General features: G+C 40.2%; 1 long non-coding RNA gene across 1 annotated transcript; it reads left to right on the top strand.

Annotated features, from left to right (window-relative positions):
- Positions 1 to 38,915: 38,915 nt before the first annotated feature.
- On the top strand, positions 38,916 to 49,512 carry LOC142046654 (uncharacterized). The gene is made up of 2 exons (XR_012655661.1): positions 38,916 to 39,147; positions 49,469 to 49,512. It is a non-coding gene; the product is annotated as an uncharacterized LOC142046654 (long non-coding RNA).
- The last annotated feature ends 22,577 nt before the right edge of the window (positions 49,513 to 72,089 follow it).

Raw genomic sequence — 72,089 nt, 5'->3', positions numbered from 1 at the left:
CAGAGTGTGCAATAGTGATGTGAGGATAAAATCATTAATGTATGTGAATGCAGAGATACTAAGGTGAAGGGAACCATAGAAATAGAAATAAGGTACCTTACAATTTGAGCATTCCAGTGTGGAATTTTAACATGCTGTTTGATGTCTTGAGCAAATAGTTATGACCAAACCATTTATAGATTGATATTTGCATCTTCTCTATGAAGCAGGCTCATAGATCATTTTATAGTGTATCTGAAGTCACAAAAATGTGTGACTGCAGGTCATATCTGCTTGCTTTTCTTACCAAAGAAAAGTTATCACTTCTGTTTGCACTGCAGAGCCAAGGGTCTGAGTGAGCTGGACTCAATCCAGGCTCAGACAACATCAATAATCAACAGTTCAAGTTTCATTTGCAAAATCTTTATTGGGGGTGTGTGTAAGAGGCAGAAAGAAAAAAAGCCAGCTGAATTTTCAAGTCCCTGGATGAGCTACAAAGACTGAATGTTGAGGGGGAAAGGTGATCTTTTATCTTATAAGCGGAGTATATTTGGTTCTGGGTCCTATTGCTGCTCCCATTGGAATCAATGACAAAACTTGCTTTCACTTTCATAGCAGAAATATCAGGCCCATGCAAATCAGACAGAGAAAATAAAATATGGAACTATGCAATGGCATTTACAGGTTTTTTTGTTTGGTTTTTTTGTGGTCAAAAGCCAGGAATAGTAATATTCAGTTCTTAAAGTGGTCCAAGCTGGAAATGTATCCATAAATGGAGATTCCTAATTTCAAAACAAATTTCAGAGTGCAACAATAAGAGCAAAGTTCCTATCTTGCCTATGAAACTCCCTTGTTGAAAAAGAAAATGCAGAAAGGAAACTGATTTAGACCTTGTCTGACTATGCCCTCCTAATATTTGCCAAATTTGCAGTATAGGGAAGCTTCCAGGCATTATATGCACCTTACAGTGGTCATTCATCAGAACAACCAAGTCAGTGTTGTGTCAATGAAATGCACTTTAAAAAGAGCTAAAAAATCATAATTACCTTTAATTCTCCTAACCTTCAAAGCTGCTGGTTTCTTCAGTAACCATCCAAGTCTTTATTTTGGACTCTTTTACCAACCTTAATATCATGACCCACAGGTCTGAAACTTGGGTCTGCAGCATTTATAGGAGCAGCCCCACTCCAACCCTCTATCTGACAGCTTATTGGCCAACACTTGCTCACCTGAAACCCATGAAGCCCAGCCCCAGTTCGAGGCTCCATCCCTGCAGTCCTATTGGCAGGGTACCAGAGCAGCTGACTGACCATACTTAAGCCAGCAGCAGGAACAGTAAGTTGTCTGAACAACTGGACTCTACCCCTTTCTAGACAGTATTCCTTGTGCTGCCTGCTCCTGTGTCTCCTGGCATCTGATTTGTGGTTCTGATCTCCTTACTCTGTCCCTGTGGTATCCTGGCCCGGCTTGACTTGTGACCTCCTGATATCCTGACCCAACTGACTCCTGTCTTGTGACTGGGTTCTAGCTTTGACTACTAGGTGTGGCTGCCCATGACCTGAACATGACACTCAGCTTCAGGCATAGCTTTATATCAGACATTTTCTCTCTTCTGAAACTCTTTAACTGAATTTCTCTTACAGAACAAAACTTGATAATTAGTGGATCAGACTGTTCTTCCTAAAAATACATGAATTCCCTTCAGTCTATTCAGTTTGGTGGACCTACAGACCATTTTCCGTTCTTCATAAACAGAATTCTTAGTATTCTCCCTCACAAACATATTCACACAGAGACCAATGTGCTTCCATTCTATTGTTCTTCTTTTTTCATTGGCTCTCTGTACTCCAGCAAAGTTGGGTAGTCTTTCTCAGAGAAAGAAGCAAGTACCCTTTAATAATAAGGCATGCTGGGAATCTTCTCTGTGTTGTAAAGGCCATCTCTTGTGGACGCCTGCTCTTCTATAGGCTGTGGCAGAGGGATGGATTTTAGGAAATGACTGTCAGGGTAGGTTATTAGACTATGCTTTTGATCTTGGTTTTGTGTTTTAGTTTTATTTCCATTTTTTTTATTATTATTAATACTTGCAAATTGTTTTTAAATTGCACAGCATGGTACTGTGTTTTTCAGGTTGGAGATCGAGGGATATATGTCATACTTCCTCTTAGAAACAGTCAAAAAATGTTTTCTGTTGATTAATGAACTAGTGGCACAATCTAGTGGCCATGTGTTATCTAACTTCCTGGATCACAATCAGTCCTTACTTAGTGGTGCAATTGGTGCAACATATGGCTCCATGAAATTTATAAAAGGTATCAAACTAAAATACTTTTCCTCATGAAACACGTACAAGAGATTAAGTGACTCTAAAATATTCACACCTTGAGTATGTTTTCCTTACATATTGCACTATATGAAAAGCTCTTTTTGAGATTTTCTATATATTGTCTCTCTCCCTAGTATTCATTTTGTTTTCTCCTTGTTTGGTATTCTGAGCAATGGAAAATATTGGTTTTGTTTACTTACTGTTGGTGCTGATCACAATGGCAAATTTGTTTTGCATGAATTTAATATGCATGAAGAAAACTAGATGTTCTGCCATTTCCTCTTGCATTAACTGATTTGATATCTGCCTGTTTTTTTTAACAAAACCTGAATTTATTTTTAGTTAGAAAATTATCGTGTAGAGTAGCCAATCAGTAATTCTATGTTTGAATAATAGATACTAATATAGAAACTCAGATCACTTTCTCGATTTTCTCCTATTTTGCCAACACAAGCTTGTTCACTAGAATATCTCTCTCAACTGGAAAATGTTTCCTGATATTCAGTAAAACTATTTAAAAAAATCTGTTTTTTCCTACTCACACTCCCACAGCTGTTAGAGGTGCAATGGGAGAACAAGTTTTTGGTATGAAAAGTGAGAGCATAATGAAATAATACCTTGTGCCCTAAAGAAGTTGTGTTTTAATCACTGCTAAGTTGTTCCATTTTTATACTGAAGAACTTCATTAAGCTCAGATGAGTTACCCTGGCATAAAACTAGCATGAGACAGAACTGAATCAGGGCCTTTGAATTAAATGATGAGCAGGTTTGACCCTGCTTCCAAGGAACATAGGCACAAGAAGGTGCTTGTAGAACAGATACTTATACAGGGACTTCAGTTTCTTGAGTGGAATCTTCCGATGATAATATTGATCAAAAATGTTTGGAACATGGGATGACACTCCTTTGTTTGATGTATACATCAAACTAATAGGGTAAAATTAGAAATGGGTGCCACCTGAGAATTTCAGGTCTATATGGGAATGACCTCAACCTTCAGATCCAGGATTTTGGTTTCAGTCTGTCTCTTTCAAAGAAAAATGATATTGAATATCAATTTGGAGACTCAGAAGTTCAAGCATAGAAAGACACCTTGCTTGCAGCAAGAAGTAAACATTTAGTAGGTGAATGAGAAAAATGCACATAGTGATTTGACATTGGTAGTAGTGGATCTCTGGAATAAAACATTTTTTCCCTCTGAAGAGAGAAGGATTTTTCTGCTGCCATTTTGGCACTGGTTGTAGGAGGGAAGAAAATGTCACAGCTGTAGGTGCTGGCAGAATTTCCTCTGAACCCAGTTATTCTTTTTTGTTGTGTTGCTTCTGCTCCTGCTGTAATTGCATTTGCATCGCATCAGTGCCATTACTACTGCTTATTTCTGTATCTTCAGCAAGTCACCTCAATTCTATTTCCTTCGGTTAACCCAACTCTAAAAGAGGTATACTACCACCTCAACAGTGCATGATGGGGCTTAATTAAGACATAGAAATTAGTGAAATAAAGCTTATTGATACTGACAGATACTGTTCTCAGCTAGATGACATGTCAGGTACTGAAGTGAAAACACACTTGATCTTAGTCAAAATTAATGTTGGAATGGACTTTTAGATCCTCCAATGAAAAGTCTTATAGGAGTGTAAAATAAGTGCATTGTACAGAGAGTGTGGCAATATGTCGCTGCTTTTCTGTTCTGTTTCTTTGTCTTGTAAGTAAATTCTCGCAGTAAATGTTTTCATCTTTCCTGTTTTTCTCTCCTTGTTTTATTTCCCCAGCCTCTGTCACCATTATCACCATTACAGTAGTATTTACACTCTCAAACATGTCCTGATTTAGATGTTCTGAATCTTCTCACATTCATCTACCATATTAGGGTCATCAATTTGATTGTGCAAATTGTTCCTAAGGCACTGGGCTACCGACTGAGTGAGACTGACTCTATAATCGAACGGTTAAGGCATTCATCCAGGATTTGGGAGACCCTAGTTCAAGTGTGTGTTCCAATAACTACAAATTATTTATACAAAGTTTCATTGGGGAAGATTGAAACAGCCTTACCCTAGAATACCCCATGTGGTTAGGGTATTCTGCTGAGAGGTTGAAGAATTGAGTTCAAATCCAGAAGAGAAGAAACTTGACTCCAGGTCTCCCAGAAGCTGGGTGACTGCTCTAACAGGAGGGTAAAAGTTATAAGAGGGGCACTACCTCTTCCTCAGGGTTCGTTTTTTTCGTTTGGTTGGTTTTTTTGGTGGGCCCAGTCTTTCAGGCAACTTCTGAGAACACCTTCCCGACTGGTCCCAGACAGCAAGATAGGTAGTGTGAGGATGTTTGACGATCCTGGTGGAGCTTAGGCCAGAAAGAGTTATTGCACATGAGGCCTTAGCTAGTTGCATGCATACTCAGTGGTTAGGTTTAGGGAACTTAATTGATGTAAACATAGGTGCCTAAGGAACTTAGGCATGGTCAGGTTTGGGTGGCAGCTGAGCAGGGGTTTTGAGGACCTAAATTTTGGACTTACATGTCCAAATCCTTTTGTGGATCTATCCCTATGAAGTGTTGCCACTTTGAACTCCTGGTAGATAGCACACAGGTCACTTGCTGGAGGATTCTCTGCAACTTGAGGTCTTCAAACCACAATTTGAGGACTTCAATAACTCAGACATGGGTTAGGGGTTTGTTACAGGCGTGGGTGGGTGAGATTCTGTGGCCTGCATTGTGCAGGAGGTCAGACTAGATGATCATAATGGTCCCTCTGACCTTAAAGTCTATGAGTGCCTGCATCACCAAGCTGGGGAGTGACTATAGCCACAAAGCAAGTTGGATGGGTGTCAGGAAACTTGAATAAAAGCAGTATGCAGCTGCAGCCACCAACAGCATGAGGGCGGCCTCCTGAATTCCTTCCTGTGAAAAATCAGTACTATGATGTTTTGCAATGGCTTGTGTCCAGTAATGACAACTTGACTGTGATTTAACTATGCATGTTATTTAGAAAATGAAATTAATAAAATAACTTTGGGTATGGAAGAAAAAAATGCCACTTACCGCTATCATGATCTGTAAACTCCACTGCAACTATCTTCATAAAAGCTCTTTATTTACTTCTAAAATATAAATGAGTCCTAATTAGACTTTTTTTAATTAGAAAGTTTCTGAATATGTTTGTAACACTGAAGCTTAGGATTCTCCTGGTTTGAGCATTCACACGTTTTGATGTGGTTTTCATAATAACTGTAAAACAAGTACACTCAATTAAATTATCCAGGGAAGAAGGAAATAAAGACTTTTTTTAGCAGGAGGCATGCAATGTGTCATTACAGAGGTGGTGATGTATCTTTAAAACATCCCCACTTCCTTAAAAAACTAAATGAAATGCCTCCTTGAAGTCACTCCACAATCAGAGGGAATGCAGAGAATACATTAGCCAGAGTGTCTCCATGACAGCGCCTGTATTTAAAATGGATGGACAGCTTCCGAATACCCATTGTTTGCTGTGGCCACAGATAGGATTCGGCTAATGAAACAGCTAATTAGATTTTTGTAATCCTGTCCTCATTGTGTTTGAGAGATGACATTTTGCCTGAATTTCTCCTGTGGTTCCCTTCACTCTAGGAGGGAATATTTTCCACTGGCCAGTTTGGCTCTTGTCACTTTGCTGGAATAGCACTTCCCTCTGTTGGTGAAATGAAATCACTGCCTTGCTCAAATGCAGCTATGTCACTCAACATTCAAATAGAAAAGAATAGAAAAATGATGATCCGATTAGTCAAACAGGCCCATGTTCAAAACCCATTTCTGAAATCAAATAATTGAATTGGATTGAGTTCATAATGGAATAATTATTTAAATATTATAACATACTATATTACATATTCATTGACTTGCTGAATGTGGATGGATTTGCAAGCGTCACCCAACCCCCCTTTTTCCATGTACATGAAGTGTAGGACGCAGTTCAAAGGGAAACTCAATAAAGGAGAGATTAGAGCAAGTGCAGGTGAGGGTGAGTGTTACATTTGCAGAGCGAAATTCTTTAACACATAAGCAGGAGCAACTCCCTCTGATGTCTCACTGACTTCTGAAGCCATTGGGAGGAGAGATGTCTTAGATTAGGGCTGGATTTTGTCCATGAGCCTTGTGAAAGGCATGTTTTTTGAAAACCTCCTTGCTAAATATTATTGGCTGTGATTGACAACCAATGGGAGGTGGGCACCTAACCCCCTTAGGCCACTTTGCAAATCTAATCAATTAGACATAAGATAGGATTGATCAGTAATGTGCTAATTGTGAATGTTACATATTTTGGCCCATCTTCTATAAGCACTATGCATGGGTGAATCCTCTCTGACTTCAGTGAGGTTCTGTGTGACTGTAGGATATCAGTGCTGAATCAGGACTTTACTGTGGAAATTGCCCATTCTTTTTTATAACAAGTATTACGTTACAATAATAAAGGTCAGAAAATCAGGGCTCTGACTGCCAAGATATAGTGTGTGTATGGACTTTTATCAAAGTCTCATGAATTAAGACAGTTACATATCCTGGAAGAACACCCTTTGCCCCAAACAATTGACATACTGTGTGCAGTTCTGGTCTCCCATGTTTAAGAAGGATGAATTCAAACTGGAACAAGTTCAGAGACGGGCTACTAGGATGATCCGAGGAATGGAAACTGTCTTATGAAGGAAACTAAGAGCTTGGCTTGTTAGCCTAACCAAAAGAAGGTTGAGGGGGATATGCTTGCTCTTATAAATATATCAGAGGGATTAATATTAGGGAGGGAGAGGAATTATTTAAGTTTAGTACCACTGTAGACAACAAGAACAAATGGGTATAAACTGGACACTAGGAAGTTTAGACTTGAAATTAGACGAAGGTTCTAACCATTAGAGGAGTGAAGTTCTGGAACAGCCTCCAAGAGGAGTAGTGGGGGCAAAAAGACATATCTGGCTTTAAGACTAAGCTTGATAAGTTTATGGAAGGGATGGTATGAATAGGAAAGCTTAATTTTGGCAAATTGATCTTTGATTATCAGAAGGTAAATTGCCCAGTGGTCTGTGATGGGATGTTAGATGGGATGGGATCTGAGTTACTGCAGAGAGTTCTTTCCTGAGTGCTGGCTGGTGAGTTGCTCACATGCTCAGGGTTCGAGCTGATCGCCATATTGGGGTCAGGAAGGAATTTTCCTCCGGGGCAGATTGGCAGAGGCCCTGGAGGTTTTTCGCCTTCCTCTGCAGCATGGGGCATGGGTCACTTTCTGGTGGATTCTCCACAGCTTGAGGTCTTCAAACCACAATTTGAAGACTTCAATAACTCAGACATAGGTTAGGAGTTTGTTATAGAAGTGGATGGGTAGGATTCTGAGGCCTGCTTTGTGCAGGAGGTCAGACTAGATGATTATATTGATCCCTTCTGACCTTAAAGTCTATGAGTCTATGTAAAAACTGGAACACAAAATATTTATATGGAGTCATTTACATGGCTCAGAGGTTAAATATACATTTCTCTAGTGGCCCACAGGACTGACCAGGAGTATACAATTATTCACTAGAGGATTTTTTATGCTGGAATATTGTTAACAGAATGATCCTCTTGAGTTTAGCTACATAAATGATAAGCTATTCTGTACCAGGCTAGTACTTTTAATCAAAGGGTCCCAAAAGTCTTTATGAACACTGATCAATTAAGCATTGCAACATATATCTGACATAGGAACTAGCATCCCCATTGTAAAGATTAATAAACTACACCTGAGGAAATTACTAAATTAAAATTATTTGTTCAAGGTAACGCAGCAAATCAGTAGCAGAAATAGAACTAGAACCCAGGTCTCCTAACTTCTAGTCCTGTCTTTTATCTATTACAGATTTTTTTTTTCCCTGTATCTTTTAGTGGACTAGGTCTCTCGAGTTAAAACTGTGTTAAAACGTAGGTTGTCACTTCACATTTCAGGCTTTTATTTCTTCTTGTAAGCTAGGGGGCTCTGTAGAGTAGCCTGCAAGTTAGGCCTAGCTGCAGTCAGTTTGCATGGCACCAGTGTGGGTAAGGTAGGTGAGTTGTGCCTCCCTCTCTTTTAGGGACCAGCTTGCTTTGTCTCTCTCTGTTTTTGGATTCTTACATGTTATCATTCAGAATTCTAAGTAATAAACTAGTATGCAATCTTCCAGCAAAAGTATTTTATGTTTTTGTTTAACTTGTCTGTATGCATATCTTGAAATATAATGACCAGAGTTATCATTCTGACTTTCTGATTCTTTCCATGGTCTCAAGAAGTGGGGTTGTTACCGTATGTATCTTTGCCTCTGTAGCTTGGGGGCTATAGAACATGCTCCCTTGTGATCTAAGGCTAACCACAGAATGAGTCTCATTTTAAAAGATGTTATTTCTTTCCTATTACAGAGGAAGCTTGGGAACTGCATCTGTAAGAGTTTAATGATGATTCTAATTGTTATAAATGAAATTTTGCAGTTGGCAGAAAAATGGGAACAGATCCGTGTAAATCTGCATGAAACTTCATTTCTGCTTCTCATTGAAATTTCATTTTCATCATTTTTTTTCTGACCAGCACAACTTATTTTAATCACTTAAAACAACCTGAACCATCCATTTTGATCTCTCAGTTATTAGCATCTACAGTTTTGATCACTTAAACATTTAATTTCCTGAATGCATCTGCAAGTCAGTGACTGATATGGGATTTAAAGCACAGGTGCATATAATAGTTGCTAAAACCCTGTGCTCACTCTCTTTCACTTACAATTTGTGATTGCAAAATGAAGACTAGTGTCTGAAAGTTAGCCCCTAATCCATGTGTTTTCTTTTTAATTTTGTAAATTACCTATGCTATTTTTGAACAAAGGTTTTTATCTATATATTACCTATCATTATTGTTAATTATAGTGCAGTTTAAAGACCCAGTTACAATTAGTGGTAGCTGTTTTGGAAAGCATTTGGAGACAGTTCTGTTTGTATAATTTGAGACAATTCTCTTTTCTTCTGTTCTTGTCTGAATTCTGATGTTGTGAAAGGTATTAGATTGACACTAAAGTTGTTTCTAAGAAGAAGAACAGCAGAAGCAGTGCAAACTTCCACATAATACTTTGCTGATGTGCATCAGTTCCGATTTGAAGAAACCATTTTGAGTGGTTTATGGTTCCAGCTAGGCTACTAATAAGGATGCCAGTTAGTGCCAATTATATGATGTTTTTTTTAATGTGAATGTATTTCCAGTAGGAAATGGAATGAGAACCACCTACTAATTTCACGTGAATCCTTTGAAGAGCTTTCATATAATAATGACTTTTGGTCACTATTGACAAAAATGGGCTTGTACTAGTAACCTAAAGATAAAAATCTGTGTAATGTAACAATCTGTCATCCAGTTCCTCTATTTATTCATTATTATGGATAATTGCATGAAAACAGGAACTTTTGTTCATCTGTTCCTGCTGCTCATTCTCCACCAGAAATCATAATCCTCTATTTGTGGACAGCAGAATTAGCTGCTTTAGAAATAATAATTACTTGAGACGGGGATTAGCATAAACAGCAAAAACAGATAAATTCCTAAAGCCATGCAGGTTCTGTTTATGTGAAAATATAGGATTTATTGGTACAATTGTTTTTAAACAAAGTTTTACAAAGTTCTAATTTTCTGTAAATCATAATTGGGTTTGTGAAGGATATCAGGGGTGCTCTGTCCTACTGTATGTGATATGGTTATTGGGATATTCACTGTGTGATTATTGGTTTAGTTTAGTAGTAAACTGCTGGGGGAAAAAAACAAGCAGGAGACAAGACAATGACATCCCTCCAAACAAACACTTGTTGGAATGGTACAAGACAATGGGAGGGCAAATGGCTGGAGGAGATTGGCTCGACCCTCTCCCTGCAGAGCTCACCAAACTGGTTTTGGATTAGCATGATCAATAAGCCCAGGAAGAGAGAACAAAGTCTCTCTAGGAGGGACTGGGTCATTGAGGAACTATTTGGGGGCAGCAGCCTGACACCCACCAGAGTGTCTGAAGAAGCTAAGCTTTCTTAAATTCTCCTCACAGGGTGGAAGGGCTTAGTAGAGAGACATGCATGTAGACCTTTTGTTGATTTTAAAATCCTTGTTTTCTTATGTTTATACTTTGTTCCTACCGTTAAGATTACAATACTTTTGTTTGAGAAGGCTGTTCAGTCACTTTATCTACTGCTTGTCAGGAGCTCCAGAAGTCCTGAACCCAGTCAGATCTGCTAATAGACAGAGTAATGTAGCCTGGGACCTGGGCTAAGAATGGGAGAATCACAGGATTCTAGCTCCCCAAGACAGGTAAAGAATAGTGTCTGAGATCTGAGGTGATGCACACAGATGAGAGAAGTGGTCAGAGTTGTTGTGACGGGATCCCTGGGGTGCAGCCTGGGACTGTGGAACAGTTGTGCCCCCTTAACTGTCTCTGGCCTGGGCTGTCTCTCACAATGCCTTGCTAGTGACCAGCAGCAAGCCCCTCCAGGCACTGTGATCACTCAGCATAACCACATGTGGAGCCCCCGCACCCAGCTGGATTGCATGAATGCTCCCAGAGCCACTCATGAATCACACAGAGAGAGGCACCAAAGCCAAATCCCCCTCAGCTCCCAGCACAGTTCCCCCAGGGATATATCATCTTGTACTGCTCAAGATGGCAGTGCAAATTTATTAATTGGCTAACCACTTCAACAATGGAAAGTGGACATACACCAGCTTTTGAAAACCTGAGCAGATCTGCCCCACATATCATACAAACTCACTGGCAAAGATAAACAAACATTTTTGACTATAAAAGGTAGATTTTAAGTGATATTAAGTGATAGGCAAAAAGTCAGAGTTAGTTACCCAAATAAAATAAAATATAAGCACACAGTCTAAACTCTCAACCCTATTAGACTGGGCAACATCTAGATTAAGCAGTTTTTCTCTCCCCACTGGATATTGCAGTCCTTAATGTATAGGTTTGTTCCTTAAACCCGGGCCAATTTCTTCTGTTGAAGTCTTGTCTTCGCCTCAGTGTCTAAGTTGCTTGCAGTGAAAGTGGGGGCAGGAGAACGGCCCAATATATGTCCACTCTGTCTGTTTTATATCCTCAGTCCATGTGCTTGGGGAGCACAAGTCCAGGCATGTCTGGGGGCATTGCTGAGTCTCTCCAAGCAAGGTTGAGCAATTCCCTTGTTGTTGCCTCATGCAAGTAAGTCATTGCATTGTAGTTCCCTTGCTGGACAATGGCTGTTGATGAGTTGTTTGACACCCCCGTCCCCGCCCGTGTGTTGGTTACTTTCTTTGCTGTTGCATCTAGGGAGCTAAAATCTGGCTGATTTCCCCAACGTACAGCATGTTTTAATAACCACTATATAACACAATTATCATAACTTCATATGCATTAATGATACACATACACCTCTACCGCAAAATAATGCGACCCGATATAACACGGGTTCGCATACAACATGGTAAAGCTCTGACATGCTGCTCTGAGCAGCATGTTAAGGGTACCAGGCTGGGCCGGGGCTGAGGGGTTGGATAAGGGGCAGAGGGTCTCAGAGATGGTCAGGGGCTCACCCCCCACCCAGATCTAGGAGGCAGGAGCTGGGGGGGGCAAATTTGGGGCTCAGCTGTCCCAGAGTGGCCCAGGAGATTAGCGGGGGGCCAGGAGCAGCCAGCCATGTTGCTCAGGACGGGGGGTGGGGGAAAGGATCCCCACCCCCACACTCACTGGCAGCAGCAGAAATGGAGCAGCCCCATCCCACCCCACTCCACTCCACTCCGCCAGTCCCCAGCCGTGGTGCTCTGCTTCCCGCTGCAGGTGAGTGCAGGTGAGTGCGGGACCTTTCCCCAACCCCCCAGCGACACGGCTGTGACTGGGGCTGGGCTGGGGCAAGGAAAGCGGAGGGGGCTGGGGCCACATTGCTCTGCTTCCCACCGCAGTTGAGTATGGGGGGGGCATCCTTTCCCCAACCTCCCAGCTCTCACCAGTGGCAGGAAGCAGAGCAGCTCAGCCTCAGCCCTCTCTACTCTGCCAGCTCCCAGCTGTGGCGCTCCATTTCCTGCCGCTGGTGAGTGCGGGAGGCGTCCTTTCCCCAACCCCCCTGCACTCACCTGCAGCGGCATGAAGCGGAGCAGCCCAGCCCCAGCTCACTCCACTTTGCCAGTTCCCAGCTGCGGCACTCCGCTTCCCATGTGGTGAGTGTCAGATCTTTCCCCAACCCCCCCATACCCTCCTAGTGACACAGCTGGGGCTGGGGCAAGGAAAGCAGATTGGGCTGGGGCTCCGCTTCACGCCGCAGGTGAGTATGGGAGGCGTTCTTTCCCCGCACTCATCACCGCTGCCAGTGAGTGCCTGTCAGGGAGCGAGGGATGTGGATAAGGGTCAGAGCATTCAGGGGACAGGGAGCAAGGGGGTTGTGTACGGGGTGAGGTCCTGGGGGTGGTTAGGGACAGGGGTCTCTGGAGGGTGCAGTCAGGGAACAAGGGGGCCAAAGCAAGTTCAATATAATGCAGTCTCACCTATAACACGGTGAGATTTTTTGTCTCCCAAGGAACGCATTATATCGAGGTAGAGCTGCATATGGATAGAGAAATGACTTTCAGCAGATCATAACCTTTCCTCTGATACCTTGCAAGGTGTGCTTTCAGGGCCGGCACTTCCATTGAGGCTAGCTAGGCAATCGCCTAGGATGCCTGGATTTTTGGGGGGCGGCATTTTGCAGGAGGGGGGCGGCAGGCGGCTCCGGTGGACCTGCCGCAGTCGTGCCTGCAGAGGGTCCATTGGTCCGCGGCTCTAGTGGACCTCCCGCAGGCACGGCTGCGGCAGCTCCACGGGAGCGGTGCGCGGGGCGGTGAAATGGCCGTGCGCCTAGGGCACGAAAAACTCTAGCGTCAGTCCTGCGTGCTTGATATGTAAGATCACAATTATATGGAAATGAGGAATATGGGGGTTATAGTATGCTTCCCCAAGGTATAGAATGTCACAAGTGTATCTATCCTGGTAACCATGACAGGATCTTTAAGATTCATTGCGTTTGTTTCCTTTGTGAAATTTAGAACCTTAATATTGAGTACAGATTGATACTGGCTTGATAAGCCACAAATTGTCTAAGAGCATTATTAATGCTAACATTAACCCTTTATTTTACTGATTAGCACTATGAATATGAAAATTCTTATGTGGTTTTGTTGATTTGTGCCTCCAGTGCATGCCATTTTTATTCCACTATCTATCATGAACTCAAAAACTACTTAAATACTCAAAGGACAGGTATTCTAATATTCACATTTAATCAGTGCTAAAATAACTCTCAACAGGTGGAGATATTGGGCCAGATCCTCAGCTAATTTAAACTGATATAGCTCCATTACAGTCAATGTAGCTATGTCAATTCACCGCAGCTAAAGATCTGGCTTCTTGCATGCTAGTGAACAGCAGCTACTGTTAGTTTTAGTTCTCTAATATTTAAGAAATCATCCATTTCCCTTTTCAAGACTAGTAATGGGCTGCAGTCTTGTAATTTACAATTCATAACCGTTGATGTCAGTGGGACTCATCACTGGTCCAGTCTGCTTCTGCATTTTAAATTGCAGGATTGGAACCATGATCAGAAAAGTTTTGATTAGAAAATAGAACTTTCATAATCAATGTATTTGTTGCCCTGCACATCTTTTGAATCATATCCAATCACTTTGCTGCCATGAAGAATGTTTTATTCCCCACACATTGGAGGAGTGAGCTGGATTCTAGTTTGACTCCTGCATATCAGAAAAGTAGTCAGCTATATTACAAGATTCCTTATCAATGGTAGTCATTTAAGGTGCAGGAAAAACAGAGATTGTTTCGAGTCTCAAATTGAATTTGCATGGTAACATGAAAAAAAGAAGGGACTTAACCTGAAAGCTGAGCAGATTTGATCTGGAGTCGTTACAAAATAATTAACATTGAGCCTCATAGTGTCCTTTGTACAGTCTTCTTCAAAGACCATAAAGGTGAAAACAGTAACAAAACACTTCAATTTAAGGATATCATTCAAATTAATTTAATCTATACTCTATTTAATCTGAATATATATATATATATATATATATATATATATATATATATCCAGGAGGAAAAATAGGGAGAACAGAAAAGGGAGTAGACTGAGGAAAATAAAATATTATTATTATTTATTAGCTATTTGTGTTTCAATAGCCTCAGTCAGAATCTGTGTCCATTGTGCTGGTCTCTGTACGATATACAAAAGGTGACATGGTGCCTGCCCTGAGTGGTTTAGAATCACATTAAAGACAAGATACAAGCGAATGTAACCATAAGTAGGAATAGGGGAGTGATGATGAGGGGTAACGGTGATAAGATCACATAGTTACAGACTTTCATTACGTACTATTGATGATTCTGAATCATTTATATTTTATTTGTATTAAATATTCCCTCTCAACCAACAATGCCTGTGCTCTCTGAACATTTGCTTTCACACCACCTCTAGCACCAGCATCAAAATGTATCTGGGCTTGCAGCCTGTCATGTTTATATTTATATTTAAAACAGAAAACTGGTCTTAACATTAACTAAAATGGAGCTCCCACTCCACTATAATTGTTTCATATTTATATGGTTTCATGCATTTGGTTATCGGTTTGCTTTTCCCCCTTTTTACATGGACATTCCTTAACTATTCCTCCACTGATCAGCACTGGATCAGAGAGTGCACTCTGAGTCATGACACTACTGCCCAAGACTGTGAACTTGTTTCGAGGGTATGGCTATACCTAAGCTCCTACTCGGTTACTAGTCTTTCCCAACCCTCCCCCGTCTGTCAGTCTCACAAAGCAAACAATGCAGGACCTCAGTCATTTTAGGTTCACCTGAGATTAAAAAGGCACTACCAGGTTGCTGCTGGGAAGAGCACAGCTAGAGTGGCCACATGGTTCTGAAAACCCAGAGATAGAGGGCAGTTTGGACTTAGCCTAGTGCTGCTGCTACTGCTACTTCTGTGTGCCTTTTCCCCTGAAGATTCTAGAACCTTCTTAAAGAGAAATTCTGTGGAAGTTTCCACCCCACACTGTTCTCCTGGGAAGAGTCAGGTCATGCTGGAGCATGGGCCCCCAATGCTCTCATTTTACAGAAAGGTAGGGGTAGTAAATCTCAGCTAAGCCCCTCCACTGTCAGTTAAATTTAAGGGTATTTCAATGAATATTAAAATGCTTTCATTGTCTGAAAAGTTAGTGAAAAATTAATCTACATACAGAATACCTGAAACGTTGTTTGAAATATTCTATTTTTGCTTTTGTCACTAACAACAAAAACAGCACCCCAAGTCTGGCGCCCCACAAGCCCGGCACCCTAGGCAGTCACCTGGATCACCTGTCCCTAAATCCAACCCTGACCAAAACCATCAGAAACCCAACCATCCAGAGTTCCTCAAAATGGTTCGTCTGAGTTCAAAGGGTTTGGAGGAGGATGCCTTGCCTCAGTCACCATTCTCATTGATAGACTGTGATTCAACAGAGTAGGTTTAATACTGTTCTTTTCATATCCTCTGCTGGAAATATTGCAGGCGATGAAATGGCCCTATGTTTCTCTGTACTGAATTCTGACCAAAATGGAAACCTACTATCTATAAATAAATAGCATGCCCTTTAAACCTCCTATTACTGATGCAATTTAGGGTGAGGAAAGAAAAACCTTTATCTTGTGAAATATTAGCGGAGTTCTGCCAGATCTTATTTCAGATAAATCCTGGTTAGTTCTTGCAAGGTGCCTTCCGTTATTAAGATACTTTTCTGGAAACATTGTCTTTTATCCCATTGACGAATTCATCTGTCAGAACAGCTCTGATGACAGGATATGTACTAAGCGTCTTCAAAGACTGACGGACAGTTGAGTCATTGAGTCTCTCTCTCTCTCGTAATCCACTTTTTGCTACTTCTGGCATGGTTGTTTTCCTTAAATTGTCTATTTTGCTTTGCATCCAAGCAGAGGAAGTTGTAGTTAAGTATGATGCTTGACAAGACAAGCCCTTTGTAAAATGTCTTGTGAAACATTGCTTTGCTAATATTTCAACTGAGCAAAGTAACTTGCTTGAAAATGATCATTTACTGATGCTATGAAATTGGACAGTACACACACAAGCTTGATTTAGGCTTGGGGCTGCTGGTGAATAGCAGATGTGGCTGCTTGTACGGAAACTAAGAGCCCCAGTTCAATTCAAATGAAGCAGAGGTCAATGGGAGAGCCCATGGAAACAACTATGTTTTACTACACAGCAGACAGAACATTTTGTTGCTTCATCTACAATGAAAATGAAGATTGTAAGTGACAGGTGGAAAACAGTTTTCAGAATAACATATTTGGAGTTGGGGGAAAAAGCTTTGCTTCTTCAAAAATGCTGTGAAAGGAAACCTCACAGGTTCCCATTAATTTATGTTCATAGAATCTTCCTCACAAATGGAAGTGCTTTGAAAATCTCTTATGTCCTCTTAAAGATGTCATAAGAGTCTATAAAGAAAGGGAGGTAGTCAAAGGTCTGCAGTAAGATTCTGACAGGACTATGCCACTGCCTTTCCGAAGAATCTTGGACAAATCACAAAATCTTTCTGTCTCTTATCTGCAAAATAGGTATGAAAATACTGACCTATATTCCAGGGATATTGTAAAGAGTTCTATTGTTTCTAAAGAGCTGGGACAAAAATTGCTATATAAGTGTAATTAGTAATAATTTAATAAAAATAGTTAAGGGGCTCAGACATATGGACAACACTATATGATGCACAAGTATGAAAATACCAATTACTTACACATAGTCATTGAGGGAACAGTGCCCTCTGCTGACTCAGAATAGAAATATTACTGAAAATCTGGATTTACTAGATACAGAGACAGATTCTCAGCTTCTGCAAACTGGCATATTTTTACAGACATTTATTTGCATGATCTGAATATCTAGCCCTGTCACATTCATAACTACGGGCATGTCTACACTTACCGGGGATTGAAGCTGCGGTGATCGATGCACCAAGGGCCGATTTAGCAGGTCCACTGAAGACCCACTAAATCGACTGTAGCTCACTCTCCCATCAACTCTGGCACTCCACCAGAACAAGAAGCATAAGGTAAGTTGATGGAAGCATTTCTCCTGCGTGGTCTACCCTACGTGTTTAAACCGAATTTAGCAGCGTTAAATCGGTTTAATGCTGCACCCGTCCATATAACAAGGCCCTTTATGTCAATATAAAAGGCTCTTTAACTCAGTTTCTGTACTCCTCCCCAATGAGAGGAGTAGCGCTGAAATCAGTATTGCCATGTCGGATTAGGGTTAGTGTGGCCGCAAATTGACGGTATTGGCCTCCGGGCGGTATCCCACAGTGCACCATTGTGACCGCTCTGGAACGAGGGTGCACCAGGGTCCCTGAATGGCAATGCAGTTTATCAGTTCTGTGGGATCTCGGGGCTCTGACCCAGAGCGGCTCCTGCTCTTTGGCTTTCTAGTAGACTTGCCCCAGTATCTAGGCAGAGGACTGACTCTATTTTGAGACAAACCATAAAAGCAATGGCTGGGAGTCATCTTCTATTGTGTCATCACTGCGCCCTACGGCCGTCTCAGCGAGGCAGCCAGGAGCAGCAGACGCAGCAGCACGGTAAAAATGATTGAAACCATCATCTCATCGCCAATTTACAAGGGCAGACGGTGCAACAGGGATGGTTAACCATCTCTGCTACCTATGCAAAGGCAAATTAATGCTGCTGTGTAGCATGCAGTACTGCCTCTGTCAGCAGCATCCTGTACATGTACGTACATGCAAAAGGCAAAACAGGCATCCATGGTTGTCATGTATGATCTGCCAGCACGGGAATCGCGATTGCTCTGCTCTTGCTTTCTAGTAGACTTGGCCAGTATTCTCAGGCAGGGACGGACTCTATTTTTAGAGACAAACATCATAAAGAAGCATAGGACTCGGGAGTCACTTCTATTTGTGTCATCGCCCCCCTCGGCCGATCTCAGCGAGGCCAGCCAGGAGGCAGCATGACGCAGCAACGGTACAAAATGATTGATAACCATCATCTCATCGCCATTTACAATGGCAGACGGTGCATACAGGGATGGTATACCATCTCTGCTACCTTGCAAAGAGCAATAAGCTGCTGTGTAGCACTGCAGTACTGCCTCTGTCAGCAGCATCCTGTAACGATGTACGGCTACAGTGAACAAAAGGCAAAACAGGCCCATGGTTGTCATGCTATAAACGTTTGCAGGGCAATCGGCCCCCTGGGTACACAAAATAAAGGGACAATTGATCTTCCCTGTTATTATTCATTACTGGCACGATTTATTGTGAGTACAATAAAATTCACTGGTTAACCGACCCTGCATCTAGAGTGAGAACTTGGAGCTGTCGAGCTCACCATGCCCTCATACGCCATACCTTTTTCGTGAGCTAAAAGAAAAGAATCATCTTGACATCACCACGTAAGACTTTCATATCTACAGAGAAGTGATCTCTAGCGAATATCCTCCTTCTCCGTCTTCTACCTCTTTAATATGTTCTTGAGAGGCCCAAGGACTATTTAACTGAGGGCAGTTGGAGGCTGCTCCCCCCTCATTTATCTTTGCTAAAAAGTCAAGTGTTTCTTATTCCTACATTCTTTATTAACTCATCAAACAATTGGGGAACAACTGCACCGGTAGCCCCAGAGGATTGGAGGAGAGGAAGCAAACGGTGGTTTGTTTGCATGGCACCCCCATCTAAAATGGCATGCAGTTCATCTTACCTCTTCTGGTTGAATCTCCTTCGGGCTCTGACCCAGAGCAGTTGGGGGCTCTTTGGCGGGGGGACATTCTAAACTGAGAGGGTTATCAAGTCCTCCTTTCTCGCAGGTGGCATAGTATAGATAGAGGAACCGAAATTTCTCTCTTATTATAACAATCACCAAAATTCTTACGAGGGCAGATATAGATGGCAACTCTATCTGTGAGTTTTTTGCCTTTCTGCTTGTTCGTTAGATTACTCATCCTATGGTTAACCTTCAGATGAAGGGCAAAGGAATTACTAGCAGGCTAGATGGCACTAAAGGACCTCGGTGGAATTCATTTCCTTAATTTTGTTGTTCGTCAGGTCTCAATTAGAATCGACACCCTGAGCCGTTCTCTGAACGTAGCCAGGCTCAGGTGGTAGCTAAGCCGAGAGAAAGCAACAGACGGTAAAAATTGAGATAGAACGAGGTAGAAAGGAGCTCGATACGTTCAATATATTTATATATATTGAGTGGTAAACGTGGGCAAAATCATGGGGGATCTAACATAACTCATTACGGCTTCAAAAGGGACAAAAGATGAGAGAAAACACTGGAGGCACAGATACACAGCCCCTCACATGAGCAGTCGTATACCCACGGTAATCTGATGTACGGTTTGACGAGGGAAAAAAGTCGAAAAACAGCTTCCGTGTGTTGTTCATTTGCTATGACGCCATTGCCAAGGCCCATAATCAGGTAAAAAGAAAGTGCAAATTGATTTATTAAACCGTCCGGCCATTGCCTTTTTCACAAGAGGAAGGATTGGAGATTGAGCTTAGACAATTCAGGGGAAAAGAGTGCAAAATGATTGTCTGCCGTTGCTTTCACAGAGGAAGGATTGAGTGACGACATTTACCCAGAATCACCCGTGACACTGTTTTTGCACCCTCATACATTGGGATCTCAACCCAGAATTCCAATGGGCGGGGGAGACTGCGGGAACTATAGGATAGCTATGGGATAGCTACCCACAGTGCTACGCTCCAGAAATCGACGCTGGCCTCGGTACATGAACGCACACCACCAAATTAATATGCTTAGTGTGGCCATGTGCACTCGACTTTATACAATCTGTTTTACAAAACCAGTTTATGTAAAATCGGAATAATCCCATAGTGTAGACATACCCTCCCATCAACCCAGTGCTGTGTAGATACCACAGTAAGTTGACCTAAGCTAATTTGACTCCAGCTACATTATTCACGTACCTGGAGTTGCATAACTTAGGCCGACTTACCCCCATAATGTAGACTAGTCCTATGTTAAGGAATGGTGGGGTCAGAATAGGAAAGTGAAGCTTTCCAAAGACTCCAGGATAAGCAAGTGGATGGAGTGAGACAGAGGAGTTAGGTTAGCCTTGAATTTCACCAAAAGGAAACAATATAAATGTATCTTAGGAAGACCAAAGGAAGTCAACAGGAGATGCATACACATCTGTTTCGTCCTAAAAATTGAGTGGAGACACAGTGATGATTCAGGGTTGAGTAGAAGCATTACTAAAAACCTGGATATGAAACGTACAAAAACAGAACCTCAGCTGGTGTCAAATGGAGAATTTCCACTGGCGTGTATTTATGCCAATCAAGGATATTTACCCTGGTAGACCTGTGGCATGACAACTCTCACAGGATCTAGTGGCCTCTGATTTCAATGTCCCTTTTTAGTCTGGCTACTGCACAGAAATGTTTTGATGGTGCTGGTTAATGATCTCCTCCTGACAGTGGATGAAAATCGGGTAACCATGATGATATTACTAGCTCAGTCAGTGGTCTTAAATAACTTTATCTCAGTGTCAACCATAGCAGGGGTGTATGGGGCTGTCCTGGGGTGGTTCTCATCTTACTTTTCTGAGGTGTCTCAGAGGGTGATATTGGGCAATTGCCCCTCTTCCCTGACAGTGACGTCCTGTGGGATTTCACAGGTTACATCTTGCCATCTCTCTTGTATATGCGGCCATTGGGAGGGCTAGTGTGGAGGGATGTGTTGCATTGTCTATAGCTTACTTCATAGCTCCATTACCTCTGCCCTTGCTGGAGCTGTCCATTACATTATTCAGTGCCTGTGAGAGTTAAGACTCATACTAGCTGGATAAGACTGAAGTGATATATGCTAGTTGGGGGAAGCAATCAGAAGAAATGACAAAGGCTATTCTTCTTCGTTGTTGTTGTTGTTTGTTGTTGATTGGGATTGTAATATGGGAGTCTGAAACTGGGTTGGAGTCACTCCAAGGGACTAGAGGCCAGGAGGTGGGTGCAGGGCTGGAGCAGGTCAGGAACAGGGCTGGAGTAAGATCAGAATAGCACCTGGACAAAGCTGAAATGGGCTGGAACAAGACTTGGGTGAGTCTAGGAGGGACAGGCTTGCAGTCTGACACTGAGTGGAGCTATTGCACAAACTAACTTGTGGCGCTAGTGAGAATGAAATACCTAACATGGGCCCTGCCCAGGGATAGGCGGCTGCAGCATATCTGACAGATGCATCACTGCAGGCTGTGCTGGAGGGATGAGTCATTGTACCTTTTGAATTGCCGTAGAAACTTAAGCCCCACCTCCCAGCCTATGGGGAGGAACCAATAAACTCAGGCAGCAAAAGAAGTTGGGATGGGCAACAAATGATAAAACACAAATGGGAGTGAGGTTATAGGGTTAAATGTAGGGAGCCAGAAGGAGACACTGAGCATAGAAACCCAGGCAATTCCCTCTGCACCTCAAAGATGTCTAGGGAGCCAGTGGATACAGCCCAGAGGAAATCTGCCTGGATGAATGATCGAAGGGAGGAGCAGAAATAGGCCCCATAGGCACAGAGCCCTCCTTCCCATCCAGCATCCTCCTGGTATGGTAGATGGTCTCCTTGACCAGCTCCAGGACGAGGCTGGTAAGTAGGTCTCGCTACATTGTGAGGCCATGAAAGAGGTATGCATAAATCAGGAAGTGCAGGAGAAGTGCAGCCAGAACCTGAGAAGAAGGTTCTGGAGGAGCCAGAAAAGGGGCTACAGCACTCAAGATAGATGTGCACCCATGGTCTCCCTCATCCTGCTGAAGGTGCAAGTGTCAGGAATGGGGATGAACTGTGCCAGGTATATGCCCATGCTCCTGGCTGCATGAAGGGACTGTGGAACCAAGGTGGAATACAGATTAGCCCACTGGGGCTTCTCACCTTCCACAGATGGTAGGAGGTCCTGCCACTTGGTGTCAGGGTGGGACATGAGGGTGAGGAAATGAAGGGTATGGAGCATACCCACTAGCATCTACAGCTGTTTCCTAGGTATGGTTCAGAAATGGACTGACTGCAGTTAATGCAGCTGGCTTTGGTGTTGTGGAGGGGCAGCCAGGGTCCCATGGGAGTGGGGTTCAGTGGTGATGTCTGGAGGGCCAAGGATGGGGTGTGAGTCATTGTAACTGAGTGAGCAACCCTGCACTGGTTGTGGGTTTGCCTTGCACTGTGGACAGTTGGAGAATTATGCTACTTTGTTTCAGATGCGGAGTTAGCGCCCATCATCAATGCCTTTGTCATCTCAGATGAACTGTGCAGGGGCTACATTTTAAATATACTTGGAAACTGCAGCTAGCACAAAATTCAGTGGCCAGCTTGGTAAGCAGTGTCTCTTACAATGAGAATATTAAGCCTGTGCTGATAACTTGTACTGCTTCCCTTTTTGTTTTCAGATTGATTTTAACATGTTTTGACCTCTGAAGCCTTAAATGGCTTGAGTCCTGCCTAGAGACCACCTCTCTACTCATGAAATATGGCTGCAGTTGCAGCAATGAAGGTACCTGATCTAAGTCTCCATCAGTGTAAGAAAGAGGAGGCCACCTGTAGGGCAATCTCCATTAGGACCCCTATAGTACTCACTTTCTCTAATGTTCTATAACAGCCTGAGTTTATGAGCCTCTAAGGCATGCTGCAAGGCTTATCTTTTCTTCCCTGCTTGTGGTTGTGGGTATGTGTGATTTATTTCTATTATATTTGTGTTGTTGCTGGGTTATGTTATCTGATCTGGGACAATTGATGGGTCCATTTATTTAGTTAGTGTATTTAAAAAATGAGGATTCTGTATTATAGTTTTTTAAAACATCCAAACAAATAAATAAACGAATAAATGTTTTTGTTACATAATTACACAGTAGAAATTACATAATTATGTGCTACCTGTCAAAATCAAGAGAACAAAAAAAAAACTACTGCAAGCAACTCTTTATAATTTCAGCAAATTACATATTCTTGAAATATTTTTTTTTTTTCATAATGGAAATACTCTCCAGTGGCTCTGCCTGTCACTCACCTCTATAAAGAGCAGAATTAAGATTTTCTTAGGACAGATTCTTTAAGGACATGTGTGACAACTCTTTAGCAGCTTTAGATCTAGGGATATTAGCGTGCACTGACATTAGCGTGCACTCCACAGTTATGGCTTTTGTTCTGTTTTTTTTGTTATACAAATCTGTGAAAATTAATGGACTTTTTCCACCCTGTGGTTCTCAATTAGACCACAGAATCTGTATTCATAATAAATGAATAAATAAACTATGTTCCTTTTTACTGTTAGTTAACAGGAAGTAATTTATGCCAATTTACCATTCTAGACTAGTTTCACTTCCAGCATATGGTTTACTATTTAGCATTTAAGAGTATGAGTTAACAGGATGCTTATAAGATAGATGCTAGATGTAATTCTGAGTGGCATTGTAACTTGAATCTTAATGATTTGCTTACAACAATGGAAGCTGCTTAAAATGTTTAGCTACATATCATCCAGGCAAACATTTGCTACATCCTTCCCCTAAATAAACTAAAAATGAAAGGCAGGTGAGCTTTCTGGGAAGCTATAGTGTTTATAGAAGACAAAGTCAGAGCGTTAAAGTGAATAATGAAGCTGGATTTTAAAAGTGAGTCCTTTCATGACAATTTGTCTGGTTTTGCAAGCTAAGATGACAAGGATAATAAAACAGTCTCAAGACATTAGCTGATATGTGTGTGTGTCTGTCTCAGAAACAAGGAATTTTATTAGAATGAGAAACAGTATCATCCCCCCCAAAATCAATTTGCCTTTAAACATGACAGCATTGTTTGATTTGTCACTGCATGAGGCACTGTGCTGGTCTTATCCCATTCACTGGTTTTGGGGTTTTCCTTTGTCTAAGAGGGGCATCTTTGTTCTGTAGAATTTTTTAAAAAAAACATTTACTCTTTTTCTAGATTATCTGTCTGCAGCTCCTTTTTTATGTACCCCAGTCTAATGCTGTTCTTTACTCTTTGTTCTTATTGGAGAGATCCTTTGAGTATGTCTCTCTGGTCATTCTACAAGATTCCATTAATTCCACATTACATGTTAGTTCTGATGCTGGGCCAACAAATTAACATTTAGCCTTGCTGCCTGCATTTCTGAGGCCTTGGTGACCATCTGTTTATCCTTGCATTGTCAGACTTTGAAGAATACCCCTCTCGTTGTGATAAGTAACTGAGCAGCAATGTCCTATGAGCGTAGATAACATGGCTATCAAAGCAACATGCATATTTCCCAGTTTTTGGGGGGGTTACCCCCAGTGCCTGGTAAAATACGATGCAGTTGCTCTTAGATGTTTTAATAGTTATTTACTTTGTAGTTAGGATGCAAATGTAGGGAGATTTTTATTAGTCCTGTACCCTAGACATTTAAGTATTATCCAGTGCTAAAATTGGATACGGGCATCACTGCTATCAGCATTGCACCTCATTAGTAGCTAGTGTTATAATAATGTAACAATAGCATCAGATATAGTTTGGGGATACTTTAATGCAATGGTGACCTAGAAGCTCTGAAGAAGTGCTGATGTGCCATTTAAATGGCTTAATGTGAACCTGTTTTCTTTTCCATTTTCTGTAGCTTTCAAATGCACATTTAATGTTTTGCCACTTTATATATTCTAGAGCAAGTAACACCAGATTGGCAATCTAGATTTGTACTGAAGAGGCATCAAAGTATGTTGTGAGAAGTTCAGACTTTTGGGAAGTTCAAACTAATTTGTAAAGAGCTTATTCCAGATTTGTTTTTTGTTTGTCTTTTCTAGAAAATAGGGATATCATCTGGTCCCACTGAAGTCAGTAGCAAAACTTCCACAGTAGTCAAGAAAGACAGAATTTTTCCCTAGATATCAAATAGATTTTGATGGGACTACTCACATGAATAAAGGAATGCTTGAGTACAGATAAGCAGGATCAGTCCCATAGATGCTAAGCCCATCTTCATATCAGAGGCTATTTATTCTTTGCATATGTACACAGGCCCTCTCAAAGGTCCAGAGAAGCCCAGGCCATTTCCAGCTTTTGAGGCCCCTAGCCATAATAAAAATTAAAAAATGACGACACATGAAAACAAAATAAGGCACCAAAAAAAGAGTGAAACATAATTTGAATTTTTTTATTTAACAAATGCTTTTCTAGCCCTTTTTCTGTGCAAATGTACTATTTATTGAGGAAAAATCTAGCTTTTGTGCAATGTCACAATTGGTATTAAGCCTGGCAAGCCCTTAAACGCTCTTGTCCCATAGTTGAATGGTGATAGTTCTTTACCTGCTTCAACACATTGAAGGTGTGTTCATCTGAAGCCACTGATGCAGGCAAACTGACAAAAATATGCAATGCAGTTGTGATATTAGGGAACACTCCAGAGAGTCCAAGTTAAAGTATTTCTTGATGCTATTCCTTTGGCTTGCGGTCCAATTTAAAGTCGTGGAATATATTCGTTTGAGGAAGATGACATTGTCACTGAAATCTTTTGAGATTTCTTTGTTGTACTGTTGCTGAAATTGTTCAGTTGCAGAAAGTAGATCTTCATTACTCAGTCAATTGAACTGCCAAAGAAACCCAAAAAGGGTACAAATTAGTCGCAGTGACTCAAATCAATGTGTAAGACCTGATTGAATAGTCAATGATGGTAAGGAAGACATTGATCCTATAATGCTACTCAGCATTGGATTCAGTGGGTAAGTTGCAATTGGTTGAGAACGCAGATGAAATGCCAATATTCTGTACTACCAATTTGGACTCGGTCAGGATTGCATCACATTGTTCATGAATCTGTTGAATGTCATTGATAAGACTTTCAATGTTATCACTCTCAACATCAAGTGTAGCATTGCATCTTTCAATTACCAGATTAGTTTTGTGGCTCATTGTAAATAGCTTCATCTACAAAGATGACATCAGAATGCATTCAAATTTGGACATGTGCTTCTGAATAGACTGAAGTTCAGTTCGAGCCTGTGCAGTGAGATTGAGACATTCAAGCTCCATTTAAAGCCTTTCTCATTGAATTCGAATGCTGCACAACTGGTTGAACACCATCAATCTGTGCAGACCATCTAGTTTTGTACATCACATGCAGTGAAACAGGAAGATATTGCTTTAGAATTTCCCATCTTTGTGAACTGCTACTGAAGAGACTGTACATTTGCTGAACAGTTCCAAAGTAAGTAATTGCTTCCTTGCATGATTCAGCACAGTCAACACCTACAAAGTTTAGTGTGTAGTTTTCATAGCTGGAGAAAATACAGTTTGAATATGCTCAAGCAGAACTGTTTGTACACCTTTGTACTTCCCAGCCATATTAGATTCTTTGTCATAGGCTTGACCAATGCAGATTTGAAAATCTAACTTAAAACCTTCTAGAATTGCTAGTATTCGAGCAGCAATTTCTTTTCCAGTTTTTCTTATGAAATTATCAAACAAAATAAACCTGTCTTCAACTGAATTTTGAGCTGTCTACAATTTTAACATATTGAATAACCATAGTAGTCTGTTCCTTGTGAGAACAATCTGGAGAGGCATCACAATGATTGAAAAATACTTAGCATTTCAAATCTCATCAATAATTGTTTGTACGAATGACCCACATAGCTCAACATACTTGTTTTGTATGCGTGTGGAGAGATAATGGACTTGCATATGCTTTTGACTCTCTTGCGATTCTTGAATACATCTAACATGCTCTGATAAAAGTGGGTCATATTTTCTGAGGAGCTCAACTATGCCTAGAAAGTTTCCATTTGCACAATCACCAATATGTTGAGTGGAACCAAAGAAAGCCTATCCCTGCTCAGAAAGAAAAAGGATGCCATTCAGGATGCACTCAAGAAGTTTTTTTTTCCAGTTATTAGTTTCTGTAGAGAGTTCAGTCAAGAGTAAATTCTCCACTGAACTTTCAGCTGATGGTGCCCTACTGGCTGATTTCCATGCAACATAGTTTTCTTTGTGTGATATTGAACTCTCATGTGATGGTATTCGGTCTTTCAAATTCCTCCAACCTCTGTTGCTCCATCCTGATTGATCAGAGAGAACTGATTTGTAGCACTTTTGTTCAAAATGAAGCAGAGATTGTTCTTCCGTACTCCTGCACAAGAGACTGGTTATGCTGGTCTCACCATTTGGAAGAGTTTTTGTCAGCAGATGAGTTGGGAAAGCATGATTATCAGCATCCTGTGGAATGTTACTTGGAATTTCAAAACAACTAATTTGAAGAAAAGATTGCATTTGGGCAGCATTTGCTCTTGTAAATAATTCAGTGTCAGTCACAGTCAAACCTGTAGTACTCACAAATTGCTCTTGCTGCATAAGATCTACATCTTCCTGTTGCTGTTAAGTTTCTTGATCGTACACAGGATCCTCTATTGCATCTGTTACTGTTGGCATATCTTCTTGAGTACTGTCTTCATGTTCAGGTATTGGCATTGAAATATCACATGTTGCAGTTGAAGAGTTTTTTATTGTTTTGTTGGATAAGGTGTTTTTTTCCAGTGGTTTGAGAAATGAAATTATTGGCTTTGACCTCTTAGCTGCAGCTGCTGCTTCATTCAGTTGTTTTTGCCATCTCTTGCTTGCACCACTTTCAAATCTCCTCTTCATAGTGATCTCTCTGGTCAATATGTAGCCTATCCATACTTGGAATATTCTGCTGTAAATAAGTAGCTTACCTACACTTGAAATCTCCTACTGTAGACATACTCAAATGCTGAATGGTATACAAATGTTGAAAAGACTTAAAATGAAGGAATACTAATTAAGAACTAATTAAAAAGAAATAGTCAGACATAATAAGGTTATTATCCTTATAACTGAATGAAAACTCAAGCCTACAAGGTATAATATAACAGGCTGAGCTGAAGACAAAGGGATGACATATAGTAAACACAGACACAGATACAGACAGAGAGATAATGTCCAGAAATTTCAAACATGTGTATCCTCACGAAACTCACTGTACAAGATTGTCCTCACATTTTCACCTTGAATCTGGGCCTATAGACTACAAAAGCCTATGATGATGACCAAACTAGGGCTCAACCAACCAACCAGTCACCTCTTCTAGCTACCATATGCTGACAATAATGAGGAATTCTCACACAAATCATTAGTCAACTAGATGTAAAACTGTAGACACTAAAAGGTAACAAATTTCTACCTCTCAACACACATTTATCCAGCACCAGCCACTAGTAGTGGTTTGTTTATATAATCAGCTGATATGAGGACACATTCATCACAGTGTCCTAATCTTGTGCCATCAGAACTGATATATATTTATTAATATGATGAACATTTTTAACTCTTTAATATGACAAAATCCATATCAGTTAACAAAACAATTATGTCTTTTACCAAATCACATCTCTTATTTGCTTAAATTTGGAGCTCTAAGTTGAGAGTGTGTCACATTTTGGTCCGATAGGGATGCACATAAAAACAAGTTGTGAAACTTATCAAATGCTAAAAAATTAACAAGTATCTAAATTTGAGGCCCCCTTTTGAGCCTGAGGCCCAGGCCAAATGTCGTGTGTCTCTTCCCCGACCCCCTCCCCGATTGCCCCTGTATGTACAATAAAGTCAACTTCCCAATTGATCATTTGCTACTGATATTTTACCTGTTTAATGGGCATTTCTCACTGATAAGAGCAGCAAACTGCTGTCCATTCCCTTCTCCTGTTACAGATGGTGATTCGGTCAAACCACAGCATGCTATTCAGAGGAGAAAAATGCCCTGAAATGGGTCTCTGAGTGCTTAGCAAACATCATTGCAATTTTGAAAATGCTTTTACTGTCTGCTTTACATCAGCTTCCACCAAGAATACCTATAGAGTGGGCTTAATACATTGAGGTATAATCTTAAATCTCAACATAATGAGAAAAACACTGCAGCATAACACCAAATACAGCACGATTGGATTCTTTTTAGGCTATTATGATGCACTTTTCTATCTGATGTAAGTCTCCTGGGTTTGATTTCATTCCTTAGGCTAAAAAAAAAAAATCTTTAGACTTTGTTCTTAAACTGCTCTAGGTACTATCTTGCTGCCTTCTCTTGAGAAATGGAGTTATAAATGACCAGAATCGTCAACTAAAATTTACAAGGGGGTAAAACAGTTACTACATTTAGCTTTATGTCTGAAAGAAAAACATGTTTACTAAACACATCCTGTATTCAGAGCTTTTTATTGTGATGGAGTTTTAATAGAAAGGCATCATAGTGAATGGGGAGCTTAGAGATTTATATATCAAAAGAGAAATCTACACAAATGCTGAGTTTAATATGTTTTGTGATACTAAGCATTATGTAACTCAAATGTGTTAATGAAAGGTACAGCTCCTGTCCCCCATTCCTTCCACTTTGCACTACTCTGACAGTACAAAGGGGATGGGAAGCTGACCTAACAAGACACAGGGGATTCCCATTGTGCTGGGGAAACCCCAGGTGACAGCAAAACTGGCATAACTAGCAGTTCAACATCAACCTCTGCTCCCACCACTGCCTTCCCTGAATATAACAGATATGAGAGGACTTGTCTGGAGTGTGTTCTACTCCAGTAGTCTCAAACTGGTGAGACATCCCTTTGGGGCTGTTGCTTTTGGCCAATTTTAGAGCAGCCCTGAGATTCTTTTTGCATGTGCTAGGGGCCAAGATATTCTATGAACAGCTGAAGTCTCATAGAATATCAGGGTTGGAAGGGACTTCATCTAGTCCAACCCCCTGCTCAAAGCAGGACTAATCCCCAGTCAAATTTTTACCCAAGTTCCCTAAATAGCTCCCTCAAGAATTGAACTCCCCACAGCCCTGGGTTTAACAGACCAATGCTCAAACCACTGAGCTATCCCTCCCCCCCAGTTCTCAGAGCAGGATACAGAGATGGCAACCTATATAAACCCACTACACAAACCTATACCTCTCTCTCTTTTGAGACTTTGCAGTTCAGACACAATACAGAATTCAGTCTTTACAGTTCACCCTACTGAAGGGAGACACTAATATGCCCACAATTGAAATGAAAGTACTTGGAATGAGCCATCTCTTTAATCAAATATGCAACACTATGCAACAATTTAGTATAGTAAGTAAAGAAAAATACTGTATCCTAATGACACTGTAGGCGAATTTTTGGGTAAGCAGAATGTGTTACTCCAAATTTGAACGTGGCTAGGACACTGGGAGTTACACTCTGACTTTAGAGAGTAGTGCCTTGGGATCTCAGATTTACATATCCTCCTCTAAAAAGAATGAAAAATGTCTTCTGCTAGTGTGATTTATTGTTGTCCATGATTGAGATGCTAGGAAGCTCAAAGAACCAAAGAGCCTAAAACTATCTTTGAGAGAATGTCAATATTAGTATTGTGTGCTATTCAAATATTAAATGCTCATCACATTTTCAGATTCTTCTGAGATAGAGAAGTAGTCATTTTATTCTTTGCCCTGAGAGTAAAGGCAATGCTTCTTTTGTTTATTGAGGAGACAAGCAAATATTTCAGAGCTACTGGTATAATGAAGCTTGTTAATGAGATATATATATATATATATATCCTACTGTAAGAAGTTTTTTTTAAAAAGCTATTGCTATAAAACTTAAATTGGAAGGGAAATTGAAGCGTATCTTGCCCTTCCCCCTGTCAAATATTTTTTAAAAAGCAATCAAATTCGGTCTTGTAAATTATGGCAAATATTTTGTTTGCACTTCTCATCTTGACTATCCTAGTCATTACTGTGTGATTACCAGATACATCAGAAAGACTCAGTGTCAAATATAATGATGCGAAATAACCAGAGAATGTGAATTTGAAAGAAATACAGCTATTACATGCATAGTTTATATTCACTGAGATTTATTAGGTCTTACTAAAATAAAAGTATATTAACTAGAATTATCAGTCTAATCATCATACCAGGAAAAAAGTGCATATCTGTCACCATTTATGAAAAACATCAGACTGTTTCAAATGCATTTGTGATGTAAAATATACCACGAGTATTGTCAATGAATAATATGTACTATAATATACCAGTATTACATGTGCTTAGAGGATTGTATAATGAGGACTCTCAGTGCACTAGATACATAACAGAATCTATTCCCAAGTTGTTGGGTTGGATGCTAGGTATCTCCATGAGGCCACAATAAGGAATAATCTTGCCCCTCAGGCTGCAGAGCTGCTCTGCTACTGTTAACCCAGCGTCTCCTTTCAACTCCTGTTGGAGATGACATGCTTTACTTTAGGGTACGTCTACACTACGGGATTATTTCGATTTTACATAAACCGGTTTTATAAAACAGATTGTATGAAGTCGAGTGCACACAGCCACACTAAGCACATTAATTCAGCGGTGTGCGTCCATGGTCCGAGGCTAGCGTCGATTTCCGGAGCGATGCACTGTGGGTAGCTATTCCATAGCTATCTCATAGTTCCCACAGTCTCCCCTGCCCCTTAGTATTCTGGGTTGAGAGCCCAGTGGCTGATGGGGCAGAAATCATTGTCGCGGGTGGTTCTGGGTAAATGTCGTCAGTCATTCCTTCCTCTGGGAAAGCAACGGCAGACAATCATTTCACGCCCTTTTTCCCTGGATTGCCCTGGCAGATGCAGTAGCACTGCAACCATGGAGCCTGTTCAGCTTTTTTTTTTTTTTCTTACAGTCACCATATGTGTACTGGATGCCACGGACAGAGGCAATACTCCAGCGCTACACAGCTTTTGCATGATAACAGAGATAGCATGATAGCAGAGATGGTTACCAGTTGTTCTGTACCATCTGCTGCCGGGGTAAATTGGCAGTGAGATGACGGTTATCTGTTCCTCTGTACTGTCTGCTGCTGTCATGGATGCCCCTGCCTGAGATCGGCCAGGGGCGCAAAAGCAAAACTGGGAATGACTCCTAGTCAATCCCTCCTTTATGGTTTCTAAAAATAGAGTCAGACCTGCCTAGAATATGGGGCAAGTGTACTAGAGGGCCAGTGTATCAGAGAGCACAGCTGCTCCACGTCAGATCCTGCAGAAATGATGAGCTGCATGCCATTCACGGGGGGTGCCCCTGCAACAATCCCACCCGGTGCTTCCCTCCTCTCCCAACCTTCCTGGGCTACCGTTGCAGTGTCCCCACCATTTGTGTCATGAAGCTATAAAGAATGCAGGAATAAGAAACAGAGACTTGTTAGTGAGATAAAATGAGGGGGAGGCAGCCTCCAGGTGCTATGATAGTCCAGGCAGGACATTAAGTGGTGTCAGGGAGAGGAGCCCAGCATCCCACTGCTACAATAGTCCAGGCAGTACAGAATCTTTTCTTTACACAGGAAAGCGATGGGCTGATTGGAGCTCAGCCCCCAGTTGCTATGATGAAGACGGTTACCAATGTTCTGTCCCATCTACTGGAATGACCAAGAATCATTCCTATTTTTACCCAGCCCCTCCCCCCCCAGCCCGGCCTCATCTCAGGCCAGCCAGGAGTATTCAGCAGTTATCAAGCATTGGAGCACTCACGGTGATAAGGACCGTTACCAGTCCTACTGCACCATCTGCCACTAGGGAGGGGAGAGGAGTGAATACTGCGCTTCACTGCTGCGCATTCGCGATCTACCAGCAGTATTCAGGAGACATAGGTAACATGAGAAAGTCAAGAAAATGATTTCTTTCCTTTTTCTTTCACGTGTGGAGGGGGGAAGTAAATTGAGGACTATTCCCTGAACCACGCCGGACAATGGTGTTTGAAAACCTACAGCACTGGGAAGCTCAGCAGAAGAATGCAATACTTTTCAGAGATGCTGTGGGATAGCTGGAGTCCTCAGTACCCCCCTCTCCCATGAGCGTCCCATTTGAGTCTCTGCTTCCCGTTTGCTTGTCACGCAGAGCGCTGTGTATCCTGGAGATTTTTTTTATTTCAAGCTTTGGCATTTCGTCTTCTGTAACGGGAGCTTTGATAGACACAGATCTATTCCCCATACAGCGATCAGATCCAGTATCTCCCATAGGTCCATGCTGGAGCTCTTTTTGGATTTGGGACTGCATTGCCACCCATGCTGATCAGGCTCCACACTGGGCAAACAGGAAATGAGAATCTAAATTTCGCGGGCTTTTCCTGTTTACCTGGCCACGGCATCCGAGTTCAGATTGCCTGTCCAGAGCGGTCACAGTGTGTGCACTGTGGATACGCCCAGATGCCAATACCTCGATTTGCGACCACATCTAACCCTAATCCGATATGGTAATACTGATTTTAGCGCTACTCCTCTCGTTGGGGAGGAGTACAGAAACCGATTTAAAGAGCCCTTTATATCAATATAAAGGGCCTTGTAGTGTGGACGGGTACAGCGTTAAATCGGTTTAATGCTGCTAAAATCGGTTTAAATGCGTAGTGTAGACCAGGCCTGACACAGCAACCACAGATTTATGATTTTGTCACATTGTCACCGTGTTGTACTGGTGCTATGTCAATTTGTGAACCATTAGTCACAATCTTTCCTGGTCAGCTCTGAGCACACCTTTGTCTTGCCAGAAATTCACATAGCCTCCTTGAAAAGTTATCTTGAACCACGATACATAGAGGGAACAAAGTCCCTTAATATCTTGATACAGAAGTTTTGTAATCCTGGTACAATACAAGCATCTAGCATGTGAGAATTGCAACCCAAATGCTGAGAGAGAGTCCCAAGGAACCATTATTTCTGTGTCTATTACAATCATACATCCCTATCCTTAAACAATTCCACAGACTCTCCAGTTCAGTTCACTTTTTTTTCTTAGGTGGAAATTCCCCATCAACTCTTGGGCCTTGTCTGTTTCTAGTCCTTTAACTACTTCCTCAACTCATCTAGCACAGGCCTTCTCCCTGTATTTTCATACAATGGTGCAAAAATCTCAGCTGCATTTTTTCCTGCCATCTGGAACAGTCTTTCTATTTGAGTTTGTTGACTTGGTTCTGATCTCACCGGCATTAACATAAAGCAATAGGATTTCCACCAAAGTCAGTGGAGTTACATGGAGTAAGATTAGTGTGAGAATAGAATGTACCTCTGAATCATCAGTTCTTTTTTCATATGAAAACATATTTTTCCCCGTGCTTATGCCTCTTAACTTTTCTCCTTCTGCTATGTTTTGAACCAAATGTGATTTAATGAGGGACAGCAGTTTCATAACTATGCAGAGAATGACAGTAGTCAAACCTGGAGTTCATAGATATGTGAACTGCCATGGCTAAATTCAAATCCAAGAGGAGAGGATACAGTCTCCTTACCAGCCATAGATGGAAGGAGACTATTCTTATCTAAAATAGATATAAGAACACAAGAATGGCAGTCTTTGGGTCAGACCAAAGGTCCATCAAGCCCAATATCCTGTCCTCTGACAGTGGCCAATGGCAGGTGCCCCAAATGGAATGAACAGACAGGTTATCATTAAGTGATCCATGCCCTGTCACCCAATCCCAGCTTCTGGCAAACAGAGGATAGGGACACCATTCCTGCTCCTCCTGGCTAATAGGTCCATCAATGGCTATCTTCCATGAATCTATCTAGATCTCTTTTGAACCCTGTTATAGTATTGGCCTTCACAACACCCTCTGGCAAGGAGTTCCAGAGGTTGACAGTGTGTTGCATGAAAAAAGACTTTCTTGTGTTTGTTTTAAACCTGCTACTCATTAATTTCATTTGGTGGCCTCTTATTCTTGTATTATGAGAAGGGGTAAATAACACTTCCTTATTTACTTTCTCTATACCACTCATGATTCTGTCATATCCCCCCTTAGTCATCTCTTTTCCAAGCTGAAAAGTCCCAGTCTTATTAATCTATGCAAAATAACAAAGTTTCCTAGAACCCTGGAGAGGTGAAAAACAGAATCCTCTGAGGTAACAACATGCACATCTAAATTAATGTATTTAGCACTTAGGTCTTTTGGTGGTGGATGCTCCATGAATACTATGGATGGTATTACAGCTTGCATGCAGCAAACCTTGAAAGAGCTTTGAATTGATTAAGTGAGGTCCAAATTCTGAGGTTGTTATTCATTTCTCACTCAGCCAAACACCCATTTACTTCAGTGAGAGTTTTGCCTAAGCAAGGACATCTTTGGTTCAGAAGATGGGATATAATCAAAATATTTAAACCGGTTTCCATTGAAATGGTGATTTAAACTTTAAATATTCAATAGTTGTGTATGCTAGTGTGATGTTCATTTTCCAGGAAATAACTTATTCTACATGGCTAAGGACATGAAGAAGTTGGTGTTGTGGGATGTATAGACAGACTTTTATTTCCAGTGAAAATTGCAGATGATCTGGCAGTCTAGATAAACTGCCTTTCATAGATTGCATCCTCTGCACGGGTCATGCAAACTGTTGATAGCCATCATTTTCTCTAGTAAGTCTATTTCATGCATTTCCAAGGTTTCTGTAATACCCTTTTTCATTTTTCTGTTGAAATAATGCTCATATAGTTGTTCTGTGGCTAGAACTGTGTAAATGTGAACTTGTGAGGAAATTTGCTCTGACACTTCAAACCGTAAACAATTCTAGTCTGTTTATCCTGATGTATAAACTGATGTGCCTTGTGTTGTTTCACTTAGTCTTCTTGCTCTTGCCAGCAACCAGTTTTAAAAGGCATCAGTCTGCAGAATCAAGGGTGGAAACGTCACCCTTGAAAAACAAATTTGGGTAATATGGCAATATATGAACTCCCTTCCTTTTAAAGAATAGTTTGATGAAACTATGAATTGCCAACTGTTTGTGCTGTGATTTAGCAATTATCTCTTTTAATTCTAATTGCTATATTTTCCATACAAAACAGGCAGCAGCCAGGAGTAATCTAAAGTTCTGAAGCACTCATAAAATAATCCATAATAATTGGTTATTGGTATTTCTGTGGGGCTTATTGCTCTGGCATCTTAGCACCTATGAATATAGGTCCAGTTTTTAAAAGATATTTAGGCATGGTGGTGTTCAGCATTGCAATGACTAACTAATTTAGTTGCCAAAATCTCATTTTGAAAAGTGATTTAGGCATTTCAAAGCCTAGCTTCCATTGACTGTCTGGGATTTTGGCTCTTGAGTGCCAAAATTCCTTCTGAAAGTGAGATTTAGGCTCCTATATTAGTGAAGAGTTGCAATGTTGAGGATCACTATGCCTACATACCTGTAAAAATCTGGGCCTCAGCACTTTACACCTTCAAAGAACTTTATAAATATGTTCAAATTTGTATAAACTCGTGCTCCTTCACTTGTAGGCCTGCAGGGGCCCAAAGCAACACAGGCAGAAGAATCAATTGATCAGGGAGAAAGAGCAGTGTAAAAGACGTTCTCCTACCATACTCACTGTCTGGGAGAATAACAGAAAGTCCCTGGCCATACCCAGTTAATTACACTGCGTGGCCTATGTTCAGGCCCTAGTTTCTTAGACTTTGCAAGGGGGACCCTATCCTCTGCAGACCTCCTTATGTCTCTTCCACTGGGAGATCAAAAGGAAAATAAATGTTCCGACGTACCTGAGACTAACTTCTTCCCGTAGCCAACTAAAAGGGGAAAAGTATTCAGGGCTTCTTACTTCTACATAGCAGTTTTCTAGGTGTGCTTCTGGGTAGATAGCTGAATTGGTCTTATTCTGTTGGGCTTACTCTGGGAGTTCACTGCACTCCCCGTTGGGTTGGGGATAAGATACTCCTGGGTGGGAGATCCTGCCACTTCAGGAGTCACTCCAGCCATTTTCTGCTCAGGATGATCTCTTCCCCCAAACTGACTGCACAGTCCTTTCCAAAGGTTCATCTCTGCCATGCATGATTAACAGATCCAGAGCGGCAAGCCTAAGCCTGCACACACAGCCTGTCAGACACCTTACTTCTCAATGTGGAATCTAGATACCCCATTACATATCTTCCTCCTCAAAAATGACACAGGGATGTCACCTCCTCTGGTGGGCATTCTTTCCTTGTCCATTGTAGTGTCTGCACTCTGAGAAAAGAAATCAGCATTAGTATGAGCATTGCCTTCCCAGTGAAGCACCTGGAGTCAGTATGGTTGTAGGACTAGAGACCAACACACAATTCTTGCATTTGTGTCCTTCATGTGTAACTATTGGAGGGGTGCATGGTCCATAACCTGCAAGAAGGAGTTCTCTAATAGATAATCATGAGACACACGTCACTGCCAGTGCTTCCTTTTCCATTACTGGGTAGGCCTTTTCCCATGGAAATAACTATAGACTCAAATACACTATGGGATGTTCCTCTCCATCAGAGATCTAGGAGAGCACTGCTCCAGTCTCACATCTGACTTCAGCATATGGGCGCCTCGTCTATGCCTTCTGGGGATCAGCTCCCCAACTTCACTGACACTCACCTGTAGGTCTATGCATCCTCTGCTCGCTCACTCGCTCTCTCTCTCTCTCTGCAGGTTAGCGATAGGCAGACTCCAGCTTCCAAACATTTCCCTGGAATATTCAGCCCCTGTACCACTGTACACTCACAGTACTCACTGATTTGCTTCTGTCAAAGGAACAGCACACCCCAACTTACCAGTTGCATCTCAGAGCACCATACACACATAGCACTTAGATATGTTTATAGTGAAAATGAGTAAAAGTTATTTAACAAAGCATAGAGAGTACAGTGGCAGCAAGAAGTACTGAAAACAAAGCGTTACATATAAAATAACATCTAGAGGTTAGATTTAATTAACAAGATACTATCATGTCTAATAAAGTATTGATTACCAGGGCTTGCTAGTTAGACAGGCTCTGAATCCTTTTGCATGAGACAAATCATACTGTTAGCTTGTCTCCTAGGTGCAGGATCCAGAGTCTACCTCTGCATTCCCAGACATACCGCCGCAATCCTTTGTCTTTAATCGTAAACAGGATCCCTCTCCTGCTATTTATTTTTTCCTGTACATTTTCCCTGTATATTTCACAATTTCTCAACTAGTTTCAGGCTCAGTGTTCAAACAGGCCTTCAATGTGAGAGATGCAATGCCCAGTACACACATCACCAAACAGAATGTAATTTTCAGTATTGATGGATAACCTCATAAGTATTATGCCTACATACATTTTGCAATGATTATGAAGACCACAGGATGACTGACTCTCTCAGAAGAGACTTTACATGCTACCCTTTGGTGAACTGAAGATGCATCTATCTGACCCAGTAAAACTCTGTACACCCCTTGCACCTTCTATCAGTTAGCACCAAGAGGTTTCAGAGTCACAACTCCCACACCCTAAGCTGGTTTTTTTTTTTAATGAGCTTCTCCACAGAAGGGGCAGCCTAGCATACTTTCCTTTATTATAGTAACATTCTAAATTTTAATTTTTTACCACTTTTTAGTGAACTTCTGGCATGCTCCTCTCCCAGCAGATCCTTCTTTAGAGTCTTGTCCTAGGATATGGTTTGATTGTTGACCGAAATAGAGGCTAAGATTAAAGCGGCCCAGATTTTTCGGTCTTAGGTTCATCCCCTACCTGTATCTATCACCAAGGGGTTGTATTTTTACAGAAGACTTTTTTGAAATAAAGGTACAACAGAGTTTATTAAAGGGAGGTAATGGAAAGGACTCCCAAAATAACCAAGATGACAACAAGCAGATAACAAAACAAGGCAGGTTGTAATAATAGGGAACTGTACGGACAAACACGCAATGATTACAATACCATCTTCAGCAGCTTGAAGTACTGATGTCCTTTTTCTCCTTAGGTTGGTACGGCGCGTCGGGACCACTGGATCCCCTGGATGGAAGCAGGATCTTAAGGCAGGGCTGGATGAGCTTCTTTCAGGTAAGTTGTTGAACTCCCCCTCCCTCTACCTGCATTGTTGTGCCTACTTAAAGTAGCCCATATGCGGCGAATGGCCTACCCTTAATTGTCTGTTCTGCACTTTGTCACTCAGGCAGGCAGCCCTGATCTGATCTGAACACTGCCTTATATAGACTTTTGGTTACTAACCAGATTAGATGATTGACAGCCACTGTCTTTCCCGCCTAAACATGGAAAAGGCTCCAAACTGGAGTGGGGAGGGAACAAGAAGGCTCACAAAAATGGACTCCTAGTTGTCCTTTAGAGGATCCAAGATGGCCTTAGGATTTTTACCTCTACATGATGATTCATAGTGTACATTGTCCCAGTGATACTGCTACTGACATACATAACATAGGTTGCAAATTCTTGAGTTCTTATTATCTCTGCAGTATATCATTTCCTCATGTTAACTGAATGGGAGAGGAGGAAGAAAGAGACAGGCTGATCAATAATGCTCATTAGTATGGCTGTTCCCCTCAAGACTTAACACCACCACCTCCTATTCTTCAGGAGCTTCTCTGATGGTCAACTACCCAGTGACACTCGAGGCTGCTAAAATAATCCTCCAGTTTGGGTTTGTTTGAGTCAGAAGAGCCTGCAGAATCTTTGAGAAGGATTCTCAGGGTTTCCAATACATTTTCTCTTTGGTAGATTTTCATTCTTTCATTTTGGTTTCAGACAAAAGTTGGGACTTTATATGTACCTCACTAGCTCCCATAGCAGAGGGCTGGGCAGATAACATTTCACCAAATGACAAAGAAGTGCATACAAAAAATAAAAACATGAATTAGGAAAGGGATAGTTAAGGAAGCTTGAGGGGGGTTCAAATATGGTAGCTTTGGTGTCAAGACTGGGATGTAGGCAGTTTGACCTAGTGGTTAGAACCAGAGCCCAGCATAGTGGTGGGAGTCAGAGCCCAGGGGTTAGGAGACAGAACCATGGCCAAAACTGGAGTCAGGTACCAGGAATCAAGCCAAGGCTTAGACCCCAAGTCAGCAGTCAGAGCCAGAGTGGGAAGCCAGGCAAGGGAGTAGAGCTGGGAAAGACTGGAGCAGCATTGGAACAGGATAGGAACAGGACAGAAACAAGCAGGAATGAGGCCTTGTTCCTGTCCTGCTCCTTCCCCAGCACAAATCTTATTTGCTGTGTGTCCAAACAGCATTTCCGTGAAATCAAAACACAGGCCCAGATCTTCAGGTGGTTTAAATGGATGTAGCTCTGTTGACTTCCGTTCAGCTACACTAATGTACACCAGCTGAGGAACTGGTCCAAAGTATTTAGATGGTTGTTTCTTGTCTTAGTGTTTGGTAGTTGTGATTTTACTATGAGTATGTCTTAAAGTGTGGTGGAGTCATACAACCAGAGGTCAGTTAGAACATTCAAGAATACAACTATATCTTTCTTATCCTTCTTTGATATCTCGTGGTTAGCTGTAGATCTGTAGGAGATTTAAACCTATTGTGCCTAATATTCAAAACAGCAACCCAAATGTATTCCCCACATTCCTATTTTACATTCCTTGCACATACCGCATTGGTTTTGTGAAGCCACTGTAGCTAGTTAAGAACACGGCATGAAATAAAGCAATCCCTGCTCAGGCAAAGAATATTTTATAGACCTAATGCTAAGTAATATATGCACCGCTGTGCTGTATAACACAGAGAAAATAAGTACATCTATAAACATATACTAATATTTAAGTTTGGTCCCAGAATTCAGACACTAACACTGGTATTAGACATGTAAGAGCATTCTGGGTACTGGCATGTAAATGTGCACAACATCCGTCCCAGTTTGCTCTGGAATTCCCAAGTCCAGTCTCGAAACAATAAAGAATCCTTGCAATGGATGTAGTTCACCTAGGCGAGCTATTCAGCCTTTCAGTCCTGTTATGGATCACCAGTATCCTAAAGCATCCTGACCTGTGAAGATGGATATTTAGTGCAATCCACATTCAGTACAACTCAAAAGGTGATAAATTGAAATCTTTTCCAATGTTCACCTGTAAACACGTACTTGACTGTGTCTTACATGTAATATTCAGCTTTGGTGGATTATTCATTTGGTAGAACCTCACTTGGGCAGTTTTGGAACCTTCATATGTATGCAATCCACTGGTGTGCACTACAGATGTCCCTTTATACTTGATCTTGAGCACCTGAGTCTATTCCAGCTCTCAGCTAGAGAGTCTGGCTCTATAGCTCAAGCTGCAGAGCTTTAGACTCTAGAGGTTCACAATTCAAATCCCTGGCCAAGATGGCAGCCATCAAAGTGATAGATTCTAAGGCTAGAAGGGACCACTTTGATCATCTAGTCTGACACTCTCCCACAGCATATATAGAATTTCCTCAAAATAATTCTTGTTTGAACTAATCTATATGTTTTAGAAAAAATATTCAGTCTTGATTTAAATGTTGCCAATTATGTAGAATACACCACAGCTCTTGGTACATGTCCCCTACATTGGCGGGGAGCACTTTCTGAAATTTTAACTGCTGTGGGCCTCAGAAACTCAGGACAAGCTTCTTTTGATCAGTGGAAGTATGTAACCTACTCATGAGCATGCAGTATAGTGCCTCCTTTATCCAATTCACAGAGGTCTGTTACAGCCCTATCTAGAGAGTCATGGCCCTACTCATTTGACAGTTGACATCTTGGTCAGCACCAGGGACTGACCTAGGGATCCCCAGAGCTAAATGCATATGTTGCTACAGCCTGAGCCAAAGCCCCATAGCTGAAGTCAGTAACATCATACCCTCTGTGAAGGACATGTAATACACACTCGCCAGTAAGTTGCATATATCCAGTCTTTACAGAGTGAAGTTAGTGCTGGTGATTGCCCAGAAGACTGAGGTCTTCAACTTAAACACAGGATAGATACAATATAAGTAGCAGCAGTGAAAGGTATCCTACATTGCCTCACACTACAAATGTACAATTCCACACTAGAAGAAACACCTCTAGGAATAAGAGGAACTGTCAACAAAGCTGTCAGTTTAAATGGTGGTTCCACTAATAATGGCAATGGTCCATGTCTACTAGGAGCTAAGCTGACCAAAAACTTATTTCCCATATTTTTATTTTTAGATATGTGTTGTTTTTTTTAAACTGACCCACAATTTACATGCTTTCTAGTCTAAATTGATGCAAATAAACTCTGAACATATTGTCCTCCAGGCTATATTTTTATTCTTGCAGACTTGGATAACCCCATCTGGGGAGCTTCAGGCAAGCTTTGTAAAATATCCTCCATTGCCAATAGATATTACAAATTGCCAGTCATTTTCTAAGAGGCATAGTTCAAGCAGGTTTCTTCCACTGGCAGCCTCTTTTATATCCTTTTGTTTGATGGTTATTTTATGCTCTGTTTCAATGTGTTGATGGTACTTTCAGCTTTCTGCTTTCCAGATCACTGTTATTAATTCAAGAGACAGATCTATGACTACAATAGTAGAATCACATGATACTCTATGCATGGGGAAAAAATCAGAAAAGCCAAAGAGCACCAGGATCTACATCATTTTTCTTCTTGCCTATTGTATTCTTTTTTCTCTTGACAGAATGTATCATTGTCATAAACAGATAGCTAAGGGTTAATGTCTCTTTCACCTGTAAAGAGTTAACAAACAAACAACACCTGACCAGAGGACTAATCAGGAAACAAGATACTTTCAAATCTCAAGTGAGGGAAGCCTTTGTTTGTGGTTTTGGGATTTGGCTCTGTTCTCTCTGGGTCCTGGACAGGACTACAGGTGAAACCAGGTTTCTGCAATCTCCCTGCTACAGTCTCTTATCTATTCAAAATAGTGAGTAAGTAAAAAGGCGGTTATAGTCTTTTTATTTGTGTTTTTCTTTATGTGCAAATGTGTAGTTTGCTGGAAATATTTTAAATTGTATTTTTCCTGGATAAGGACATATTTCATCTTGATTACAGAGACAATTTTTATGTTTTTTCTTTCTTTTTATTAAAAGTTTGCTTTTTAAGACCTGTTTGATTTTTTTTTCCTAGTTAAGGCTCAAGGGGATTGAGTCTGTGCTCACCAGGGAATTGGTGGGGGAGAAGGGGAAATTCCTCTGTGTGTTAGATTCAAGGGGTTTGAATTACAGTATCTTCCAGGGTAACCTAGGGAGGGAAATGGTTTATTCCCCTTTGTTGTGAGACTCAAGGAATCTGAGTCTTGGGGTCCCCAAGGAAGGTTTTTGGGGGACAGAGTGTACCAGACACTGGAATTTCTGGTTGGTGGCAGCACTACAGGATCTAAGCTGGTAATTAAGCTTAGAGGATTCATGCTAGTATCTCATTTTCTGGACACTAAGGTTCAGATTTGGAAAAGAATACTATGACAATCATGTTTTCTACTGTTATAATCATAGATCCATCTCTTCTATGTAATTATATAACCAATGCATTTCCAGACCATGGTCCAGAAACATTAACAACAATAATAGCAATGGCAATTAAAGCTTTCTTTTTAGCCACAGAGTAGACATGGGAAGAATCAGAGAAACCGTATATCTCACTACTCATCTGAATGAATCTCACCTAGATCGTGACACCATTTGCACAGTGTCTCGTCCTGGTTGATACCATTTCAGCATCCCTGGTAACTGTCATATTGTTGAAGTTGTACACATAGAAAAGTGTTCCCTGAGGTAGTTGGGACAAAGATAATTAAAGGCTTGATATGGACTTCTGCTTTCTAGGAAATTGACTTGCAACATGAGCTGAAATCAGACATATGAGAGAAAAAAAGGAACAAAATCTAAAATCCACTTTGGAATGACTGACATGTAAAAACAGTGAAGTAAAAATTTGCAGGTATGCAATGTTTAAGTTGCCACAAAGGGCTTTAAAAAGCAATGTATTCAGTGGAATGAGAAACTAACTGTATCAAACTACTTTTAGTGATCGTTACAATGGTAGTAGCTCCAGAAATGTCATTATCAAGTATCATGAGAAATATAACCAAAACAAATATTTTTACCCTACATGCAGCTGAGTTGGGTGGGCGGTGCCTTGGACTTAGCAAAAAGAGCAGTTTTGTAGTAAGTTGGACTCCAGCAGCCCTAGATTTATATAAAATATCTGATTACTGTTATGACTAATGATTAAACTGAAAAAGAAATTGTCAGAGCAGAAAAGTGGCACCAACATGGATGGGAAAGCTGTGAACTGAATACACTGGAGGGAGAGAAGGTCTCTGACACTCAGTGGATTGGAGCTACGAAAGCTAATAATGCAGTGAAGTGGTTTCTCCTTTTCCCTTTTTGGAACTACCAGTGAACCAAAATATCTGTTGTTCACCCAGCTCGAATCATCATCTCACATCTTGATTAATGCAGCATCCTTCTATCTGGCTATGACAAATGCAATCCTGCTCCACTGATATCGATTCAGAATGTGCCCGCAAATGCTATTTCATTGTCCTCCTTCAAATCCCTTGTTAAAACTCTTGTCTGCCATGATGCATATAAAAAAAACATTGACAAGAGTTAGGCTGCTGGTGTGCTCTGACCACTCCCTATCATGATGACCAATATTGTCTCTTTATTTCCTTTTACCACTGTGGCCCCCCACAAGTGTCTGCATCCATGTCGTCTCTTGTCTTATTCTTGAATCATAATATGTGGGGCAGGTACTGTCTTTTTGTTCTGTTTGTACAGTGCCTAGCACAGTGGAGCCCTGGTCATGACTAAGACTCCTAGGTGCTATGCTAATACAAATAATAAAAATGGAGTTTAAGAAGAAATTTAATTATATTTGTAAGAAGGGTTAAACATATGTAGTACATTGAAGGTGATCTGAAAATGGAACTGAATGATGAGGAAGAGTAGAACCCAGTGAAAATATTTATGAGAAAAAGATAACTAGGATTAGATGAGAATGTGAAGTGATTTACACAGGACCCACTGTATTTGTATATTTACAGTGTAACATCTTCAGGGAGAGGAACTTCATTCTATATTCTGGGTTGTTGTTTTGAAGTTTACCAGCTATAAAGTTTCCTGGACATCAACAATGCTATATTAGTTGATGATGAGGGTGGGACACATACATAGCATGAGAGAGAAGTGAGGCAATTCTTAATTGCCAGACCTAACTTAGAGAAGGAAATATTACCTCTCTGCATGCCACATGCATGAAGTCAAATACGTTATACTGGTGGAGTGGTTTTTACCTCATTCTAAATAGCTGGGAAATTTTTACACTGGAATACCCTGGCTATTGCAAGACCTGTCTTTTCCACCTAAATTACTATTTATACACTTTATTATTATTTATTATTATTATTTTATTATTTATTATTATTATTTTAAACTGCTGCGGGGAGGGTAATGGTCCCTGTAAGAAAGTAGGTTGTTTTTTTTGTTTGGTTTTGGTTATTCTATAAATACATAAGCAGAAAATCTTAACCTTTTCCTATCAATTTTGCTAGAGAAAAAAGTGATATTCTAATGCAATTTGAAAAGGTTGGGGTATAAAAGGTCCTCAACACAAGCATATATTTAAAAAGTACAATCTTTATTTTTATAATATTCATAGAAAGATACTGAAGAGATGAACAGATTTATCCTCTAAACTAGAGTCTAAAGGAGTCTTTTCAGTCCAGAATCTTATTTTTCATCTGATGATTCAGATATTCTATTCTGTTTATATGTTTAGTATTTCACCACTGAAGTCAATGAACTGAACATCCCATACTTTTAATACATATTTCAGGAAGAAGGTAAAACACATTAGTCTCTTCTCTCCTAGACATGCACATATATCTGTTATCATTAGTGGGTATATATGAATGCTAGTCATGAATGCTAATACTCATCTTTTAGAAGAAAAAAGTAATGAATACAATCAGTCTCTCTTAGGTATTTATATGACCCCATTACCACAGTATCTGAGCATATCACAATCTTTAATGTATTTATCTTCAAAACACCGCTGCTACACCGTGAGGGAACTAAGGCCCAGTAGACTAGGGACTAGATCCACATCTGAGGTGGCAAACTGCTACTTCAGGCACCCAACAGGTGCACACTATTGAAATCCTCAAACACCTGCTCAGTTGCTGCCTGACCCTGAAGACACCTAAATGCCCTAGTCATCTAAGTTTCTGCTTGTAAAGTCATCTAAGCACCTAAGTTTCCAGATATGGGCATGTGTAAAACCACCAAAGTCCAGTCACTGCTGAGTTGCTTGGTGTCCTAGCTTGCACATAAGCCCCAGGGAGATTCTCAAACTAGGTATTCCACACCCACACGTATGTTGCCTGGGGGGGGGGGCAATCCAGTGTAGGTGTTCTCAGAGCATGCCTGTTGGATCAGCCTTTCACAAAGGCAGCCAGGAGCAACCAGAATGGAAATTTTTAGAGTTGAGTGGGGTGGGCAGGCATGTGTTTCTTGGAATACCCAATAGCCCAGTGGTTAGGGCACTCACCCAGAATATTGGAGAGCCAAGTTCAAATCCCTGCTCCAAATCAGACAGAGCAAGGATTTAAACCACGGGCTTCCACCTCCCACTTGAGTGCCCTAACAACTGAGATGTTGGCTATAATGGGATTGGAGAGTCTCTCTCTCCCCTCACCCCCCGCCATGCCTGATCTGGCTTAGGCACCTAACTCCAGGAGTGAGTTCATGGCTGTGAATCCCAAGCAGAGATAAGCCTTTTGCTCTGACTGGGAGTTACATGCCTAGCAACCTTTGAGAGGCAAGGTCTTTGACACATGCCTCTCCTTGGCATTTCCTACTGGCTAGCTTAGACAGCTCCACAAGAAGACTGTGACAGTGAAGGGAACTGAGCCCAGATCTCTTGAGTGCCAGACAAATACCCTAACCTTAACTCTTCCTTAACATTCTTGTGAAAAATGCCACATTGCTATCTCTAGGTGATAGTCCTCCTGTGTTTACTAACAGGTACATGGCAGCAGTGAAAGCTTCTTCCCAGTCCACATTCACATTCATCCTGACCAAAGGGGCACTTTTAGCAATGAAAGGGCAATTTAGTGTCTATTTAATCTTAGAGTGGCTTCAATTTTCAGTCTGTAGATTTGAACCACCGGCTTAGAGTTGAATGGTTTAATACTTTATGGTGGATCCTCTCACCTATACTGTCCCCAAGTTATATAATCTAATGGAAGGGATTGGCTTTAACACAAACAATATAACATTGCTGAAGGTCTGACTATCTTTGAAATGTTGGATTTGGGGGTGTCTGTAGAACCTTGCACTATAATTTTACAATGAGGATTTCAGTGCCTGTCTTCTTGGGTAGGCACCAAACATGCCTTTAAAACAGGTTGAGGTTATTTACACTCCTCAGAGTTGAACAGCCATTAATTTATTTTGCATCTAGAAATAGAAATAGCCTACTGTGATCTAGACCTGTGCTTACATTCCCAGATAAAAGGCATCTTTGAAATATCATAGATTTAAAAAAAAAATCTCTGTGCATGCTTCAATTTCATTAAAACCTTAACTAATACGAAAGTGCAGAACTTGCTAGGACAAGCCACTTCTGTTTTCTATGAAATGCCATCCATGACAATACATTTTACAGTGAATTCTAATGAGGTGAGCTATTTTATTGGCTATTTGAGAGAAACTCTGGAGGCAGTTCAGCCACAAGTACTGTATCAGATCCATCTCTGTCCCATTTCAAAGTCTATAAGCACTGCATTTGAAGCTCAGCTGGCAGACTTTTGTGCAACTAGCTCCTGGGACCCAGAAAGAAAAGCATTTAGAAGTATGTCTGAATGAATTGTTAAATTTTAAATTTCAACCTGTAGAATGGACTCCCAAGTGCCAGAGGGCTTTGACAGATTTAAAGTTGGCTCTTTCTGAATGCTTGTAGTTCTCGCTTACTCAGATTTTAGACAGCCTTTCATCTCCTCTGCTGATGCCTCAGTGGATGGCCTCGGGGTGTGACACAGTCAGTCAGCAGGAAGGAGGAATGAATTCAACCAATATTTTGTGGAAAATCTCTCAGTAAGTTCTCCTTGCACTAGCTGGGGCATTATTTGCCAGTTTGGGACTCTTAAATAAACTATGACAAAGTCAATCACTGGTACATTTATTTTGGTAACTAATTAAGACGGCACTTTCATTTAATCTGAATTTCCTTCATGAGTGTATTGAAACTGCTTGGACTACCAAGAGCTGTATAATTTTATTAACATTGACAATATTTTGTAGCTGTACTTGCTAAGATATCAGGAAGAGTAATCACACCTCATGCTTCAGATCTAAGGAATTTAAAATAAATTCTGCCAGGCATAAAATGTGTGTTACATTGTGGGCAGATTTCACTGCAGGAGTCAGAACACTATACAACGTGGTGCAATCTAATATGACAAATAGTTTTTTTGAAGGTCTTTATTTGGTCTGAATATCCAGCATGTCTGAAATACTTGAACTTCCAGTATTCAAGCATAATTCCATACACAAGTTTCATGTGTGTCTCATATCAGACTGCCAAAAAATTAAGAAGTTTTTTTCTTGGAGTGTAAATACAGCGTGTAAAATGACTTTGGAAAGGCCATCATGAAACTCTATTATTTTTTTCTTTTGGGAACTTCCAGGTCAAATTGATTCAGTTTATGAGTTTTAAAGAGGGTTTTCTGGCCAGTTCTGACAACTTTTTCTTTGATCTAAATATTGAGCTATATTCTTTCTGCTTCATATTTGTATCATTCTTCCCAGTGATAAAGATTCTATTGTCAGAACGTACCTGATTATTTTGGGAAGGCACATGTGGCAGAATGGGTAGTGTAATCTGCAGATCCTTTCAGCACTGCTTGATTCAAGCCATCATTTAAGGAGACCCTATGTGGTGCCAGTAGGCAGCACAGGCTATGCACAGTTAATTTAGAGGGAACACCAGTATCTGTCTCTGTCCAGCAGCCTTAAGTAAGAATCCTCTGTATTCATTACCACTGAATACTGGTTCCTTTTTTTACGTGAGGCCACTATAGAATAGAATCCCTCTCACTCTCCCATAGCTGTATTGGTTCTGCAAGAGTTACAGGAGTTAATGAGGTATTGTCCATAAAATAATCCTGATTTGAAAATACCAAGGGAACAGATAGAATCAGCATTTACTGGATATAACAGTCACTTTTATGTTCAGAGCCATATTATAATATGTGTCATTTACCTTTGGAAAAAATACAATCCATAATGTTATTTCTCTGCAATTTCTGCATCCTAAGACACTTTTGCATTGTTATGATTAAGAGACTGTTCCTAAAGATCCCTGCAAACACAAGAACTGTATGCTGGTAACTTCTATATGCTTTATTTACAGGAAACAAGGAGAAACGGGAAACCCCAATGCATCTTTTTTTTCCTACTGAAACAGGAAGAAAAAAATGTCACTCTGGACAATGAGCAGCCAGAATCTAGAGCAGACAGACAACCAGTTAGAGGAGGATCCTATCCAATGGCTGAAGTCTTTGGGCTTGATTTACTAACATGGATATCCAATTTGTACTCTCAGTACCCATGTAGGCAGTAGCAGCCCTGGAGGAATTCACTGACCTCCCATATTGTTTCTGCCACAGCTACCTTTTTAAAACATTGATGGGACCAAGGTTGCATGGGAGATGCGTCAAAACAGCATTCTGCTAAATGCCCTGGCCCTGCCTTTGCCCCTTTCCAGCTGTCCCTATCCATTTTCTGGATGGTGAAAGCAGCTGCCAATAGAAAGGAATCAGACCCACAACGGTCACCTCCCCATTAATGAGGCCTGGCACACAGGGACTAGATAGGCCCCATTAATGAAACTCAGAGTCACAATGAAAACATCATGGAATATAAACCTCAGATTTCATCCAAAATACAGATACTCTGTGGGAGAGAGAAACCTGTGAATTGGTAATGTAAACAAATTAAACAGGAATTTGCAATGCAGTATGGTAACAAAAGGGTGATCAATGTAATCTTGGGCTATAAATGTAGCAGTTTCATGTCATGTAACTAGAAGGTAATGGTCCTTCTTTACATAACTGGAACATTGGACCAGATTCATTGTGGTTGTGGCTCCACTGAAGTTAAAACAAGGATGAATTGGTCCATTATGTACCAGAATTACAATGGTGAATTGAAGGGATTTCAGAAAGGAGCTACAAAAGTGGCTGTGGAGCCAAAGGGACTGATTTTTGAAGAAAGATAAAGAGTTAAATGTTCATAGCTTGACTAAGTAGTGGGCGATAAGGATGTGATAACACTCGACAAAAATCTGAAGGCTATAAACTCGAAAAAGTCAGAGGAATTTTTGTATTAATATAAAAAAGAACAAATAGGAAAAATAAGATGAAATTAAGACAGGAAAATTTCAGTTGACAGTAAGATCTGTTAGTGTAATCGCTTAAGAGAAGTGGTAAATGTACCATTGTTTGGTACATCTATAGCTAGACTGGACAAAATGCTAATAGATGTACAATGGGGACAATCTTCTATTGGCAGGGAAATAGATTACATAACCTAGTATACCCTTTCTATTTCTAGATTCTGTGATTCTATTTTCACTTGAATACACTGGCTGGGGCAGGCTCTGATTATTTCTGTATTTGTTCATCCACTTTTAAACTCTACCATCTATGAGTAGTATTAGTGGAAGCTGCACTGACAAAGAATTTCTCTCTCGTTGAGTAATATTTTTAGATCTTGAATGATCAAATGGAGACTGAGCTTTTCCAAAGCTTCTCCAAATAGTAGCTGGGCCAGTTTCAGTGCTGCCTTCCAAAGTGGTCATTGTAGCTAAAACACAAAGGAAGCCATTAGTGTGAGCATTAACTATGCAATGTACTATCTGGATTGCTGGGGCTCTCGTTCATGGCTAGTTAGATGCATAACTACCCCATGATTTCTCCTCAGTAACTGCCTCTCTGTTAACATTCAGAAATCAAGGCACATTTAAAGTATATTTCCTCAGCAAATATATTATGGATTGGAAGACCATAATATGTCCAGACACCAGGGCCGGCTCTAGGCCCCAGCGCGCCTAGCGCGTGCTTGGGGCGGCATGCCACGGGGTGGCGCTCTACCAGTTGCCGGGAGGGCGGCAGGCGGCTCCAGTGAACCTCCCACAGGCGTCCCTGCGGAGGGTCCGCTGGTCCCGCGGCTCTGGTGGACCTCCCACAGACGTGCCTGTGGATGCTCCACCGGAGCTGCAGGACCAGCGGACCCTCCGCTGGGACGCCTGCAGGGGGTCCACCAGAGCTGCGGGACCGGCGAGCGGCAGTGCGCACTCCGCGGCGTGCCACCGTGCTTGGGGCGGTGAAATGGCTGGAGCCGGCCCTGCCAGACACACTTTTTTTTTTTTTTTTTTTTACATAAGTGCTGATGATTCGAAGGTGGTACTCTGTTACAACTGTCCTAACCTGTGCTGTTAGAGGGTTTGTTCTTTGAGAACCCTCTTAGTTTAATGCCCTCCTGTGTTCATGTAACTTTGTGTGAACAAACATCTGCATGCACATTCTGGAGCCCTGTCATTTGCATGCAGAGGTGATAGAATTCACCTATTAAAAATGTCTCTGAATAAATGAGCATTGTATTTGTAAATTTGATTGCCTTTTCACATTAGCAGAAGCCTAGGTAGGAAAACTTGGCCCTAAAGATACCATGGTACTTTTTACAAAGTATAGAGATGTTAATCCGACTTTCCTTACTACATTCCAATATGAAGATTTGGTACTATCTACATAAAATTTCCTTTGCATCCTCAGTTGCATACAATATTCTTCACCTTAACCTGATATGTGGCACATCTGTGCATTGTTAAAACAGTTGCTACATGCCACCTCAAAGGTGACGTTATTTCACTACTAGGTAAAGTGTTTCTTTTTTATTTATAAAGTCACATCCTTTCAGGTGCTGAGCTCCTGCGAGCCACCTGAAATTCCTTCTGAAATCAATGGGAATTGCAAAATGTTCATTCTCTCAGCCTTCTGACCCATTTCATATGACGTCAGTCACTAAGCAGTCAGCAGATTCATTTGATCATTAACCTAGAGCCATTCAATCTCTTGTCTTACTTTAATTTTTAAACACTCTGCCAGTTTTTCTTTCTCAGTTGCTGCAATATTCAGCCACCTTTTATACAATAGCCAGCTGGGAACTGCATAACCACAGAAAACCCTTGCAGACCATGGCCGCTACTGAATAAATGACATGTATTTTCAAAATGAGAATTATACACCAAGATACATATTTAACACCTCCTAGTGAATCAATATGGGCTTGCTGTTCAATAATACACGGACCTGTGTCTGGGTGTCTTAGCAAAACCATGTAGTAGCAAAGATGTATATATGGAGCATGCTCCAAGGAGAGCACTTATAGCTCTAAACCACTAGGATACATAAGACATAGAGGCAGCTCAGTAGCCATTTAAGTCTATCTGCACTTCAGGATGACACTAAAGCATGTGCTTAACTTAGAAACCAATAGAACTTAAACACATGCTGAAAACTAAGCATATGCTTAGGTGCCATCTTGAACAAAGATGGACTTAAGTATGCATCTAAGTGCTTTCCTGAATCAAAGCCAGCACAAATCAAGGCAAAGCAGAGAGAATCCTTAAATAATCTATCCCTGGAAAATTAGATGTATACTTTGAAGAGTTTTATGAGTTTTTATATAGCTAGCCACTCAGAGAGAGTGTGTTGAAGAAAGCTCATAGCTTCTTTAATTAACACTGAGTTCTAGTATATTCATTCTTAGTTACACAAAACACAATGGAGTCACCACCAATCGCCAATAAAGAATTAAATAAATAAATGGAGTAAAATACACCAAGTGTTTGGCACATACATACAGTATAAAGCTGGGAATTTCTGACTTGTTGCTGCAGTCTCCCATTCATTGTCATCACTTTGCCTGACTTTGTTGGCTTAGTTTTCACTGTAGTTTCACATAACAGTTTATTGGCTTTTGTGAATGACTCTAACAAACTGAGCATTATTTGTATGCAAGATTTTTCCTATTTGTTTTTAGTGGCAATTAATGTTGAGCATATGTGATGTGTTTGATTAAATCTGGATGAGATTTCAACTGTTGCATAATCAAGTTCTTTAGGCATATAATATTGCTCTTATAAATACAATAATAAAATAATTCCTTTGGCCCATTTACTCTCCAGTACTTCTGTAGCATCTCAGCATTCACTGGTGCTTAATTGAAAGAGAAGCTAGTATCTTCTAAAGCAAACTACAATTTCTAAGCAACACATATGCTACCTCTCTCTTTGGTCTACCTGAAATAGGGCATAGTGTACCATAGCATGGTAACTCTTTCCCTACTACGCTCTTGTTGATTTTCCCAGAGGTGGAAAGATGTATTTTAGGGTAAGAAATTTTCATTTACAAGAAAACCTAAAACTCATTGAAATGGAGAGGGAGGGATGAGGTCCAAAAAGAAAATTTCCTTTGCCTGTTCTAAGTACTTGTTTGGAAGCTTACAAGAGGTTGTTTGTTTGTTTTGTTTTGTTTTTAATGTTATGCTATTTATTGAAAAACTAAAAATTGAAAACTACTGAAATCTTAAAATAACCACAGCTTTTTAAAGCCATTTTTTCTGTTTGTTTTTGAAAGCTGAAAAGATTTTGGCTATCAGGTTATGGTTTTTCGTTGAAAGACAGGAAGTGTTCCATAGAGAAAAAAAGTGAAAAATGTGATGTTTTCTTTAAGAAAAAATAAATCATGAAAAATACTCAACATTTTCCAGTCAGCTTGAGGTATGTTTAGCTATCTCCCAGGGACACAGCAAGATTTAGTTAATGATTCTATGTAAAACAGTTTGTAAGCTTTGGATGAAAGGGAATATATAAGTGAAACATATTTATTTATTATTATTAACAATGACTTCTTCAATTGATTTAAAGAGAGACACTTGACATGTCCCCAAGGCAGTTTTGCCCAGTCCCAGCTGTAGATAGCCTTTTTCAACCATTATAGGTAAGGAAATGGGCTATTATTGCACAAAAGAAGTATCTCTGTGAGGCTTTCCAGAATGTTGTAAATCAGTGCACTAACAAACAGACCCCTTTACTCTAAGGCCTGGTCTACACTATGAGTTTATTTCGAATTTAGCAGCGTTAAACCGAATAAACGCTGCACCCGTCCACACAACGAAGACCTTTATTTCTGTATAAAGGGCTCTTAATATCGATATCTGTACTCCTCCCCAATGAGGGGAGTAGTGCTGAAATTGGTATTGACATTTTGGATTAGGGTTAGTGTGGCCGCAATTCGACTGTATTGGCCTTTGGGAGCTATCCCACAGTGCACCATTGTGACTGCTCTGGACAGCAATCTAAACTCGGATGCACTGGCCAGGTAGACAGGAAAATCCCCATGAACTTTTGAATTTCATGTCCTGTTTGCCCAGCATGGAGCGCACAGGTGACCATGCAGTCCCAGAATCAAAAAAGAGCTCCATCATGGACAGTACAGGAGATACTGAATCTGATCTCTGTATGGGGAAACGAATCTGTTCTATCAGAACTCCTTTCCAATAGACAAAATGCCAAAACATTTTTAAAAAATCTCCAAGGCTATGATGGACAGAGGCCACAACAGGGACTCAACACAGTGCTGTGTGAAACTTAAGGAGCTGAGACAAGCGTACCAGAAAGCCAAAGAATGAAATAGACGCTCATGGAGGGAGGGGCAACTGATGTCTGTAGCTATCCTACAGTTCCCACACACTCTGAAAACCATTTGAATTCTTGGCTGAGCTCCCAAAGCCTGAAGGGTCAAAAACATTGTTGCGGGTGGTTCAGGGTATATGTCGTCAGCCCACCCCCACCCCCTCTATGAAAGCAAAGGGGAAAAAAATGTTTCTTGCCTTTTTTCAATGTCACTGTATGTCTACTGGATGCTTCTGGCAGACGCGGTGCTGCAGTGCTACACAGCAGCATCCCCTTCCCTTCCCTTCCCTTGCGGACGGCAGACAGTGCAGCATGACTGATATCCATCATCGTCGTCCCGTGAGTGCTCCTGGCTGGCCTCGGTGAGGTCGGCCGGGGGCGCCTGGGCAAAAATGGGAATGACTCCCAGTCATTCTCTTCTTTAAGCTTTGTCTCCTGGAGAATCACTCCTGCCTGGAATATCATAGCAGCTGGAGGCCCTCCCCTCCCCCATTTGATCTCTGCTTGCAGAGGCAATAAAGTCAGTGTTGTTTCTTATTCTTGCATTCTTTATTACTTCATCACACAAATGGGGGGGATAACTGCCATGGTAGTCTGGGAGGGGTGGGGGAGGAGGGAAGCAACGGGTGGCATTGTTGCAGGGGCACCCCCTAGAATGGCATGCAGTTCATCATTTCTGCGAGATGTCTGGGGCTCTGACCCGGAGCGGCCGTTTGCCTCTCTGGTTCTTTAGCAGGCTTGTCTGATATTCTAGGCAGGACTGACTCTCCATTAGACAAAACTTAAAGAAGAGAACGACCTGAGGAGTCATTCCCATTTTTGTCCATGTGCCCCCAGCCGACCTCATCGAGGCCGGCCAGGAGCACCCATGACAGCAGCAGACGGTACAGTATGACTGATAACTGTCATTGTCAACTTGCAAAGCAGCAGACAGAACAGTAGAGCTGGTAACTGTCTTTGCGAACTTGCAAAAGACAAGGGGATGCTGCTGTGTAGCTCTGCAGTACCAGCAGACATCCAGTAGACATACAGTGACAGCAAAAAAAGGCTGAACGGGCTCCATGGTTGCCATGCTATGGCGTCTGCCTGGGCAATCCAGGAAAAAGAGTGCGAAATGATTGTCTGCCATTTTGCTTTCACAGAGGGAGGATTGACAGACCACATTTACCCAGAATCACCCGTGACACTGTTTTTGCCCCATCATGCATTGGTATCTCAACCCAGAATTCCAATGGGCGATGGAGACTGCGGGAACTATCGAATAGCTATGGGATAGCTACCCACAGTGCAACGCTCCGGAAATCGACACTAGCCTCAGTACATGGACGCACACCACTGAATTAATGTGCTTAGTGTGGCCACGTGCACTCGACTTTATACAATCTGTTTCCAAAAATCAATTTCTGTAAAATCGGAATAATCCTGTAGTGTAGACATACCCTAAAATCTGCCCCTTGATTTCGTGCAGTGAGACACATTGGAAAAAATGTTTCCCTCCTAATCCCAATTCCTGATTTTCTGGCAGTTTCAACAAATACACACTCCCTACCTTGAGTCATCTGTGGGTAAAACTTTAAGTGGTTAGAAAAGAAGAGGGTAAAGAAAAAAAAGGACCAACATATTATTGAGTTCAGTGAGGCTTTCTCTGCTTAGATCTGCAGCTTCAATTTGACTCTCCTGCTTGGCTGCATCACAGGGAATGAAGAAATAGAATAGCATTCATAAGCTAATAGCTCCCAAGGTTACTGATGTGGGGGAATAGACAGGCTTTAAGATGCCTTCTATAGTTCATACTTGATGCACAAAGTAAAGGTATTTGGCAGCTGGAAAAATCTAAGTGATATCTGCACAACCTATTTAAATTAGATTATCAGTTGGGTTTGCTTGTATGGGAAACAGTCATTAATACTATCTTTGCAGAAATATCTCTCTAATATTTTCACTGTTCTTGCATTTGGAGGCAGAAAAATATAATATATGTGTACAAGTGAAGGAAATTTCTCTCTTACTTTACTAAAATCTGGCAGAACCAGTGATGAGAGAACCACTGTAGCCAAAATAAAAACTGACCTAACCTGTCAATCAAATCAAGAAACAAATTCAAAGCTAACTTTACGGTATTTGAATAACTTGCTTCCCCACAATATCTTTCATTTTGGTGTCTCTACACACTTCCTGCTTCTGCCTGGAAGCTGATGTACCAAAATAGCACAAGAAAAGGATTAACATGGTATGTCTAAACTGACAAGAAGCTAGAAATAACTAAAGTCCCATGAAAAAACCCTGAAGCTGTGTTTTACAAGCTGAAGATTAGAGTTAGGCCAAATTCACATGTTGGATAAGGTGTTTTTTGCTAGTTACTGTTTGACTCTATAATCAGTGCAGCGCAGCATAATACCTCCCCAGAGCAGTGGAGGGTGGCTGGGAGGGAAGATGTGACTCCAGAAGTCACAGTCCTCTTGAACTATTCCAGGGGTTGCTTGGATTGTGGGTGCCCTAAAGTGAACATTTTCTCATAATTAAACAAAGAATTGGGAGACAGAGAATCTGGAATTCCATTTCCATCACTATCACTGAGTGACCTTATCACTTAATTTAATTAAGTGTATCCATATACAACCATAGAAATACTCCAAGTTAATTTCCAAATAACTTGCCCACAGGAGAAGTTTCTTCCTAATTCCCCTAGGTAGAGGTTGGCTTATACCCTGAACCATGAAGGATAATATCACTGCCATTTTTAAAGTAATTTAAAGTGATAGTGATATTCTTGTTATGCAATCTAAATATTCAGTTTTTGTATGAATCCTGCTGAGATCTTCACTGTAATTATATTTTGTTTCAAGGAGTTCCACAGGTTAATTGAATATTGTGTAAAACAGTATTTCCTTGTCAGCCATTCTAAGTTATCATCCTTTCAGTTTTTCTGAACGTATCCTTGTTCATGTGTTATGATTATTAAAATTTCCTGATTTACTTCCTGTATCTCAATCTGTATTTTGTATGTGTTTATCTTTTCGCCTCTTACATCTTTCATAACATTATTTATAAGTGCCTCATATGAGACAGATAGATAAAGTTATCCTCATTTTACAGTTAAGAAAATTGAGACAGAGAGGTTAATGCCACCATTTTCAGTGTTGGGCCCAATCCTGCTAACATACACATGTGCAACTTCACATACAAGAACACACCATTGAAGTCAATGAGGCTAATCATACAGGTAAAGTTGCACACATGCATGTGTGATTGCTAGAGAACCATAACCTACTTATATGGGGATAAAACTCATTCGCTCCCTTTCCTTTTGACAACACATCAAGAAGATATATGTTAAAATCTAGTTGCGAGTCACTCTCCTTCATAGGCTTGTCACCAACTCACAGGGAGCTAGTGCTGCAACCTTATGGACATTTACTGATGCCCTAATTATGGCATCTGTTGCAAACTGTGCAGCAGCATAAGGCTCCAGTTGTTACTGTGGCAAGCTGGACTCAGTGATCAACTCTGCCCTTCGTATCATCACTCATGTAACCCAGACCACTCTGGTCTCTGGCCTTCCTGTTCTGGCTGGCATTGCTCCCCTGGCAATGAGATGTGACAAGAGGTCCCTGGCCACATTACTGTGCACAACCAACTCTTAAGACAGTATACTTCACAATTTCATCTCAAACCCACATCAAAAATGCCAGTTTAAGTCAAGATGCCACTTTTCTGAAATAGTTGAGCCTCTCAGATGGCACATCAAATGTGACCTTTCTGTGGTGCTGGGTGACTATATTTTGATTAATAGTATATTTATTAACAAGCAGTCCAGATCTGCATTTCCCAGGCTTTCCAGATCAGCTGTCACATGTCCCTCAGAAGAACCATATGAACCATTAAACAGGATACGTTGTGATCATGGGCGGTTTAACTCACATCTTTTCCTTTAGAGTTTATTAAGCTCCCATTTTCCCTGTGGAGCTCAAGAACAAACAGTATGCCATCTGGTTATGGACTGCCCTCTTTATCTTCTTGATGGTGGATGGGTGCACTTGTATCTTTGGATGATGATGCATTGATAGAATGGCTACATCTAATTCATTGTTTGTGCCATCAGAAGCCATGCGCCGGAAGAAGAAAAGTGTTTGCAATATTGGAGTCTAAATTAGTCATCTAGATCCATATTTAAGAATCTAAATAGGGTTTATTTTCACAAGCATTGAACACCTGCACTAACTTCACTCAGGAGGATGCTCAGCATCTCTGAAAATTAGACTTCAGTTATTTCCAGCTTAGTGCGCAGTTTCCAGTATCCATGTTTGAAAATGTTGGCCAAAATGACTTTTCAAGTGAAGTTTCCTCTATGACCCTGGATAATAAGCTAGACTTCCTGCTCTCAGTGCTGTGTCTCACTGTCTGTTCTTTGAGCTGGGGTGTAATTCCCAACTTGAGGAGACATACCCACACTAGCTCTAATTGAGCAAGTGTGCTAAAAATAAAGTGTAGCCGTTGCAGCACAAGCAGCAGGATTGGCTACCTGCCCTGCTTACACACTCATCTAAGACTCCGGGGGCCTTCTTCCATCTTGCACCACCATGACTACTATTTTTTAGCATGGTAACTCAGTAAGACCTATCATGGGTATGACTCCTCAAGCTAGGAATCACAATCCCATCCCAAAGCACAGACATCCCTCCACCACTATTCTTCTGGCCCTTTGGGAAACTGAAGGAGTTAAATGAGCCTCATGCTTCATAAATATAAAGTCATCTCTTGTCTGTTTCTTTGGGATTCCCAATTTATGCTGCAAAATGCAGCTTTTGCATAAATTAGACAGGTTTGTAATTCATCATGCCCCTGTTATTTCCATCTCCACATATATTAATCTTTCATGTCTATGCTATTGAGCCATACATATGTACATCAAAGCTTGAATAAGTTGTAAAGGTAGAATCTGTCAACCGTGGCAGTGAGAAATCTATTATTTTAATAGCTGAAGTCTCTGCTTACTACATACTGTTGAGTTGTCATATATCAGCCCTTGTATTAGGCATTTATGCTTGTATTTTGTGTTCTATCTTTCATCAGCACTTAGGAGTTGTGGACTGACAGATTAGCCCTATTTGGAAGTTTTTAACCAGGTATATTAGAATTAAGTTATTAATTTTGTGTGTGTTTACAACAGATCAGAAATGTTCCAATATAACAGTTTTCTATTGGAAATATCAATTCAATGAATCTGAAATGTTTCATGGGAACATATCAGTTTTGTCAAAATTTTAAATAGGAAATTATTGAAATATTTGTTTTTTTGATTACGTTGACATGTTTATTTCAACTTTATCTTTTTTACTATGATATAGTGTAGTATATACAATAAAAGTCAAAATAATAGAGTAGAAATAAAATATTTCAGAATATTTAGTTTTGTGAAAAATTCTGAGATTACAACATTTGTCCTGAATCAGGATGAAACCAGCTTTCTAAATCTTGGCAATTCCCAATGGAGACAGATTTCATTTTTTTCCAACCAGGTCTGTGTGTGTGTGGGCACATGGCTTTAGGGATTTCTATTCCTATATAATTAGCTGGGCCGGCAGGCACTGTTCGCCCCATTGTAGATATCAGAGAACAATCCTGCACTCCTTTCTTAGGGCTAGAATCAGCCCTTTTATCACTCCATTGGATAAAATAAAATGAAGTCTGTAGAGGTACACCAAGGATAAATTTGGTCCATAAGCTTTTTTACTGTTCCTCTAGAATGAAATCCCTGGGTACTTTAAGTCTTCAGAGTCTGAACAGAGTCCAGTCACCGCTTGGGCTCTCTAGGCATACATAATCCTTGCTCTAGCACCCCCATAGGAGAGTTGCCTGCCCCTGGGATGAGTGCTGAACCCCACACTCCCTAACAGCTTATGCATACCCCTACCCAGAATTCCATCTCAGTAGGTGCTCTGTAGCACATAACATAGAGAGAGACTTTGTACAGAATTCTAAAGCACTCTTTACTTAGTAGCACAAGAAATACACAGATCTATACAAAAATAATTAACCCTGCACAAATTTCCATGCCTCTATTTCCTCACAACTCCGCAGCATTCTTTAGACTCAGATCAGAGTCCTCTGGAGGCATCCAGGCTCCTTCTCCTGCAGTATATGGCTTGTCTTATCAACCATGGAGCTTCTTTCTCTCTCCAGGTCAGCCTGCTTTGACTTTGATTAACCCCCAAACTATGAAAGCATGTTTGTCTGTTCCTCTCCCCTCTCCAAAGTTTCCTGTGTGGGTGTGAAAATCTTCCCCTACAAGTCCTTTTTAATCTTCTGCTTTGTCACTCTGTCTCTTTGTCCTGTTTGAGAATTTTCCACTCTCTCCCCTTTGCAAGCCCCCTACAGAGATATATATTGAAATTAGTTTGCCTAGGCCTGAGCTAACCCATTGTCCCAAAGTGCTTCCACCAGAATAGGCAGTCACTGAGTTCTAACAATCCACTATTGTACCTGATCTGGGAAGGATGTGGCACAGCCTTTATCAGCAAAGGTGGAATGTACTTACACATAGAGGTATTCAAAAATACAACAATTTCATAAGAACAACTCCATGCCCTCAACCAGAATTTATAAATTGCACAGATTCCACAAATCATCACACACCCAAACCTCTGTATGTGAAATCTCCACAAAGTAAACAGTAATACGTTTCTACAGACTTCACTCTATTTCATTGAGAAGATCCTTTCATATTACAATAGAAAATCCTCTCTTATAGTGAGTGTACAAACCATACTTATATTACAGTAGACAGATTCTGTTAAACTGATGTATATTCCATTACTTTAGAGTGTCAGAAAAAAGGAATGAGAATCAGATCTTACTTTGTGATGCGAAGCAGAACGTTTGTCTCACACTGACAGCAGGCATCTTTAAGGTTTATATTACATGGGAAATATGAAGATCTTGATATCAATCATCCTGATGAGTTTGCCCCATATCATTTCATACTGTAGCAATCATTACTTCATCTAAATTACTTCTGACAAAACTGAAATAGATAATCCATACAACCCATATCTACACATACATGCACACACACACACATCTGGGATTGCTGGACAAGTTCTTCTAATTGGCCATCAGTAACCAATATAGTTTCTCAGATATAAATACCCATATATGATGTCTTTCTACTATGTCAAAAAAAGGTTCTAGTGTAAAATTATTGTGCTAGCAACTGGTGATGGATGAACCTTAAAAGGATCAGTTTGGATAGAATAATCATGTACAATTTTGTTCTTGCTTATCCCAACTTCTTTCTTCTGAAAATCAAGCTGAGAGAACAGACTTCTTTTTGATCTTCCCAATATCTCATTTTGGTAGGGTCAGAAATACAGCAGCCCTAAGGATATTTGGTGTTTCTACATTTTTGTTAGTTAACACCAAGAAATGGAGAAACACATTGAAAAAGAAGGGTGAAATCCTAGCCCTATTGGAATCTATGGTAAAATTGACTTCAGTGGAGTCAGGATTCCACCTGAAATATCTAACTTTCAAATCGCAAAGTAGTTCCATGATTGGTACAAGTTTTGGGTGAAGATTTGCATAGCAATTATTTAATCATAACTCATTTGCCAATGTTAAGGAATTATTGTCTACCTGCCAACATTAGATGTTACTTAACCCACTAATATGAAAGCTCAGCTTCAATTGACAATTTATCTGGCCCTTTGTAGAATAGAGCAGTGATTTTCAATCTGTGGTCAGTGGACCTCTGAGGGTCTGCAGACTATGTCTAAGATTTCCAAACGGGTCCACACCTCCATTTGAATTTTTTTAGACATCCACAAATGAAAAAAGATTGAAAACGACTAGAATAGAGTATAGAGCCATATTGTGTCATTGTGCCACATACAAATCCATTGATATTAGAGTTAGGCCCAAATCAAAGTCCCAGATCTAAACTCCCTGAACTTTGGGGAAATTAAGATATTAATCCAAACATTGCAGCTGAGACATTTCACATGTTGACTGGGAATAATGCAAGTGAATTGGGAGTTCCACAGAGAGTTAATACACAGATTAAACTCAGTGGTTCCATTTCAGAGGGGTTTGTGCAAAACATTCTTAGTTGTGCTCTAAGTTCATCTATCCTAATTTTTTTCTTCAGTTCTTATTGATTGGGAGTTATTTCTATCTCCTATAGAGAGAGCTAGCCTCAGAATTCAGATATATGGTGCTCTCTACTTTTTCAGTGCATAAACCCATAAATTCCATCTGTGAGATTGTGTCATCATTTCATTTTATTTTATAGAAAACTAAAATGACTACATCATTATCTCTGGGATAAGTAACAGTTTACTCAGTTCACCTTGTTTTTAAATAAAACAATATAGCACTGGGTAATCAGATCATGTCATTCTAGGTGGTTTTCCCCATTGTTAGGGGTTTACTTCATGATATTTTGCATTAAAAAAGAAAACTGATGGTTTGGATTATAGCCCTCAAATTAATTTCCTGTTGTTGCAGTCTCAGTGTAATTAGAGTCGATTCTTATTGTTTCCGAATAATCTCTTCTCTTTTTGATTTAGGTCTATTACTAGGTTTAATCTTCAGAATGATAACTTTAGTTCATGTGCTTTAAGTTCAGTTACATCCATGCAGGATCGATTAAAACCATTGTAGATGCATCTCCCCATGTTATCGGTTCATTACACATTTCACTCCACATCTGTCCTCATGAGCTCAGTGCACATCATCTTTAATTCACTTCTGACACTGCAGCATTGTTTTATATTGTCTTTGACTCCAATTCAATCACTGGGTTCATTTTCCATCATCTCTAAATCTGTTCATATAATTTGATACTACACCCATATCTGTATAATCAGCCATCATCATTTTAGTTCATTTCCTTTTATCTTGGATTCAGTTATCAACACTGTTTTTGTTCTCTTCCACACATCTATCTTGTTTTTGAGTCAATTTCCATGGGTCTGGATCAAACTGATATTGTTTCAGAATGTGGGTTTAGCGCCTCTTCTTACACTCAATTTTCATACTTATCCACTGACTGCATATTATTCAGTGTTCACATTTTCCTGTCTTAATGAAAATACCTACCAGTTTGTGTTGTTTTATGTTTTTGGCATTCAACTTGCCACCGTTTAGGTTTAGCCTGCATCACTGTGGGTAAATCTCCTTGTTTTATAGAATTATTTTGTAGTAGTCACAATTTAATTCTCCTTCTTGTAGGCTCAGCTCTCATCACTTTAAATTTAATTACCACCATTATTAAATCAGCTTAAATGCATTTAGCTTCAGTTATATCTTTAAGGTTAATTTTACATTGTTCCATATTCATTTTCTGTCCTAGTACATTTACTTAAATTTCACACCAATTAATCTTCAGTTATTCTTATTCTAGTTTCAATCTTGCTGTCCTATTGTATCATTTCATATAGTTTAAGGTATGATTAGTTGTGATTGTAGAATCAATTTACATCTTTTCCATTACAGAAATGTAAGATGGGTAACTGTCTAACTTTTCAGTTTACGCTCTCTAGCTGCAGCTTTAGCTCACATCAATTAGAATATAGTTCCACAAATATTTTCAGCATCTTTTCTTCTGGGTAACTTTGGAGGGAAAAAATGGTGAATTTAATTCTGCTAAATTTTCACTGTGAAATTGACATTTATGTTCCAAACTGTGAAATTTTCCTTCCCTTTTTCATGTGGCCAGTTTCATTCCTGGTGTAATTCCATTCACATCAGTGGATTTACACCAGGGATGGATATGGCCCACAATGTATTTTTTACAGGATAGGTATGATTTTTTTTTTCCAAAGTGCAAAATCTGTTATATATATTGTAAAATCTCCAGGGCAGAGATTTACTACATTCTGCCTCAGTGCAGGGGCCTGGACTTCATGGTCTCTTGAGGTCCCCTCCAGCCCTATTTTTCTATGATTGGCTAGAACCTCGTGCAATGGAGTACTGATTGTGATTGGAGTTTTTGGACACTGATGAAAGACTGCAACTAATGACAATAAGTTAGTTCTACTATTTTAGCTTCAAATCCTTTAATTTAATGGCTCAGTTAAATGCAATATTAGGCTCAATGTCTAGTTTCAGTTGTGGTTAATATAGCCTCACTTCTTAAAGTAATGATGATGACTCTGACTAGAGGAGTATGAAATATTTGTAAAGCAAAGTGAAACAACTCAAAATCTGAATTTCTCACAATTTGTTACAAATTAAAAATGGACCAATTATGTTTGAAACTTTGTCACTTTTTAGTTTTTGTTGTATCTGAATGAATATCAGTCAACCCTATGTTGAAAGGTGACTTTAAAATTCAAAGTTTGAAATGCAAATTTTGAATTTTCATAGGTTTATGCTATCCCACAAAGAAAATCTAGTTCATTGACTTTTGCAATAAAGTAATATTATGAATATGTTCGTGTTAAATTTTTCAGAAAATCTTCACCACAGATGAGCCCTTAGGTATTTAATACCAAGAGGCATTTATGCATCTGTTTTATGTTTAGGTCACTTTGGCAAGTTCTGTTAGACACATGTAAGTGGATATATACAAGTAAAAGAGATAACCATGTGAATGGACTGTAGGGCACATAGAGTCATAGGATATGTATACACTGCAATTAAACACCCGTGGCAGGCTGGTGGCAGGTGACTCAGGCTTGCGGGGCTTGGACTACAGGCCTCTTTAACTGAAGTGTAGATGTTCAGGCGTGAGTTGGAGCCCAGATTCTGAGGGCCCTAATAAATAAAGTTTAGCCCACTTATAATGTGTTTTAAAAATACAGAATGAAAATAACCACATCAAGTATTTTAAAAATCTAGAAAGAAACATGAGACGAAAAACAGTTATGTTTTGTGTATGTGTGGGGTTTTTGTTGTTGTTGTCTGATTGGCTTTTGGGAGTTTTGTTTGTTTGTTTGTTTTACTTTTCTAAGCCAGCTTTATAAGCAGGAACTTAGAAGGAAATAATTTCATTATCAATGATGCTTGAGCTTATGCTTTATAAAATTTTCTCTGCTACCTGTCTGATATTTATGAGATACCAAATCCAGTTAGGAAAGTAATTTGAAGTAGTGCTTTGGTCTTAATGCAAGGAAGTAGTAAAACCTGTAATGGCATCTTCGGTAGTAGATCAACATGACCTTCCATAATAAAAGCTAAAAAGATGTGAGGCATTTGTGCACTGCTAAAGTTAAATTATTTTATATATTACAATATTTTATATTTAGATATTTTTATGTAGTGATATATCTGGAGCAGATATACTTTCCTCTCTTCATTCAGCTAACTCAGGTCCTTTTTTAAAGACCACATTACAGAGTACAGTGAAGTGTGAATGACAGGGTGGGAAGTGGTATTAAGGAGAGGAACTGCCAGTCCAGTTGCATGTAGAAGCACTTCAAGCTGCATTAGAGTAGCTGGAGATCACTGGGATATAAAAAGTCTCAGCTGAGCTACTGGGAGACAGCTGCGCAAAAACTTCCCCAGTTATTGTCCATGGAATCAGTGTATCTCTTAATGATGAAGAACATCTGAGGGCCAAACAGAGCCAAAGCCAATGAGAAGGCTCCTTAGAGCCAGAGGATTGACCAGTGACACAGCCTGACACAAAGCCACACCACGATTGGTGTGGAGAAGAATCCCTGGTAACCTTTGAGGGAAACTCCCAGCAAACCCAGCCCAGCAATTTATCAGCCTACAACCCTTGTGAATCTGTGTGAAAGGCCAGGGAAGTAAATTTTCCCAATGATATTTCCTGAGAACTTTTCACCTCTTTTTCCCAAATTTTGCTTTCAGTTTTAAATCTGAACAAGCCTCTATAAAAAAAAAGTAATACTCATTATTTGTACAGTAGCACCTAGGAGACTTGTCATGACCCAGGACCCCATTGTGCTAGGCTCGATAGAAACACAAAACAAAAGGATGCCTCCCCTCTTACGACATTTTTTCACCGACCCTCACCTCAAATCAATCAGCCTGGGTACACTGAAAACTTTGCAAAACTTGGTATTTCAGGTTTAATTACAAATGTTCCATCCAGTTCTATACATAGCACCATATACAGAAAAGCTCCTCACACAAGTGCTCTTGTGCTTGTTTTCCCATAGGAAGACTCTACCCAGCTTCCTTTCTCATCTTAACCAAGCTTTCATATGAATATATTTATTTTTGATTATAATTTGATGAGGAAAATGTCAGCAAAATTAAATCAAATCAAGGTGACAGTCCTTTGGGGAAATAGATATACATAATACAGTTATTATTATGGTTTTCCAAAAGAGCATAAAATGTCACAAAAAACTAATGCTTACCCTTTTGAAATATCTCACCTATCATATTCTGTTTGTTCAGTTACTCCTCTGTGGCATTTAGAGCTATGATATTTATGAATATGCATGCTTTATTTGAGGATGGGCTACAGATATTCTGTTCAGATATAAACTATCAGCATCTCCTATCACTATATAGTATCATACTTGGTTAGCAGTGGTAGTAGAATATTAGTAAAATGAAAGAGTGCATTGGCTCCCCCACCCTCCACCCTTCTGCTGGTCTTCCTGCCATCTCGTTATTCTCCTAGGTAACATTTATAAAATAAAATGCAGCACTATTAACATTTCTGAAAGATCCTTAACTGTCAGTATATCAGAGGTCAGTTGCTCCATCTGTTTCCCTTAATTAGTTTGTCTTTAACTTCCTAATGTTCCAATCATTGTGGGTATGTATATGTGTCTCTGTGTGTGTGTGTCTCTGTGTGTGTGTGCGCACGCACATGCACACACTGTAAAACCTAATAAGCAGGATCATGGGTTACAGGATAGATATTGCTTTACTGAGAGCAAAGATAACAGCTTAGAATCGTAGCAGATTTGTCAGTGACAGAGAGCAAATGTCATCTTAAACCATGCTCCAAACTAGAGCAATGCAAAATATCTTAACTGAACCTCAAAGTAAATATAAATGAGACTTGGATTTGTGGTTCTGTTAAAGCAGTTTCAAACTTTGGTCTAGATTCAGGAAAGTTCAATAACCTTGGACACAGGATGTTTGCACAGCTGCCCAACCTGTGAATCTCTCTCTCTCTCCTCTCATTCCCAAAGAGACAACCTTTCCACCTATTCAATGAGCCTCATGCCAATTTTCTTACCTCAGTTGTCATCAGGGAATGCTAGTGGCCTTGTCATCATCCAGTGCATATTGTTAATAGCTATGCACTGGACAGCCATTTCCTCATCCTCAGGTGAGTGCTTCCCTTCCTCATGATCCCCAACATATTCTTCAGAGATTGCCCAATATATGCTACTGCCTTCTCATCTTCTAATAGTTCTTCAGAGGAGAGATGTTTCCTTTTCTTCAAATAATGCAGTGGGAATGAGGAAGCAATCCTTCTGTTACCAAGAAGGCTCCATTTAGATGAGGCTGAGAGAAACCTCATAATTCCTAGTGTGATCCTTAGGGAAGTCCTGGAAGTGCTAAATAATTAGTGTGCCTCTGAGTATTCCCTGTGAATTCTAGCCAATAGGAACACAGCAGATTAATATTTACATTATTGTAGTATCCAGAGATCCCAATCACAATCAGGACCTTAATCTAAAAACTATTTTATTACAGAATTACAATACTGGGAAAAGCATACATACAATACCTGTTGTGCAGATGAAGGACTGGCACTCTCTACTCACTTGTGATTATTAGGCTCTATGCAGTGGCTCTAAGACCTTTAAACTGGGAGAGTCCTGGTCCAAGGTCTCATATAGTCCAGGTCCAAGGAGGAAAGACGTAGAACATGAGAAGACCTCTAGGATCCACCTGAAGACAAATGAAATATGAAGTGAGGGGTTCCTAGAGTTTACTGAAGGAAAGGGGTAAAGAATGGGGTAAAAGGGTAAAGAATGATTTCTATGATGGGAGGGGGTGCATGGAGAGTATTGAGGTTGAGTTTAAAAGACTAACGTCTCAAAGTGAATCTGCAGGGGTTGGTTCACTTCTGACTTGGGTTGTGAGAATAGGTAATTTCTTAGTTCACTGGCGGTACAGAAAAAAAATTAAAAAATCATTTTGGTTGGCCCAAAATGAAACTTTTTGGGAATTTTTTTCCAAATTGAAAAGTTGAAAAAGAAATATTTTTTAGTCAAGCAAAACATTTAGTTCTTTTTCTCCAATGGTAGTTAGCTGCCTAAAAACCTTTAAGGATCTGGGCCATAATGTTTTTTTTTTAATTCAATAAACTCTAGTGGCTTGTTCATATAAGAAATAATTAAAATAGAACAGCATTTTTCTCTCTCAGATGTGAAATTTTATGCTCTGCACAAATTGAAAAAGAACCTTAAAATAGTAATAGGCCCAATTATATTTGAAATATGACAGATAATTGTGTAATTTTTCAATAATGAAATAATTAGTAATATTTTGCATATGTATACAGTAATTGCGTTCATCGGAGGATCTAAAAATATTTTACAAACAGTAATTAACTATGCCTCCAAACACTCCTTTGAGGTAATCATTATTGTATGACTTCTATTCATGGGGAAACTGAGGTACATATTGGTGCAGTGATTTTCTGAATATCACACAGTGAGTCAGGAATGGAAGCTGTCATGTTTTTTTTCCAAGAATACTGAGTTTAATAGGTTCTTTCAGTAGAATGACTATTTAAGATTGAGAGAACAAAATAAAGCAAAGATCAAGCAGAGTGAGTCTCTCTTCTGCGAAAGACTACACTAAACTGAATACAAAAAATGGCCTTCTTTCTCTCAGAATAATAGGCACCTTAGAGATTTAAAGATGCTGGATACCAAAAATAAAGACAGATAAATAACCACAAAATCCAAGTCCTTTATTACACTTCCTTGCACTAGTCACTACGGGAACAATGCATAAAATAATTTCTTGTGATCATTATTATACTCTCTCCACACAAAAAGGTGGCATATTTTAAATAGGTAAAAAAGGCTTCTGGTTTATATAATTTATGTCTTGCTCTCATTGCCTGAGCATGTCTGAATACTGAAGTTTATATTTCTGTATGTCAGATTGCTAGTAAAGATATGGAACATGCACTTCTTTCTTGGAACTCCAGAATATTTCTTACTGTTAGCCTCATAGCTGTGTTCTAATATTCAAAGAGTTATAGAATTAAATGTTTTTAATAATAATAAAAAAAAATTTGAATCCGTCCCTTGGCTAATAATTGAACATACTGGCAAATAAAGTCTTTTTAAGAAAAGATGTAGCTGAGAGAAGAAACGTATCTTACTGTGGGCAGCTTTGCATAGAACTGTCTTTGGGATACACAGGACTTAGTTGCACCACAGTAGTTATGTGTTTTGACTTTCAGAATAGAATGTGAACTGCATTGCTTCTGGTGTACCCTGTGCTGGAATGTAGGAGGAAGATGTTGCAGCTACTCGTGCAGGAGGCATAAAGTGAGGAAGCTGAGGGTATGTCTTCACTACCGGCCGTATCGGCGGGTAGCAATCGATTTTTCGGAGATTGATATATCGCATCTCATCTAGACGCGATATATTGATCCCCGAACGAGCGCCTGTCGACTCCGGAACTCCACCAATGCGAACAGCGGTAGCGGAGTCGACAGGGGGAGCCGCAGACGTCGATCCCACGCCGTGAGGATGGTAGGTAACTCGATCTAAGATACTTCGACTTCAGCTACGCTATTCATGTAGCTGAAGCTGCGTATCTTAGATCGATTCACCCCCTAGTGTAGACCAGCCTTGAAAGGCAGTACCAAAATGAAAATTTGGACAACAGATGATGTTTGAATGTGTCAAGGGATCTGTGACAAAAAGAACATATAAAATAAGATGATTTCTAACAAAAACATCTGAAAAGAAGAAGAAAAAAGTGAGGCAGCAAAAAACAACAAAACAAAACAAAAAAGAACACTAGAGTAAATAATCCCCTACACTATGTCATTTACACCAAACTAGATCCCTCAAGGATACTTGGAATAACAGGAAAGCAATTAATTTGAGCTTTATTCTTATTAAAGTCTCTTAATTACATTTTAGATGAAATGTATTTATGTGAGGGTAATGCACTTTTATTTTAGGTATTGTGTCCTCCAGGTTCTTTTCCTCTGGAACGATTTGTTCCCTTCTGGGGGAAAGTAATACCAGCCATCTCTAATGTTAGCAAAAGGCAAATATAAACTCACCTGGAAATGAACAAAGATTCCAAAGTCTTGAGGTGCTGCACATTTCAAAAGGGCTTGAGGCAAAGATACTTTTTTCTGAAGTGCTGAATTTTATTTGCATCTATTACATTTTCAACAAAGAAAACAGGAAGGAAATATACAGGCAAAGAAGCAGGGGGAAGGTTGCAGAATTTAACTCAGCGATACTAATTTGAAAGATCATACAATAGCACTCTGCATTTCAGAACAAAAACAAGAAAAATTCATTGAACTTTCTTAAATAGATTCAGCTGAATGGGAGATTAGGTCCTGTAAAAGGAGTTTTGGTGAAAATGGGCAGGAATTACTGAGAGGACATTTCAACCTGGGTTTGATGCTAGTAAGTGGCTCAGCTTCAAAATGTCAAATTTATTTTTCATTTAGTCTTGCTAAGAATTTTCAGTTTTATGTGCGTGGAATGAAGACTCAGACAGGAGGTACTCCAGTCTTGTAACTGTATATATCTAAACCTCCCTAGTTAAAATCCAAATAAAAGGATTGGAATTAAAAACAATGCAGCTTTTATTTTACATCTCAGTATTTCAAACATCCACGTTTTCTTCAGCAATGTTGTTGCTGGATCACTACAACAGAGTAAGGCGGTGAAAGAGTGAATTGCAATATATACAACTATTACAAGCTAAAGGTTTCTTATCACCTAATGGAATGTAACTAAATATATTGGGTCTGATTCTCCTCTCACTAACAACCATTCAACACCAATGTAACTCAGATAACTTCAGTGAATTTACTTATAATTTACATTGGAGTAAATGAAATTAGAATCAAGCCCATGTGTTGTAACAACATAAACGGTAACATAGTGGCCCAACTATCAGAGCTAGTGACCACATTTCACAGCAGATGTCAGAATGTGTTTTAGTCCAGATGCTCAAATTTGGTGTCCTACATATAATATGTAGACTGTGAGCCAAATACTGCTATCTCTTATACTGTTTTTACACAACAGTATAACTTCATTTGACTTCAGTTAATTCCTCCTGATTTATACCAGAATGAAATCAGAAACAAATGCTATGTAATATTATACCAAAATCT

The sequence above is a fragment of the Chelonoidis abingdonii genome, chromosome 4, assembly GCF_003597395.2.
Source record: "Chelonoidis abingdonii isolate Lonesome George chromosome 4, CheloAbing_2.0, whole genome shotgun sequence".
In the NCBI taxonomy this organism is placed as follows: domain Eukaryota; kingdom Metazoa; phylum Chordata; order Testudines; family Testudinidae; genus Chelonoidis; species Chelonoidis abingdonii.
This window is presented reverse-complemented; position numbering and strand designations above follow the sequence as displayed.